At 33.2% G+C, this 72,089-nt stretch overlaps 5 protein-coding genes, 2 long non-coding RNA genes and 1 other non-coding gene across 12 annotated transcripts; 4 read left to right on the forward strand and 4 right to left on the reverse strand.

Annotated features, from left to right (window-relative positions):
• Positions 1-17,952: 17,952 nt before the first annotated feature.
• On the reverse strand, positions 17,953-19,278 carry LOC122601383 (pelargonidin 3-O-(6-caffeoylglucoside) 5-O-(6-O-malonylglucoside) 4'''-malonyltransferase-like). Its single transcript, XM_043774147.1, has one exon. It carries the CDS (start codon positions 19,276-19,278, stop codon positions 17,953-17,955), a length of 1,326 nt encoding a protein of 441 aa, XP_043630082.1.
• A 5,707-nt stretch (positions 19,279-24,985) lies between these two features.
• LOC122602248 lies at positions 24,986-27,655 on the forward strand. 2 transcript variants are annotated; one of them, XR_006324191.1, is made up of 4 exons: positions 24,986-25,287; positions 25,391-25,606; positions 26,870-26,925; positions 27,436-27,655. It is a non-coding gene; the product is annotated as an uncharacterized LOC122602248 (long non-coding RNA). The 2 variants fall into 2 exon arrangements; XR_006324190.1 differs by lacking the exon at positions 26,870-26,925.
• Positions 27,656-36,244: 8,589 nt separating this feature from the next.
• Positions 36,245-37,707, forward strand: LOC122602015 (pelargonidin 3-O-(6-caffeoylglucoside) 5-O-(6-O-malonylglucoside) 4'''-malonyltransferase-like). The gene has a single exon (XM_043774752.1). It carries the CDS (start codon positions 36,265-36,267, stop codon positions 37,603-37,605), a length of 1,341 nt encoding a protein of 446 aa, XP_043630687.1. The 5' UTR covers positions 36,245-36,264; the 3' UTR covers positions 37,606-37,707.
• A 2,609-nt stretch (positions 37,708-40,316) lies between these two features.
• On the reverse strand, positions 40,317-41,074 carry LOC122601384. The gene is made up of 2 exons (XM_043774148.1): positions 40,631-41,074; positions 40,317-40,580 (listed from the first exon to the last, which is right to left on the reverse strand). The coding sequence occupies exons 1-2, from the start codon at positions 41,072-41,074 to the stop codon at positions 40,317-40,319; spliced, it is 708 nt and encodes a 235-aa protein (XP_043630083.1).
• Positions 41,075-46,024: 4,950 nt separating this feature from the next.
• On the reverse strand, positions 46,025-50,346 carry LOC122599499 (pentatricopeptide repeat-containing protein At5g09450, mitochondrial). Of its 4 annotated transcripts, none has more exons than XM_043772025.1 (4): positions 50,292-50,346; positions 49,857-50,118; positions 47,710-48,606; positions 46,025-46,040 (listed from the first exon to the last, which is right to left on the reverse strand). In XM_043772025.1, the coding sequence occupies exons 1-3, from the start codon at positions 50,327-50,329 to the stop codon at positions 47,731-47,733; spliced, it is 1,176 nt and encodes a 391-aa protein (XP_043627960.1). In that variant the 5' UTR covers positions 50,330-50,346; the 3' UTR covers positions 46,025-46,040; positions 47,710-47,730. The 4 variants fall into 4 exon arrangements, with proteins under 4 accessions (XP_043627960.1, XP_043627961.1, XP_043627958.1 ...); XM_043772026.1 differs by lacking the exon at positions 46,025-46,040 and having other exon boundaries at positions 47,218-48,413; positions 48,519-48,606; XM_043772023.1 differs by lacking the exon at positions 46,025-46,040 and adding an exon at positions 47,218-47,607.
• An 87-nt stretch (positions 50,347-50,433) lies between these two features.
• Positions 50,434-50,517, reverse strand: TRNAL-CAA. Its single transcript has one exon. It is a non-coding gene; the product is annotated as a tRNA-Leu (tRNA).
• Positions 50,518-50,718: 201 nt separating this feature from the next.
• LOC122600846 lies at positions 50,719-59,568 on the forward strand. Its single transcript, XR_006324101.1, has 15 exons — positions 50,719-50,919; positions 50,994-51,072; positions 51,286-51,344; positions 51,696-51,751; positions 52,274-52,692; positions 53,148-53,341; positions 53,723-53,834; positions 54,055-54,126; positions 54,360-54,446; positions 55,493-55,703; positions 56,520-56,808; positions 56,905-56,932; positions 57,046-57,154; positions 57,366-58,879; positions 59,159-59,568. It is a non-coding gene; the product is annotated as an uncharacterized LOC122600846 (long non-coding RNA).
• An 11,378-nt stretch (positions 59,569-70,946) lies between these two features.
• Positions 70,947-71,956, forward strand: LOC122601385 (U3 small nucleolar RNA-associated protein 25-like). The gene is made up of 3 exons (XM_043774149.1): positions 70,947-71,067; positions 71,121-71,519; positions 71,790-71,956. The coding sequence occupies exons 1-3, from the start codon at positions 70,947-70,949 to the stop codon at positions 71,954-71,956; spliced, it is 687 nt and encodes a 228-aa protein (XP_043630084.1).
• The last annotated feature ends 133 nt before the right edge of the window (positions 71,957-72,089 follow it).

A 72,089-nucleotide genomic window follows, 5' to 3' on the forward strand; every position in this document is an offset into this window, starting at 1 on the left:
TCATATCATTGCATAACATTTCATAGCATATCATTATATCTCATATCATTGCATAACATTTCACAGCATATCATTACATTTCATATCATAAGGAATGCATTTCAGGCCTCAATAGTCATGTATATAGCCCACATTACCTCCCGTGTAACCCTGAATACCCATAAGCAATGAAGATAACATTTGGGAAGTTATTATATAAAAACCATGTTTTTGTTGAACCCTCAGTGTGTCACAGTAGTGTATCTTACCTCGTTGAAGAGCACAACACATGACAACATAAGTTACCGAGCTTTGCAAGTATTCCCGGCTACCTATAATCATTAAACGACATAATGAGCTAAACCGGTACCCACTTACTTATGGTCATGACTCAAGTCTAGATACCTATAAACACGACCCATAACAAGGATTGATGCATCGGAGGTTCGAGTAATACTTTAGACCTCAAAAAACTCGACGGAACTCGACCTTCACTCACTAACTTAACCTTTTAGGTGATTTGACATTAGAATCATCTTTTAAAAACATTATCGTTAGAAAGTATACTTTCTCACGATATCATTGATAGCTTATTTGTCAAAAAACGGAGTTACGGTTTGAAAGTTATGCGCATTTCAAAATTGATACTTTTTGAGACTGTACAGTGATCTCGACAAGGATAATTTTGATCTCGACGAGATCATCCAGCCGTCCAACCTTACTGACTTTTGATCTCGACAAGGGCCTTTTTCCCCTTCGACGAGATTAGATCGCAGATCACCTTTTCGCACCAAATCGACCCGAATCATAAGCAAATGCCACCCAATTGGCCCCAAACCTTATGAATGACTTTTAACCTTTAAAATTCATCATTGTAACACTCTAATGATGCCATGAAAACATCCATTAACATTCACTTGATTTGCAATACAATAACAACCGTTTTAGGAATCGATAAAAAAACACGCTTTCAACATCAATTGATCCTCTAATGACCTAGACCAGTAATCAGATGAATAATATGATTAGAAAGACATAAAATCAATGTTATCGTACCTCTATTACCTGGAGGTTACATAAAAGATACAAAAGCTTGATCAAACACATCCAAATCAACACTTTTTGGAAAATTTTTGTAATGGAATCATTATGGAGGCAAAGGGGGCGGTTCTAGGGCTCGAAGAAGAAGAATGAATCTAATTTTGGGGCTAATGATCTGATTAGTAACCCTTAATCACGTTTTTGAGTTACCACATATGTCAAAATTAGTCCCTAGACTCCCTTATGGCTCATTTTAGGCTAAAATCACCTATTGGGAATACGTATAACACATCAAACGCTTTAAACACCCCTAAAGGCATATTGATTATACCTTAAATACATTAGCACATCAATCATTAAGGCATTAAAGCCTTACACATTTAGCACTTTAAACACAAATAAGCATTAAATCAACAAAAAACTTAACAGACACGTAATGTTGACTTAACGATTCAAGTCAACCGTTAATTAAAAAGTTTGGGATGTTACAAGTAATTTCTGTTTTTGAATTACCAAAATTACCCTTGACATTTTATGTTTTTTTCCGTCTAATAACGTATCTAAATCTATACTACTATATAAAAATTATACCCCCATGTTGAAAAGTTAAGATTTTTTTGACATGCGAAATTACCATTTTACCCTTTATAAATTAATTTACACAATCATTCCGTTATCTTTTAAAAGATATCCACTACTATTTTAAATTAAATATCTTTAGATCAAATACCTAAACGCATCTGCCGCCACCAACGGTCGCCGCCGCCGCCATCCATCGATGCAACCAAATCACTATCATTGTCATCGTCGCCGTATTGCACGGATACCATGTTCGTAATAAACATATATAGATATCATAACATATGTTTCGAAAGTCCTGTAAATACATTTTCTGATGGACCATTACAAACCAATGCACAATCTCGTTATCATAAGATTATTTCGTCAACTCAAATCGAAAAAGACTCGATGGCCTCCTTCATCGTCATGATCTTGCTTTAATTTACTACTAAAATCCCGAAATCTACATCACAAAACATATATTACATGATGTAATATGATTACATCATGAAATAAAAGAATATGATTAAATAAAAGAATATGATTTTTTATTTCATGACTCTGTCGTGTATCCATATAAGTTTTATTTATTTGTAGGATACTTATAGATATCCGTTTATTAATATGGGTCTAAAATTTAGTAATTAAACTATAATATAATAATCATTTATAAATACTTATAAATATGTGATTGTATATGTAAACTAGTCTTCAGACTCGTCCATTGGACGTGTAGTCTCAAAATATATATCAATATTTTTTAAAAAATCGAAGTATGTTAAATAAAAACTAAATAAAATTCAAATAGATAAAGTACAAATTAAAGAACGAAACATATGAAGATTAACTCCATACCAATCGATTCCAGTTAACCCATTTTTTCAACTTTCTTTTTATTCGCAAATTCGTTACTTTTGTTTATTAGTTAGTAATAATTAGTTAAATAAAAAATTTGAAGAAAGAAAGAAGGAAAGATGTCAGATAATGAAAGAGGTGAAGAAAAACAGTTAAATCTTTCGATCTCCTGAAGTTGTAACCAAATACAAATTCTTGTCCCTTTATCTTAGGTTATATATTTATATATGTGTTCAAAAATAGAAAAGTAGCCCAAAAACAAATATGCAACATGTTTAAAAAAACCCAAATACAAATATGCAGATATAGTAGAAACTTTTATAAATTTATAAAAATAGATATCAATTTATCAACAAAGACCATCTCGAATGTTTTGATTTTCTTTAGGTTGTTCCAATCCAAAATAGTTCATATATTCACAACACGGGGTCGTAGATGATGGTTAACATGTGTTGGTTAAGATCTTCAAGATGAAATAACATAGTCTTATTTTTTGTAGTTAAAGAAGAAGCCATAATAAACCTATAATAGACAATAAACAAAATTAAAAGAGATTAATAATAATAATAACATAAGAACTCAATGTCAAATAAAAGTGATTAAACATGAATAAAATATATAAAAAAAAACCTTTTTGTTTGTTAAGAAAGGCGAACATTTTATTTTTGCGAATTCGTGAGGTAGTTGAACCTTTCTTTTGTTGAGAATTCGTGAGGGTTTTTTTCTATTACTAAATTAAAAGTGATGAATAATAATAATAACATAATAATTCAATATCAAATAATAATGATTAAACATGAACAAAATATATAAAAAAAAAAAACCCATTTTTGTTTGTTAAGTCGAACTTGTTTTTTTTTTTTTCCTGAGAATTCTTGAGGTAGTTGAATTTTCCTTTTTGTTGAGAATTCATGGAGTTTTTTCCTAGGTTGTGTATGTATAAAAATTTTTGGGTGAGTTTTAAAGATAAAAGGATTTGTTTTATATTTTTTAATAGAATATTGGCGGCCTAGAAAATTTTTAAAAAATATAGAAAAATAAAGGATTAATTATGATGGAGAATTAGGCTCAAGGAGGGCCTAGAAAATTTTAAAAAAATTTAGAAAAATAAATGATTAATTAGGATGGAGAATTAGGCTCAAGGAGGAAGAATAGAGGTGCAAAGTGTACTCTCAACCTGTTTTTTTAGTTATAATATAGATTTCGAGCATAATATTATAACATATCTATTTTAGAAATATGATTATAACAAGTATTATCCAAGATGATATTGTCTTTCCAAAGATAAAAATAAGCATTTCAAAAATAAAAAATAAAAAATTAAAAGTTATTGTGCATCATAATATTCATGCATCATTGTATACGAGCAATAGTACGGGCTAGCCAAATGTCTTAGCCGTACGGGCTCCGTACTCGGATTTAAAAATTCGTCGAAAGTATATAGAATGATATCTCTAATGAAAGAGCATAAATTTTAAGAACACCCATACAATTTTTATAATTTATCGATATACGATTTTTGAGATAAAAGATTTTGAATGAATTAAATGAATAAAATGATTTATGGAGGAGAGAGTGAAAAATGAGTGGTTGAGATTTGAGAAGAGAGAAAAAAATGAGTGATTGGGATTTAAGGGTATTATAGGTATATTAGGTAGAGATATTTAAATAAGTAAAGAAAGAAGGATGGTATAAGGTAGTTCAAATCATATTTTGAAATTTTAAAAAAGAGCAAAATGCTTTATAAAATAATATAAATATTTATAATATATGAATCGTCATGTACCAGTGTTATCGATCATGACGGTGAATATTTTATTATATTTGTTTTATAATTACTGGGATATATATATATATATATATATATATATTATATATGGTAAAGTTTATTTGAGAACTATTCACATATGAACATAGGTAATTATAAGTATAACTTGATAGTTCATATATGAACGAATATATTCGCCTATACCATTCACATACGAACATCAAGTTATAATATAGAAATTATCATAGTTCCTCTAATTCAAATGGTTCTCACATGGACATTTTTTTCTTATATATATATATATATATATATATTGTTTATATGTGAATGTTACATTTGAACAAATTCATTCACATGTGAGAAATTTTTTTTTTTAAAAGTTTTGAAATGTTTTGTTTTTACCATTATTGTACACAACCTGAATCGATTCAAGTCTCCCCGGATCAAGCCTAAAGGTAAGGCGCCGAGTCAATGTAAGTCAGCCGACTACTCTTCTGAGTACTAGCCGCTTATAAGCTCGATCCATGTATAGCTTGGTAAACGTACGTATATTGTGGTTTTTTATATACTCAGTAATTTCGGTTACCATTTCCTACTTATAAGGTCGATATATAGCTTCGTTATATATACACACTCAATTCATATAAAACGATTTGAACAGTCTAAAAAATAAGTTTAAGTGGGTGCTTTAATTATCAATGTACGTACTCAAACATATAAGGTAAAACAAAACATCTTGAAAACTCTTTGGTTTAATGTATCGTTTTGATACCCAGTAAAACGTATACCACATTAAAATTATATATATACCTGGTAACCTACTATTTTGACACGTGGATCTATCTATCACATTAAGATATAATTTACTAGATTAAGCCCATGTGTTGCATGGTGATAATTGTTGGCTTAAATTTTTTTTTTTAAAAAGATAATGCAATCTTTCTAATATAAAATATAAGAATACAATATTGTAACAACAATATATACTCAAATATAAACATACACAAATATAAACTTACTAGCTAATAAGTCCAGGTTAAACGCAGACATTTTAATTAATACTTGAAGACCAAATCATATGTAAGAAAATTGTATATAATTTTTCTTATTCATGTATTGTAATTTGATACGATGCAAGTGAATTGACTAATATTAAAAATGACTATTGCATTATAAAAAATAAAAAAGGCATTTCCATTTATAATATTATATTTATGTCCGTACAATGTGACAGCGATGGAGGAAGTGATGGCGAAGGTGGTGGTGGTGACGGTGGTGGGGGTGGCAGTGGGGACAGTGATAAGGGTCACGCTGGTGGTGAATGTAAAAGTAGTTGATGTTAAAGGTGGTATTGTAGTTATTTTAAATGTTGGAAAATCTATATTATAAATTATTTCATTATTAGATGGAGATGTTTAAATTAGTTAATAAAGAAAAGGGTATTCTTGATTTTTCCAAAAATAGAAAGTTTAAATAAAAAAAAAAAGATGGTTTGTTTTATTATATAGTATAGATTATATAAGAAATAATTTCTTTTGTTTCCAATAAAAGATTAAAAGTTTTAAATAAGTATAGAATTATTTTTCTATTCAAAAAATTACAAAAGTATATGACATCTTAATTAAAAGATAAAGCTTTTCAAAGAAAATTTAAACTTGCCACATCATTTTTTTTTCCTATAAATATTTCTAAAACACAATTCTCTTTTATTTAATATCTTTTACTTTTATTATTTAGTATAAAGATTTATTAAAAACAATTACATCATAAATTGATACGGAGTATATTTTAATACTGATCAATTAATTTTTTTTCTAATAATATCTAACTCATGCAATCATGAATACTTAATGAATATAACTTTAATTACTATATATATATTTGTATTATATTTTACATGTATAATATAGATCTTTATATTTCATATTAGACTTTAGACCCTTGTCAAATACACAAATTTTATGACATTATCAATATAAAAGTTAGTATATGGAAAAAAAAAAGTACTTATACGTTAACATGTATATAATTGAGACATTCAACTGTATAAATTAATATATATAAACCTTAATATATTTACTTTCAAAACTTCCAAAAAAAACTTCAAAAAATCTTAATTACTTTTTTAAAAAGTTGTACAATTACCTTTAAAAATTTTAATATATTAATTTACACTAAATTTATTTATTTTTTATTAATTAATTTTATATCTATATGATATAACGTAATATTAAGATACATATTAACTATTATTTTTTAAAATATATATTAACTATTATTATATTAAATATATATTAGCTATTATTATTTATTTATTATATTAGAATTATTGGTTATAAAGTGTAAATTTGTAATGGATTACAATAAAATTGAAATTAAGTCAAAATTGAAAACAAAAATCAACTTTAAAAAATCGATAGTTGTGATTAGTCGACGAAGTATAAATACAGAGTATAATAAATATATAAAAATACTTGTATTTATATAAGATGGACAAAAAGTATTTCTAACTAACAAAATTATAACTTGTTTAGTAGTTGTATCTATCTACAACTAGATTAATACCCGGTCGGTGACCGGGTTACCCGAAAACAACATATTTGACCCGTCAAACCCACTTGAATATTTGACCCAAAGCCAACTCGATACAGATTGACCCGATTGACCGCCATAACAATTTGGACTGTCAATACTCGACTCAACCCGAAACCAAAACTGGAACCCGCACGAAAATAACCAAGTTAGGGTTGTGAAATCTCGAACCGCCAACCCACTAACCTTATTTTTCGGGTTAGGTTACGGTTGACCTATTGGGTTAACAGGTTGACCCTCCAACGTGAAAATATTTTTAAGTTTATATAATTCTTTAAACAGGTCGACCCATCAACCAATTTGACCTGAAATTAACCCACCAACCCATAACTCATATGGCCTATTTGACCTAATATTAAGTCGCAAACCCGTCAACCCACCAGCCTATTTGACCCGACAACCGAAAACTCGACCTATTAACCCGCCAAACCAATTTTTTTCAAGCTGACGGGTTGGTTTGGGTTGACATGTTGTAGGTAAGAGTTGAAATTTATAACCTGGAAATTTTAATGGGTTGGGTCAGGGTCACAGGTTTTTTACCCGTCAACACGCCAACCCGAACTTATTGACAGCCTTACTAACAATAGCGGTTATTTACATATCTACATACCTTTTATAAACCACAAAAAAAGTTGATTTGATATTTTTATTTAAAAATTAAAATAAGTTGTTGATTAACCTGTGAACTCGCCAACCCATGTATTAGTCTGGTCGACTCGGGTCGACCGGAGTTGGGATCCAGGTTGAAGTGTCTGATCTTAAATTTCAACCCGCCCTAGTTTAATACCCGGTCCTTAAAAGTTACATAATAACATGTACATATAACAGACATTGCAAGAAATATACGTCTTATCATATACCAAAATGATGTTTAAAATGAAATCGAACATACATTTAAGATAATCTTTAAACACTTCTACAATTTCAACTATAATTGTAACAACCGTCTTAGAAATGTTCTTAAAAACGTACATTTGCCATTAGAACGGCTAGATAGTTCAATTTATTTAAGTTCTTGACGTGCTTTAGACCTCCATTATGTGCTTATATGAAGGTCAATTTGATCTAAAATCTTGAGTTATATGACGAGTTCATGATTATGTGCAATGAAATGATAAAGTTCGGTTCATAAACGTTCATGTTCATAAAAGTTCTAGTCCAAAATGTTCGCAAATGGTCCTTGCATTTATGAAGTTCATTAAATATGGGAAATGTATATAAAGAAATGAAAGAGAACCCTAGAGAGAGAAACATACATTCTTCATCTTCTTCTTTTTTCTTCTTTCTCACTCTAGAAACACATAGTGCAACCACCTAAAACACACACAATTTCATCTCTTGATTTTGTGTTGTTAAACCAAAACCACTTGTACTTTTAGTATCCTTGTAATAATCAAAACGTGTTTCTGGAATTAAATCTTAGGTAACAACAATAAATTATGAGTTTTTGATCAAATTAAAAGTGAACTTTTTCAACCTTATGTTCTTGATGATTTGGTCCAATTGTGTTATGAATTCGTGTTTAAAAACATATATGTGAACAAATGCCTTAATCTTCAAAACCCATTTTTGAAAGTTAAGGAAAATGTGTTCTTGATGTGCCACACCTATTTCATGTTATGGATGATCTTGAAATCGTTAAAAGTGTTAATGGTTAGTGTTTTTGTGCATATATGTACAAGTTTCATGTTCTAATTTGCCCCGGATTCGATCTAGATCCTTGTGCTATGTTCTTGTTCTTTATTCAGCTCGTTCAGGACCCTAAAACGGTCTTGAGGGACGATCTTGAGCTCAAGATCGTCCTGGCCAGTTCTCATTGTTCATTGTTCGTGTTCGTTTGATCTCGTGTGGTGTTGTGGTGTTATTGGTACGTTTATTGGGTAATCGATCCTTTGGATTGGTTTTGCTCAAACACTTGATCATGTCCTTGGAATGGGACGATCTTGTGCTAGGTCCAAAGGAGACGATCTTGTTCATGTCCCTAAGAGGATCTTGAGGTCTATTCCCTCAAAAGAAATCTTGTACATTGAACCTTAAAACAATCTTGAGTCCTTGATTTCCAAAACGACTTGGAGTTCTTGTGTACCTGAGACGATCTCCTAGACGACCTTGGCTGGAAGATGGGACGACCTTGGCTGACATATGGGACGATCTTGAGAGTCCTGTGAAACGATCTTGACCTTCAAAACCCTAGACGATCTTGTGTTCGTGCTATAACAACACGTACTTGTTCTATATCACACCACACTTGACCCTTGATCATCTAATCAGTTCATAACAACATCATCACTCGATTAAACACATCTAAGGCTAATCACCTACACCAAAGCTAGATCATGGTTCGATCTATGACAATGTACAAAGTGCAAACCCTAATTAAGTACATTTAAGACATGTTCAATCTTGAATATCAAAGTACGAGTTCTATAAACAATTAAATCAAGTTCTAAAAGCTAAAGTTCATTATTAAAGACATGTTCAACTCTTTAACACGATAAGTACTTCTGTGTGAGTTCAAAGACGTTCAGTTTGAGTCCAGTTCATGTACTTAAAGTTCATTTAAAACTCTTTTGAGTCAAAACGTTCAAAAATCTTCAAAGGACCAAATCATCAGTTCATCAAGGACATTTCTGTGATTGAATAATCACATGAACTAATATATGTACTTATTTATGATCATTATGTGCTTAGGAATCCATCAAGACGTGCCTGGATTTCGATAGATATACTTATCTATCTTTGTGCTTGTTCTCTGTACTAATACTACTTGTGCTTGTACCAGATCACTGTGAGTTTACTTATCCCCCTTTCTTACATTTGTTCAAAGTTCTTTATCGGGGACTGAAAAGCATGAATACTATTTTTGTACTTGTACATACGTTCTTGAACTATTTTATGTACTATATGATGGGCTTGATCTTGAACTACTTATGAAATGATTCTTAAACTGTTTGAAGGAGTATTTAAGTCTTGAATGGGCAGGATCTTAAATACATTTATACTACTGTACTTGATCTTTATTATGTTCTAGTTCATATATGTACTTGTTCAGTTCTTGTTCACTGCTATCAATTCATATCCCACAGTTCAGGGAATGAACCGTAAGTAATTATGGACAACGTTGTTTAGGGTAGGCCCACCCTCATTCTCCACAATTTAGGAGGATGCATATTACTTGTTCTTATACATGTCATCTGTTCTGACATAGATCTTATTTGAAGTACTTGAGCTATATGAGCATACTATCACATTAAAGTTCAGTTCTGGCCAATCAGTTTAGCAGTGACAACTTATACCTAAAGTTCACTATATGTTCTTGTTGAGTTCATGTTATTATAAAATACTGATGTTTAAAGTGCAGATCTTGATCTAGTTCTGATTATTACAAAGTACATTGGTTTGACGTACAAAACTTATGATCTTGTTCTTACTATACATATATACGTACATGAAAATTAAAGTACATTATGTGAATCTCACCAACTACTTTTGTACACGACCTTTTGAACTTACATGCTTTTCAGGCTAGGTTAAAGTAGATCTTGTAGCATAGGAGCCTTCCTCTCTTAAGCTCACCCTTTGGTGATTGTTCGAGCATCCAAGATCGGGAGTTGTGAAGATCTTTCCTTTGCTGTTCGGTTCAAGTACTGGTTCTTAGAGACAATTGTTCTGTCTTTGTTCATTGACTGAATTTGAGTACTTCTTATGTTCTGTAATAACTATCGTACTTCTGTCCTTCGATTAATCTCAATGGCTGTGTTGGAACTTGTACTATGTGCAATTGTGTTTATCTGTGCATCCCGTATATTCCGCTTTAGCGGGGTGTTACAATAATATATATATATATATAGAATGGGTTTGATACACATAAAGCGGTTTTTATGACCTTTTATAGTTTAAAAATATTATTATTATTGAAAAAAAAAAGATTATAATTATAGTTTGAAAAATAGTTATTATAAATAGTTTTAATAAATATTAACTATTGTGTATGTATAGGGAATATATACATTACTCTATTAAAATGTTGTAAATGAATGATTAAGTTGTTTATAGGCAATAGTCAGACTGTCAATACTTGACTCAACTTGAAACCCGACTTGAAACTATTAGAGATTTTCAACCCGTTAACCTACCAACATGATTTCTCGGATCGGTCCACGTTGAGTTTTCAAGTTGTTAAGTCGACCTGCCAATCAAAATTTTTAAGTTTTTTATGATATTATTGATAGTTTTTTTTAAGTTCAATGAGTTGGTTAGGAGAAACGTATTTTTTGGTAATCAACATCTAGTTATATTATATTTGAAAGTAGTCAAAGTGTTGAATTACTTGCGTTATTTTATTCAATCCTTTTTACAAAACACTTCATGCCAATAATAAGATAAATTTTGTTAATCAATTAGGGCTAACTCTTCAACTCTCGATAGCCGATTTCACTTAAATGTGAAATGTCGCGAGGATAGAGTATAAACAAAAAAACTTTATAAACATTTTAGAAACACATGCATCATTATATTAAGCCAATTTCACTAAAGTGTGAAATGCCATGAAGATAGAGTTTAAACGAAAAAAAAACTTTATAAATATTTTATAAATAGATGTACCGTATTAAATTAAAGGATTTTTAATTAATTTTATAATCTTAGAACATAACATAATGTATCTAATATTAGTTCATTGAATGTTTATTTTAGTGGGGAAAAATAAATAATCATTGTTGATAAATAAACAGTATATATAAATTGATAAATTTCTTAGCTACAAACAAAATATCATTTGCTTTTTGATTTTTTTTAATCTACAGATGTATTACAAACGTATGAGTTTATGAATGTTAAGTTATATTAAAAGATTTCCAACTCATTTAGAATTTGAATCAATTTTCTATAGTTTCTCTTTAAATTCAGTTGTTACCAAATATAAAAATGACATTTAATAGTTTCTAAATATAATCCAATCAATCAGAATACAAGAAAATAAAACTCTCAGTCAATCAGAAGCAAGAGAATTCATTCTTTTTTTCTCTCTGCTCTACCGGCAATATATATATATATATATATATATATATAATAATAATAACTTACATTGTAGTGGTATTTATCTAGAGGTTTGTTTTGTCGACCTTTAATTTTAGTATTAAGTAACATAACTTAATTTTAATAAATTGAATTAAGTCACATGTATAATTTGATAAAGTAGAGAAATTAAAACTTGTGATTGATCAATTCAGATTAGGTTAATTGCCTTTTAGTATATACTAGATTTATATATTTAAAATCTTCTTATCGATTTTGAATATTGACTATATCTAAATCTTTATATTTATATCATTATTATATTTATATTTATATAATAAGATCTTTCCTATATATATATATGTATTTATATTATATTTACATAAAAATTTTCTATATAACCAAGAGAGAATATGTTTTCTCTTATGTGGCATTTCTATTTTCTTGCCAACTAGGCTTTTTGTTTAGGTGTTATTTCCTGATAATTTTAATGTTTGTTTTAGATATATTGACATTTAAATTTATATTTTATAATGCTCATGTGGCACTTCATTTGTCACGTCATCATTTGTCTACATGGACATTTGTTTTCTTTAAATCAATTTTAAATGCTCGTGTGGCACTTCATTTGTCACGTCATCATTTGTCTACGTGGATATTTGTTTTCTTTAAATCAATTTTAAATAGCAAATAAAAAAGTCAAATACAAGTTTAGAATTCATGACTTCTAACTTTTAATATTATGCACAAACCACTTGATCTAACTTAATATTTTTTTATATTTTGCAAACTAAAGTAGATATTCATTAAATATTAAAACTAATTAAAAGACATTGATAATATATTGTCGATCTTTGTAACTTATCTATTTCTATTTTCCTTTGTATTTAATTATCTTTATACGTGGAGTATAATTTACTTTAATATAATATAAAATTAAATTATATTGATAATTACATCTAATATTTTATTAATCGATTATATTATCAATGTTAAAATAGATATTTACTTAATCAATTTAAAATATATATTTTTGATATTTAAATCTCTATTTGTAACTTATCTTTATATAACTAAGATTCCGTATTTTGATAATATATGAGCGCAAAGATGTTTATGTATGCTTTAGATTGCGTCTTTTTATCATCAATAATAATTATCATTGTTTTAAATGAGATTCTTTATTGTATTATATTTAATATATATAGCTCATAGAGAAAGAATTTTATGAATTAGTCATGCTTTAACATATATATTTGATATTATACTAGGTTTTTGACCCGCGCGATGTGCGAACCGACTAAAAAACTGTAAATCATATAATGTAAAATGAAAAAACAAAGCGAACATGTTTCTTTAGATGATAAAAGTATGTAATGTGAAATCTATAGATAGTTTTGTAACATGTAAACATAACGTAAATTTAAATCGGAAATTTTACAATATGAACTCAAGGAAAGGACTTGTATAAATCATAATGATAGTTGATCAAATATCTGCAAGTGTGCAACACATTTAGATTAGGCAACTTCAAATATCATATATAGAATAGGAGAAATATTAGGTAAAGCATGCAGTACTTATCTTAAGTAAAACATGGGGGATTATGTAAAATTCAGGGAGGCTATGTATGTTTATAAAATTCAAAGGTTTAATTTGTAACATTTTCTAAAGTGATAGTAACTAAGCTTAGGTAAAGTCTGCGGTGATCATTTTCAATATATATCTTTATAGTAGAACCTATAAGCTAGTTAACAAAATTGAATAGAAAAAAACCTAAAGGCAACACTTACAAGACAAATATAATCTTATAAATCTAATCAAGATCAAGTAAGTTACTTTAACAATTCAAATTATCAGGCAAAACATGACTGATCTTCAGAGGGCAACTAACATGCTGTAAAAATATTCAGATTTCAGTCACATACTTGAAAAATAAGAGTTTTTAAGCTCAAAGATTTTAAGGTTGTATTCATTGTTAACTCATGTGGCCAATTATTTGATATCAAATAGTGTAACCTGTTAGAGGAGTATACTATCTAACTTAACCCATTCTATAGTCAACAGATCAAAATTGCAGAGTAAATGGCTAAATGTAGCATTATACATATTAAAACTAAAATTATACCGTAGCAAGTTATATCAATAATATAGTATCAATACCTTATCTATCTATTAACTAATTTTAATCAAAATCATATGGAATATAATGTGAGTCTAGGTCAACCGAGCCCGATTCATTTCGACGAGTTATCCCTTTTGATTGACAGACAAATGATACCTTTAGATTTTAATCAAAAAAATTACTATATGAGTATTTCATGGAAATCATGAGGGCATAATCTGCTCATTTAACCTTATCAATTAATCCCAAATCGTTGATATATCTCTAAATCATTCATGTTTAGGTTCACAGTTTCTAAATGCCAAAGTTTTATATATTGATCAAAAGAACCTTACCAATTCCACCACAATAATTTGTTACGACCGGGTCTTGTATGACATCTTCATCATGAGAATGCATGCATCACCTTAGAAAAGTGAACACTTTACTGATCGTCAATTTATATCAATTGGGCTGGTTGTATTTTTTGAAATCTTAGAGGTGTATTGCACTAAACCAAAACTTGAAAGTGTTATAAGGGGGTATTTGAGGTTGCGTTTACAAAATAAATTTTGCGTTTTCAAAATAGATTATGTGTTGCGTTTTGAAAAAACATGTATATATATGCTTCTTCAAAACTGCGTTTTCATAGCAAATAATCACTTTTTCACACAAAACACTTTTTTAGATTATTTATGTTTTACAAACGTAATAATCAAAGAATCACTTTATATCGTAATCCCAAACACCCTCTAAGATGCATGCCAATCATAGTACAATGTGAATATACAGTATCAGAATCAAAATAAAAGGGAAAAAGATACTTAAAAATGTTGGAAATTTTATGTAATAACATAGAATATCCAAGTTAATAGATATGTTAAAAGGAGTTGAAAGAGCAATTAACTAATGTGAGTTTGTCCCACATTGGTAGAAGAATAAACATTAAGTGTGTTTATAAGGAGGAGTGTTGGAGGAATTATAATTCCTTATAAGGGGCTACACCCCAAGTGGGCTAGGAGGGTGCGAAGCACCCGACGCGCCCGCGCCTGAGCCCAGGACCAGAGGCGTAATGTGGCGTTTTAGTGGCGCACTTTGCACTTAGCACGCTCGCATGTCGTAAATTTGTACGAAGGAAAACCTAACCTAGATGTAAATGGAGATCCCATGATCTAGGTTCAACGGGACAACCTAATTGTACGAATAGAGGAGGTCATTGTGGGGGAGCACCCCAAACATCAAAGGGAGTTTACAGTCACTATGGGGGGAGAACCCACCACAATAAAGTGAGTTGCAAATTTTCCTAGCTCATTCCTATATCAAGTCAGTGATATCATAGAGGTCAAGCTTATAGCTTTTAATGATTGTGAGCAATCACCTATGTTAGAGAGAAGTGTGGTCGCTTCGAATGAAATTGTGGGGGCGCAATTCTTAGAGCTCTCGCAGAACCAGGATAGTGTTCCATGACCATAACGGACACGAAAGTGAGGGGTTAACCAGGCTAGGGAAAGTATTATGTGATGTGCAATAACGTCTACGTAAAAAGGACTTAGTTCAAAGACATCTAGTTCTACTAACTGCTAGGAGACTAAGTGCACTCACAAAGGAAAGTTCAAAGGGTAACACCTACTTATCCTGCAATACTTGACTGTCGGAATTTATCTTTAATAACCATATCTATTAATGTGGGGGATTGTTGGAAATTTTATGTAATAACATAGAATGTCCAAGTTAATAGATATGTTAAAAGGAGTTGAAAGAGTAATTAACTAATGTGAGTTTGTCCCACATTGGTAGAAGAATAAACATTAAGTGTGTTTATAAGGAGGAGTGTTGGAGGAATTATAATTCCTTATAAGGGGCTACACCCCAAGTGGGCTAGGAAGGTGCGAAGCACCCGACGCGCCCGCGCTCGAGCCCGGGACCGGGACCGGGGGCCTGGGCGATGAGGCGTAATATGGCTTTTTAGTGGCGCACTTTGCACTTAGCACGCTCGCATGTCGTTTATGGCTCAGTGGGTGGTCCTATTCCAGGCCTTGAACCTGGAAGGACACTTGACTTAGTCTTAAGTGTAACACATGTTATTTAACCATGCAAACCAATATGTGTCCCTCTAAAACATCCACTAACCAGTTTATATGTATATAAACTATACTTAGTGGTTTTTGGGAGTTCAACAAGAACAGAACACTCTCTCAATCTGGATCATCAACCAGAATTTCTTTCACTTTCTTCACTTAGAATTGTTCTTGAAGGTATAATTCCGGGTTGTGGTTAACTCCGGCAGTACTATCTACTTTGGCGGTTGTATCCTGGGAAACTGTCGGGTTCACTTGGGTGGCCCGAAATCAGTTTTAAGGGACCTTGGTTTAACCATATCCTCAGCCCGTTTTTGCCTTTCTTTCTGTTTCTGTTTTGTTCTTTATTTTGCTTTCTTGTATTGTTTAGTAGTACTTAATTTATTTGTAATTTTATTGTTGTAATTCGAATGTATCTTCAATAAAATTGTTGTTTTCTTGAATGGTGCTCCAACTAAGAAGTCATCAATGTTATAGAGAACATTACCATAAATTCCGCTAACTGATATCCACTTATTAGTAGCCTGCAAGTTGGTTTAGATAAAGATCGAGAACAACTTTTATAACATAATAAGATCAGCATTACAAAAGATGTTGAAAGTTGTAAAAGCAAGCTTTTAAAGTTAAGTAACTAAGAATACTATCAAACTTGTCTAACAGCATCAGCATGGATTGTTGTAGCGACTGGACGGCTTCGCATATTGCAGTGACTTCTCAAACACTCTGACCAAAAACGGATATAATTCATAACCCCAAATTCAACTATAACGATGTAAGGGATAAAGTAATAACCATATATGTCAAATTAAATAAAAGAATAAGGATCATGACAAATAGGGTGTCCACGGGAGTAGCAGTACGAAATCTCCTTAGATCAAGAGCAATTACTTTATCTAACAATTAAAGATTCAATGGCAAATATCCTTATAAATTTAATTATCACCTTTTTTGATTAATGATAATGATTATATGATTGTACATAAGAACTTGTAGAATATGATGGTATATATATGCTAGTGAAAAAATAAAATCATCCTCGTATTAAGAATGTTTAAGTTAGTATTAAAGATATCATTGATCTTGACAGATAAAAGGCTAGAGTTACCGATGGAGTCATGGAGATGCAGAGATCAAATACGGAGATAGAGCATGATTAGGTTTAGACAGTTTAAACTAAAAAGAAAATAAGATTACGGGTCGGGTTACTTTAGGTCCGCGTATTTGTTCTATTATATTTTCTATTTTTATTTTGTAAAAATATAAAATAAGATAACTCTTTACAACAAAAAATATGGAGGTGACACGTAGAATTGAATCCCATGTGTCAATTTTATAAGCTAACTTTTTATGTTGAAAAGGCTTTAAATCATTCAGTTAACAACTGTTTTAATAAGTATATAGATATTTATAATTAAATTATACTTTTAATATTTGCATCAGTTGTAAATTGTCTATTTTTTATATTATCATAAACTATTAATAATAATGTAATTATCCGTTAATTTTAGTTTATATTCTCAGTTAGTATCGCACAACGTGCGGATTTACTCTAAGTGTTTAATATTTCGATTTTCAATCATGGATATATCTATCTTTGTATTTTACACTTATATTACTTTTTAAATGTATAATCTTCATATGGATTTTCGTTTTATCGTCCGATCCAACAACTTATATAAGAAACAATCTCTATTAGAAACAAAATTAAATTAAATATTAAATATTTATATTTATTAATGATATACATGGAAAAAAAAATACCAAATAACTAAGAATAAATACAAGTAAGCAAATATCATATTTGTCATCAACATAATAGTGCCACATACGATCTTTTATGTATCCTCTCTTAGTTAAATAGAGATGATAGAAATCAAATTATGTTCGACTGTTCGTCGTCATACACTCAGCTCATACATTCAGATATTGAAATAACTAACCCATGCATATATAACTTGTTATATTGCATATGCTTTGATATCAGGATCTTGTTCTAATTCATTCATACGTTTCTTGTCCAAATGAACCCATGCTTCTATGGAGTCACCTTCACAACCATCCATCATTAACATAGAATTCTGGGCTGGAAGCTTTCCGGGGGTTGCCCAAATTGGCTTGCCAAAACCAAAATTAGCTTTATAATACGAAAAGTTGCACCAACTAGTGAACAAGTAGAAGTTCACATTGATATCCTCCATATTTCGAGTAGACTCGAGAAAGGGATCAATAACAATCTTATATCCTTCCTCACCATGTGTCAATATTTTGGCACAATCTCTAGATGTTTTCTTAACCGAGTCATGGCAAATCGTTAGAAAATCTCGAAAACTCATTTTATCACCTTCACCAGGTTTGAGTTTAGAAGCTGCAAGACCCCAAAAGTTGCCAAAAGAGTTTGTGGGTAATGGAGGGACTACTTTTTTCCTTAATTCAACTGGTTGGATTAGAAAAGATGCTTTAGATCGGCCGTTGGTTGCTTGATCTATGCGAACAATGGCCTTCCACATCAGCGCCACAATCAGCTGAACTCTTGATGGTCTACATGACCCATTTGTATCTAAACCAAAATTTTGTCTCATGGCTGATACCGCCTCCTTTTTAAAGATAAACCTTCGTGCCACTTTGTTAATTCCAACGCTCGACCTAGGTATTCTTAGGTCGAGCTGAGCTAAGCCTCTTTGGGGGAACCAAACCGTCGAGTTGAAAATAGGGGAGTGACTTTCATTTTTAAGTTCACCATTGCTTCTAGCGGCCCAACTGTTAACGAAGTTGCACGTATTAGCCATATCCGATATCCTATGAGAAACACACATACCAATTGCAAAACCACCACACTTAAAAGTAGTCACTTTGATAGATAACAAAGGATCATCTACTTCATCAGCTTGTCCAATCTCACACGGGAGAAAATTATTCAGCAAACCCGGATCCAACGTTTCTCCTAGGCTTAGTATATCCGAGAGCCGGATATTCACTTTTCCTAACACATACAATACACCTTGATCATTACAATCAATCAATGAAAGCTTACGAATATACCTCCCAGCAAATGGGTAAAATTCTATCAAGGTTTTCGATAGAGTATCTTCCAAATGGTCACAAATAGTGTTCCCAAACAGTCCATTCAAGCTATTTGATGGCGCCGAATAGTAGAGAATGAGAGGAACGTTTAACGTTGGGGCTAGTTCATCAAGGAAGGAAATGGTGTAGTAACGATTGATGGTGGACGTTGGTATAGAAGGTTTCACATGTTTTGACACAAAGTTTTCGACTTCGATGATCATTTTTCGTGTATATATAATTCTTTGATTATCTTGTGTCACATTTATAGACAACTTGATCGATACATACGATTCACATTCACAACCTTTCAAAGTACAGAATATTGAGTATTTTTGTTAATATAAAGTTGTGCATATTTAGTTTAAGTGCCATGTTATTTTGTTGATTCCTTTATACGCCGGTCTTCTTGAAATCATAATTAAAAAATCAATACTTTTTCTCCAACAAGAGCATTTATCGGCCTGGAGAGGATTCTTCAAACATCGTATTTTACAATTGTGTGAATCATTGTACAATGTACATCACACATTTACCATTGATTGTTTCACAAACATATATTATTAGTCCACGAAAAATTGACACATTAATGTTTATATAATCTTTAAAGTATAATATCTTTACATTGAAGTTTCAGATGGATGGATGTTAATCTCGGCGGAACTAAAATTATTCGTCGAGTGGATTTATTATCTAATTTATATCAAGACTTATGGATCAAATAGGAGTCCAAATACAAATTTACATTTATGTACTAGAAATGGATAAAATTGGAGCCCAAATATGATTTATTATCCAACTGTCCAATTCTGCCCATTCCCCATGGTGTAGTACTGTAGTGAGCTGTATGCCACTGTTATACTAATTTTTGAAGGCCCAATACAAACATCAGAAGGCCCAAACAGTAAACATAAACGCATTTGTATAATTGACATCTGGTTCCTTGGTTTTCTCTAGTAAACTGTAAACCTAATCGGACAAAAACTCGAGCCAAAACCCGAACAGTCTAAACAGGTTCGGTTTTCAGTTTTTCAGTCGGTCTAATCTACATACAGGTCGGGTCAGTTTTGGCTCATCGGGCCTTTATGTATTAGGTAAAAAATAAGTAATTGACAGTTAATTTTTAATTCTATTAAAAAGAAAATGAACAAGTTTTTTCACAAAACATGAAATAAAGAATGCTAATCATATGACATAATTTGAACCAATAAAATTGAGAAAGATTCTCGAAAGCATATGTATATTATTAATTTAAGAATGGACCGTTTATACAACTTTATCACTGTAAGGAAAGATAATGAAAAAAAAATTATCTACTAAAACGATTTAATATCTTTACTCTTTATTACTCCCTTAGTGTAGGCGGAGCGCTCTGGGAGGGAACTGTTTGTACATCAAACCGAGGTTAGGTTAAAAAAATGGGTAATGATTGTTTTTGGTTATTTGTTGGCGATTCCCCGAAGGTAGAGTGAATCTCTTTATGCCAATCGTATGTATGTAATGTTAGCCGATCATGATCGTGCTATTTGAATGAGTTTTTAGATCTGATTGATCGTGTATAAAGAATGAATAATGATGATAATGCCTTCGTGAGGTCATATGAGTCTCCTTTTATAGGGAGGGCTTCGGCTTGGAGAATAAGCCAAGATCTAGGGTTTTCATGATAAAAGCTAAGAGTATAATTCCCACAATTACCAGCCTTTTTGATAAGAACAAATCTCTGTTTTATAGGGAAACGATTCTTATCCCTTTTATCTCATGCGCGACCTTCGCTACATATAGCCTTCGTAGCATGCTTTGTATCTCAAGCAGGGTGTATCATCAAGCCCACCCAGTCCAAGGGGATGTTTTTTTGCAAAATAAACATTGCATTGGATTATTATTGTCAAGTTTGTAACTTGTGGGGACATGTTGTGATATATGGAATCCAAAAAGGTCCCGCATGTATTCCTATGCGTTTTCATCGACGGTTAGGGTTTTATCCCTCCACGTATAAAGTTCCTTCTTGATTTAATTTCCTCATTATTGTCTCTGTAACTCTCCCATCTACTTTCTGCAAGTGTTTCCTTTTTTCTGTTTTGACCACCGTCTATTTATATTTTGCTTTCCTGGTATTATTCATTGTACTAGGTATTATTATCGTTTGGCTATGGCATCCAAGAGGAAGGTGATCGATGTGGGATCGTCTGCTGTTTCTGATGACGATATTATCGCAAAAAAAGGGAAGAATCATGTTGATATGCCTCCTGTTTATTTTTTCGGTAATACTTCCCGTAAATTTATGGAGGAAGAACTGGCCTCTGAGGAGATGAGTGAGTGTAAAAATCTCCTGGTGCGTGGTTTGTGTCGAGAGTATGAATATTCCCGGGATATGTTAAAGGAATCTCGACTGATAGTAGGTAGTTTACTTGGCAGGATCTCTGATTTAGAAAATCGCTTAATAGAGCAAGATGTCGAGGCAAAGGCTCTTCATGTTGGTTTGGAGAGGCTTCACGATGAACTCTTGCAGAAAGATCTGGATAATATGTGTCTTCAGGATGAGGTGAAGGCGTTTGTGAAGAAGGTGGTTCCTCATTTGTGTGAGACTCTTGCTACAAGTCCGCGGGCAGTTAGTTTGATTGATGCTGTGGTGAATGCTTCTAAGAAGAAAGGAGTTCTATCTGCTACTCATTCCGAGGATTCATCTGAGTATCTGGCGGCGAAGGAAGTGTTTGACCAGGCCATCTTGAAGCTGGCAAGTTACCACAACAATTATAATTATGACATTACTCATCTCCGTAATACCGGGGCTTACGACTTCTTAGTCGTGAAGCCTCGTTTTGACTGATTTTTATTTTATGTATTGTGAAACTTTGTTATGGAATGTTATGTATTAGACTTCTATCGTCTTTATTTTATTCCGTACTTTATATGTGTTGGGTTATCTGTTCAGGCGTCCCTGTCAGTTTGTTCCCGTTATTGAGGTTGCGACCCTCAGAATTAAGATGATTAGTCTTTTTAGTGCACTATCCCTCCTGGGGTTTTCGTTTCAAAAGTGGGGCTCGTAGCCTTATATTTGTATGACTTAGGTAGTCATGAGAGGCTATCAGTCCTATATATATTATATATTTTATTTACTAATTTTTGTGACGCAATATCCTTTAGAAGTGTCATTTGTATTATTCGGTATTCCAAAAATATCCTAGCAGCAATAGAGAAAGAAAACTTAACAGTGGAATTTTCGTAAGTTCGAACTGTTCCAGGTCCTATCAACCGGAGCTCCTTCGGGTGTCTCAAGCTTATATGCTCCATTTCCGAAGGATGCCTGTACTCGGTATGGGCCTTCCCACGTTGGTCCCAATTTTCTCGTGTACTCTTTTTCACTTGCGCTATTTAGCCGCAATACGTAGTCTCCGGTCTTAAAACTTGTGGGGTTCACCCTTTTGTTGTAGTATCCCTCAATTTTCTTTTTGAAAGCGGCTTCACGGATGGCTGCTATTTCCCTTCGTTCCTCAAGTAAATCCAAATCTATTCATAATTCTTCGTTATTTGCTTCTGTATTTAGCATCCGATGGGTGGAAACTTGGAATTCTGCTGGGGCTACAGCCTCCGTTCCGAATGCTAGGCTAAATGGGGTCTCTCCGTTGCTTTGCTTTGGCGTTGTTCTGTTAGCCCAGAGTACCAATGGTAACTCATCTATCCAACCTTTATGACTTCGTCCCAATCGCTTTTCTATCCCTTTGATTATTTTCTTGTTGGTTGCTTCCATTTGTCCATTTCCTTGAGGGTGGTAGCCTGACGCAAATGATTGCTTAATCTGCAATTGTTTACAAAACTCGAGAAAAACTCCTTTTGCGAAATGTGGCCCGTTGTCGGATACTATTACATGTGGTATCCCAAATCTGCATATAATATGTTCCCATACGAATTTCTTCATTTGGTCTCCGTTTGTTGAAGCGAGCGGCTTTGCTTCGACCCACTTGGTGAAATAATCAATGGCTACCACTAGGAATCTTTTCTTATTTTGAGCCTCGTGAAGTGGACCTACTAGATCAATTCCCCACTGTATGAAGGGCCATGCCGAGATAACTGAGGTCATGTCATTCTTTGGTTGTCTTGAGACATTGGCTTGTAGCTGACATGCCTCGTAGTTCTCTAACAGTGTTGTTGAGTCTTGATGCATAGTTGGCCAGAAGTATCCTAGTCTCATTGCCTTTGTTGCGACAGACCGTGCCCCTGAATGGGCTCCGCAGATTCCTTCATGTATCTCCTTGATGATCATTTCTGCTTGCTTAGGCCCTGCGCATCGAAGCCAGGGCGTGACGAACCCTTTTTTGTATAGTTTTTTATCGAGGATTTTGTATTGTGGAGCTTTAACTCTTATTATCCAGGCTTCGTCTTTATGTGCTGGGAGTATCCCGCTTATCAAGAATTCATAAATGGGAGTCATCCAATTCTCCCCTTCTTCCTCCACGAGGTCCGATACTTGCTTCTCTTCGATTGACCTTTCTTTCAAGATTTCTACTAATACTTTCTTTCCTAGGTGTCCAAATGTGAGCGAAGCTAACTTGCTCAGGGCATCTGCTTTTTTGTTTTGATTTCTCCGAATATGCTCTATTTCGTAGTAGCTGAAACATTCTATCAACTCTCGTACCTTTTGTAAGTATAACTTTGTTGTACCTTGTTTTGCGTCATACTCTCCCTTTACTTGGCATGCCACCAGTTGGGAGTCGACGTACGTATGGATGTTGCGGATCTTCATATCTCTTGCCATCCGGAATCCCGCTAGTAGTGCTTCATATTCGGCCTCATTGTTTGTTACCTCGAACTCAAACCTCAATGCGTAGGTGAATTCTTTATCTTTTGGACTGATTAGCATGAGGCCAGCCCCACAGCCATCTGAGCTGGCAGCTCCATCAGTGTATAATTTCCAGGTGTCGTGTTCGACACTTCCTACTACTTCCAGTGACACAGAGTGTGTCATGGAGTTCTTCCTTCGTGGACTTCGCTGATGAAATCAGCCAATACTTGTCCTTTGATTGCATGCCTTGCCCTGAATTCTATGTCGTGTTCCCCTAGTTCAATGGCCCATTTAGCCACCCGTCCTGACTTTTCCGGTTTTAACAATAGTTGCTTTATTGGTTTATCAGACAAAACAACTATGGGGTGTGCTTTGAAGTACCTTCATAGCCTACGCGCTGCGTGGACTAATGCCAGGGTGAGTTTTTCTAATTCTGGGTAATTGGCTTCTGCACCCTGCAGGACCCTGCTTACGAAATAGATCGGAATTTGGTGTCTGTTGTGACACCCGCAAAAATTCAGGATAGCTAAACTTAGAAATTTTACTATTCATGTGATATTTGTAGAAAGTTAAATTTAAATATGTGATATTTAATTTCTTATGTGTCAACATGATCAAACGTTGTTAAAAAGTAACGATGCCGACACACATTCATCGGATTGATGAACCGGTCAAGGAAGACCTCCATGATATGCATATTTGTGATATATGATTTTCATGTGACAATATGTACCTAGTTAAGATCCCTTTTCGTTTGTTAAATGTCATATGAAATTTATGTCGCTACATATTCTCTAAATAATTAGAGAATATTCTTATGCGTTCAAATCATTTAGTACAAATTATAAAAATATGACATGATTATTTTTAGTTTCCTAAGTAAAAATTTATATATAATAATATATAGGTTACTTATAAAAATGCATGGACCAACTAGCTAATCCAAATCTTGGACTAAATAAACTGTTAGTCAAAATAAGCCCATATCCCGCTAGCCCATGTCATTTTCGGCCAACCCAGCCCATGACCCAACAGAAGTCCAACATCCTTCTGCCTATAAATTGCCACTAGAGAACAAGAATAAAAAATTTTTGGCAGGCACTTTATACACCACACGTGAACACACATAAAAAAAATAAATAAAAAAAATAACAAAAAAAAACAAAGTAAACAAAAGACAAAAAGGCCATTCATCTCCTTCCTCCTTACACCCCAACCGCCGGCCACCACACTCCAGCCACTCCATCGCCGCCTGCCGCCCCATTTTCACCGGAAAACAGATCCGGCCAGCACCACCAGACACCCCTAGGGTTTCCCTTCAACCCTAGTCATCAAATACTCCATCTCCACCACAAAACCACCACTGCTCCGCCGCTGCTCCACCGTCCAGCCACCATGCTGCTGCTACTCGACCTCCAGCAGCCACCATTCAACTCCATTTATGTCCAAGAAGGTAAGGAACTCGAGTAAGGACCTCCTAAACAAACCCACTTCTTCTTTCTCTTTAAAAACCCTAACCGGCTTCTTTTTCTTTCTTCTTTTTCTGCCCGTCGCAGCCGAGCTCCACTGCACCACCACCACTCCAAGACGGTCAAGAAGGGGAGAGGGACGTCCAGACATCAAAACAAGTCGTTACAGATCTGTCCATGCTTAGTTATAGTGCCACGAGTCTCAAAAACGTTTTGTTACTTGTTTTATCTCTCGCAGTCAAGAACCACCGCGAACAGTCACCACTAGCCACCATATTCAGATCTGAAAAACCTTGAAAACAGGTTGTTTAACTGTCCTTCACGCTCACATGTTGTTAATATATGACTATCCAAAGCTTTGGTTGGTTTTCTTTATGCTTCGGTTCGAAACCGCCACGAACCGCCACCTTTAACCACCATTCATCACCACCATGAAACACCATTGCTTTGAACTGTTTAAGGACCCTGATGGTCGACCTTTAGGCTGCTCAAAACAAAAATCGTTTTCCATTTTGGCCATGAACTTCGGCCGAGTCATAAACTGAGACACAACTATGATTTTCGAATTTTAATTACAATGTCAAGTCACATGCATCTTTCTAAATGGATGTTGTAACTCTTTAAAACCAGATTTTCTTTTGGGAATATTGAACTAATTTTTGGAAATTTTCATAATTAATTATTTTGATTAATTATCTAGATTAATCATGATTGTATTGCATTTAATTGTTGTATATTTCCTAGGTGAATGTTCCTTCTTCCAAATAATACTTTATGACATAATGATTAACCCTTTTCTTGTAAATATGCAAGCATGCACTAAACATAATCATTAGTGTGATAATCTATGTTGGTGAAGTTTGAAAAACGTGCTAGTTAAATGTCCATTAATACTTATGAGTATATATATGTATTATTATAACTTGACCCACCATGTCCAACTCCTGTTTAGGACGTCGGTGCAAAGTGTGCGGTAACTTAGCACGCTTCGGGTGCTCTCATGACGTATATTAATATATTATTATTTATATATTGACCCACCATGCCCACCTCCAATCTTGGATATCGGTGCAAAGTGTGCGATAACTTAGCACGCTTCGGGTGCTCTCATGACTTATATATATATATATATATATATATATATATATTTATAATTCGTGGTTATTCCAACTCGCAACCATACTTAATTGACCATTGCCCACCTCCTATTATGGAAAACGGTGCACCCGTATAGGTTATGAGGGAGAATAATCGCAAATTCCATGTTATGATTTATTTCAACACGCAACCATACTTCTTTGCCACTTCACGTGTATAGGTTGTGTAGGAGAATAGTCATAATATCACTATTATTATTACTATTATATTATATTAATATTATTTATATATTAATATATATAAACCCATGGAAAGACCAACCCCAACTAGCACGTCAACAACCCTAACGATTATCACATAAGAAAACATTTTTTATAAAATGTATCTCAACAATATTATTTGGAAGGATGAGGGAAAATCATTAGGAACATAATGGCATAAGTTGTTAAGACAATTTATATTTTATAGGTTAACACATTCAAGCAAATCCTCTACTTGCTAGTTGCTGCTACTTGAAAACTAAGGTGAGTTCATAGCCCATTTTCTTACTATTTTGGGTGAGATGCATGCTCTATGTTTTACATGTGGAACACAAGTGCCAAAACTATGTATATGGTGATTGTATAAGTCGCTTGATCCCCTTAAAGTCCTCCCATCATGAATTGTTAGTTATGGATTTAAACGTGATATGATGAATAGTACTATTTGGGTTGATACCCCCCATTCGGGTTGGTCGCACCAACTTGACCGGTGATGGTCGAACGAATGCATTCATATTTGGATTCCCAAGTATTATGGATCAAATACTTGCCGAGGCAAAAATGTTACTTATACCGTCGAGTTTCGATTCATGAGCTTAGTACAATATATACATTATGCTTTTCTAGCATTGTTTTTGAACAATGGCTACAGGACATTGCAGGTTAGCAATGGTCACACTTAATTAAATCTTGTGGTTCCATGCAAAAGTTTATTTACTTACACCTATGAATTCACCAACATTATTGTTGACCCGTTTTAGCATGCATTCTCAGGTACTAGATGATCGCTTTATGTGTTGGATTGCTTGCCATTACATGCTACATGAAGAACCTTGCCCCATCCATAAACCCTTAGGAATGCTTCGTCAATTTGCTAAAGACATAATTTCTATTTAAGTTATCTTAATGATAATTCAAGTTTTTGATAAACGATGTCCGTATCATATGTTGTATTTCAAACTTTTAAACAATATTATCTTTCAATATAATATAAAATGACACAAGTGGTCATCATTTTCCCAATTACATTTCTTTCCATATATTTCATCTCAACAAATCAAGTAATGCTATTTTTATAAATGTATTTCCAAACGACGCCTTTAATGGTTGTTCATTGTGAACTTGTGTTATGATCTCATGAAGGTCGCTCCCCGTACCTTTCCGCATTTTTCGGGGTGTGACATTTGTCCCTTTCGGCCACCAATACTGCACTTACGCATTTGGGCAAGGCTTCCAGGTATACGAAAAGGGTTTCTGTTGGTCTTGGAGCTGTGAGTGTTGGTAGGTCTGCGATGTACTCTTTCATTTGCTCTAGAGCCTTGTTTGCTGCGTCTGTCCATGCAAAGTCCTTGTTGCTGGTGCAACCCTTCAATATTTTGAAGAAAGGGAGCTGCCTGTCTGCGCCCCGATAAAGGAAACGACTGAGTGCGGCGAGTTTGTCGTTTAAGCTTTGGGCTTCCTTGATTGTCTTCGGTGCTGGGATCTGTTTTAGTTTGTTTATCTTTGATGGATTTGAAAGGATGCCCTTATTGCTGATGTAATATCCCAAAAACTTCCCTTCCTTTACGCTGAGGGAGCATTTTTTAGGATTGAGCTTCATATTTATCCTGCGAAGATTTCTGAAGGTCTCGAGAATGTCCTCTATGCGGCCCTCCCCATCCCTGCTTTTGATCACCATAGCGTCGACATATGCTTCCAGGTTCCTTCCTATTGTGTGGCGAAGGCCTTGTCAACCAATCTTTGGTACGTAGCTCATGCGTTCTTTAAACCAAATGGCATTTTTCGATAGCAATAGGTTCCCTTACTTGTGTAGAACGTTGTTTTGTCTTCGTCTTCTTCAGCCATTTGTATCTGATGATATCCTTTATATGCGTCTAGGAAGCACTTTAGTTTGTGCTCCATTAGCGATTCCACCTTCCAATCAATCTCGGGTAGAGGGTAGCAGTCTTTCAGGCAAGCTATGTTGATATTTGTGAAATCGACACACATCCGCCACCCCCCGTCTCCTTTCTCTACCATCACTGGACTAGCGATCCAAACCGGGTAGGTGAACTCTCTTATTATTCTGGCTTGCAGTAGCTTTTCTACCTCCTTTCTAGCAGCTTCATCTCTATCGGCAGAGAAGCTGCGTTTTTTCTGGTGAACCGGCTCTATATTCTTTCGTTCGTTTAGACGGTGTTCCGTTACGAAAGGCTTGCCTTCCAGCGTGAGGACCCGGGGGACTCCGATCATGTCTTTGTATTCCCATACAAAAATATCTATGTTTGACTGTAGTAATTTTCGGAGCTTGTGTTTGCATTCGTCTGAAAGGTGCATACCGTTAGAGATCGTCTGATCTGGGTAATCCGGGTTAACCATGATCTTTATCATGTTTTCCTCTTCCTGGGTGTCCTTCGGCACAGAAGAGCTTCCGTCTTCAGCCCTTTTCACGTTGTTGATTTGCTTCCCTGCTTCATAGGATGAGCGAATCGTTCCTATCCCTGTTTCGGATTGAAATTTTACGAGCTTGTGGATCACCGAGGGTACCATTTCTACCCGTTGCATTGTTGTTCTCCCCAAGAGAATGTTGTATGACAAAGGGGATCGTACTATCAAGAGGTCCAGCGTCTCGGTCCTCTCATGTATCCCGTTGCTGATGGTGATGTCTAGGTCAATTTCCCCCAACGGCCATGCGTGTTCTCCCGAAAAGCCGATTCTATTTTCCTAGCTCGTAGGGCGTCTGGTAGCTTTATAAAGCAGTGTTCAAAGATGACATCACATTCGCTCCCGGTATCTAGGTAGATCCTCTGCACCTCGATATTAAATACTGCGGCTTGGATAATGAGAGGGTCGTTGGAAGGTGTATTTTCTCCTAGAGGGGGAAAATAGAAACCCTCTGGTTCAAACTGGATTGGATCTGGGCGACTGGCCGTCCCTTGGCTGATCGCTAGGGTGGTCCTCCTATTCTTTAGGGGCCTATTTTTGTTTTTCTTTACCATTTTTTACGACGTGAGTGCACAAAAATCCCTGTCGTGGGTTTTGATTCTAAGTAGGGTCCCATGGATGGCGCCAAATGTTTGCACACCAAATCGAGGTTAGGTTAAGAAAAGGGTTGATGGTTGTTTTTGGTTGTTTGTTGGCGATTCCCCGAAGGTAGAGTGAATCTCTTTACGCCAATCGTATGTATGTAATGTTAGCCGATCATGATCGTGCTATTTGAATAAGTTTTTAGATCTGATTGATCGTGTATAAAGAATGAATAGTGATGATAATGCCTTTGTGAGGTCTTATGAGTCTCCTTATATAGGGAGGGCTTCGGCTTGGAGAATAAGCCAAGATCTAGGGTTTTCTAGATAAAAGCTAAGAGTATAATTGCCATAATTATCGGCCTTTTTTATAAGAACAAATCCCGGTTTTATAGGAAAACGATTCTTATCCCTTTTATCTCATGCGCGACCTTCGCTACATACAACTTTCGTAGCATGCTTCGTATCTCAGGCAGAGTGTATCATCAGGAACCGGTACCGGATAGGTACCGGATGGGTGGGAGCGAATTGGTGACCATGGTGCCAGTAGGGTGGGGAGGGAATTCGTGACCATGGTGTCGGTTTGGCTGCCGCTCCTTTTGACCGTTACCCGATTAAAAAAAAACCATAGGGACCCACAATGCAACGGTTACATCTTCCTTCCTTCTTCTTTTCTTTTTTCTTTCCATTTTCTTTTTTGGTTCGTTCATTCTGTTCTATTTTTTTTTCTTCAAACAGACCAGCAGCAACACACACATATATTATCATATATACACATATTTTTATCATACAACAATCATGAACTCTTTCTTCAACAATCCTATATTTTTTGAAAACGGCTCAACAACCTCAAATATCCAATCGGACTCGATTTCATCCAACAAGACGGAATGATATATTAATCTCTTCACAATGATGCATTATGCGATTGAACAAGATGTTCGCGATACTGCCTCCTCTTAAAGAAAGTATACAAACAGAGACAATCGTATTGAGTTGCACGACCGTCTTGTTCGAGATTACTTTGCCGAGGAACTGAAATTTGATGAGGATTTTTTTAGAACACGGTTTCGGATAAGTAGACGGTTGTTTGTGAAGATAGCTACAGATTTGGAAAGCAATTTTCAATATTTTCAAAGGAGGGTCGACGGTCGTAGGAAAATGAAGTTCTCGGCTTCACAGAGATGCACATCTGTCATTCGCCAGTTAGGATACAGTAGTAATCCCGACAGTTTAGATGATTACTTAAATATGTCAGAAAGATCGTCACGTGACACCCTTAATGCTTTTTTGTGATTGAGTCATTAGGTTATACCGGCATGAATATTTGCGTAGGCCAACGCGTAATGATATGCAACGGTTATTTGATCATCATGCGTCTTATCATGGTTTTCCCGGCATGTTAGGTATATATTTACCATACGGTTATGTATATATATATATATTACGTAGCTTACTTAATATTTTGGGTTTAATAATGTGTATATATATATTACGTAGTTTAGTTAATACTTTCGGTTTAATAAATGTATATATAGGGAGTCTTGATTGTACACACTAGGCTTGGGATAATTGTCCAGTGGCTTGGCGTGGCCAGTACACGCGAGGTGACCATCACGGGCCAACAATATCGCTTTAAGCAGTGGCGTCACAAGATACATGGATTTGGCACGCATACTTTGGTGTTGTCGGCTAAAAAAACGACATTAATGTGTTGAACCAATCTCCTTTGTTGAGTAGCTTTGAAGACGACAGAACACCGGTGGTTCCTTTCACTGTAAATGGAACCAAATATAAGTACCCGTATTTTCTCGTGGATGGGATCTACCCAAGATATGCAATGTTTGTGAAAACGATTCCTCATCCAACTGGTGAGAAAAGGATTCGATTTGCTAAGGCACAAGAGGCTACAAGGAAGGATATAGAGCGAGCTTTTGGTATTATCAAAAAATAAATAAATTAAAATACTTAGAGAACCGGCACGACAAGTGGATGAACTCCCCATCCGTAAGATCATGTATGCGTGTTCTATTCTTCACAACATGAGTTAAAAACGACGAGGAACATGCATTATGTCCTGATTATATTCTAGATCCCCCGGTTGCGCCACAGCCATCAGATGCTTGACTAGCAGAGAGACGGGACTCAAACGTTCACGAAGATCTTCGGATGGATCTCATTGACCATATTCATCGAACATTCAATCCGAGCCTCGATCGCTCGTTTATTTATGTATTGTGTTGTCTTTTCGTTTAAGATTGTAGTTTGGTGTTTTATTTTCTTGTTTTATTTTAATATTGTCCTAGTTTTAATTTATTAAATAAAAATTTTAGTTATTAACAATAAATAGAAACTAAATTAAATAGAAAAGGGTGGGGAGGGGTGGTGAGGCATTCCTAGCTTTAGGCAGCGGGCGGTGAGGAGAAGCAAAATCGGGGATGGGAGGGGAGGGGTGGCGAGGCGCTCCCCCCACCCTTATAAAGAAAATGACCTCTTTTTATTTTAGGTAATTCTACCTTTGAATTATCAGAATTACCCATGACTTTTTACATTTTGCCCTTAGTGAATTATAATTTACACTCCAAACCTTTATTTTAATAATTAACACTTTAAGCTCTTATATTTTAAAAAATTTCACTATCACAATTACATCAACCTAAACCACTTAACACCGCTACTACCACTAGTAATACCATCACCGACACCACTAGACCGCCTTTCGCACTACCGCCGCCGTATTGTTTGAGTACCATGCTCGTATACCATGAAACTCATACAAGTAATAAAAATTATCCATTTTTGTTAATTCTATATTATCTATTTTAAAAATAAATAAATAGGGTTTAGTTCACTTTTGACTTTTGAGAAACTAATCGAAAATTGTTTTGATTATGTTATATGTATTAAATATCTTATTTTTAAAGTTTTATATTTTTTGTTATTTACCAAACAACAGAATTCATTCTCTAGTCAAATACTTAATTTCGATCTCTATTTCACTTATTTTTATTTTCTGATATATTCTCATCTTCATTCTGTATAATTCGGTTCTACCAAACTCCCCTAGAGTTTCAAACTTGTTATATCAATTTTTATATCGAATTTCACACTAAACATATTACCTTGATAGTTCACACCAAATAACCAAAATATAATTTTGAACTTTATATATATTAAAATTAATTCATTATTGTATTGCCATCATTTCGCTTTTCACACCATTAACTTATTCACCTTGTCTTTGATCCAAGCGATGTTCACATTAACTACCCAGTACTCACGCAAAACACACCCTTCACCTCGAATCCTCGATCATTATTGGAGACAACCTTATCGATCATTGGAGACAACCTTATGTACAATGGGGCCTTAATTTGGCCCATCAAACATTTTGTCCTCAACTAATGAGTGGTAGAGATTTTAGTCCAACAGACTAGTCATCCACTTGTACACACACGTACCTTTGCAAAAATAAATTGATTATTTGTTACAGCAGGTAGGTTATTATTATATAATTTTTTATATATTTTTCATGAAATTTGAGATGTTACAACCGTTGTTGTTGTTGATACTATTTTTCTTAATAATTAATTGGGATAACTATCCTATAATATAACAAACTTTGGACGAATGTCTATAGTAAGAAATAACTAAAGTTTTGTGTATTGTATGTAAACAACTTTAAAAAATGTTTATTGTATGTAAGAAAACATGCGTGACAACCATATAAAGGTGTCACTTGTCTGATTTTAATTGGTTGAATACATTTTCTTACATACAATAAACATTATTTTCGAGTTGTTTACATACAATACACACAACTTTAGTTATTTCCTACTATAGTTATTTCCTACTATAGACATTCGTTCAAAGTTTGTTACATTACAAGATAATTATCCCTAATTAATTTTATCTAAACTTTATCGTCATTAGTTAGTTAAACTTAGTACACACATTTAAAGTTATCTATAAAGAAATTAATGTTTATATCTTATCAAATTAAGCTACTTTGTTTCTTCATCCGAATTTTGGGCCGGTTTTCATCCTTATCATCAAATCGTATTCGTATCAAAACATACATAAAGCTCATTAGCTCACCCCTCTATGTATATGCATGACTTTTATGTTTTAATATCAAATTAAGTTCAAAGTTATTGGTTGTTAGAAAAAATATATATACGTTCAAAGTTATTCTCCAACAGATTAAAGTTACTTAAGTTCCTTAATTTAAGATCCGCTTAGTGAGGGGCCCCGGGAAGTTTACTCCAATGTCTCAAGTTCGAGTCTTGATAGGTTTTCCTCGACGGTATTTTCCAATAAAGAATGTGGTATAGTGAGAAAGACTATTTAAGTTCCTTAATTTGGAAGTTGTAATGTGGTTCTGGGATCAACTAGAGATCAACGTACAATAAAATGCTTACGTCATACATGTGATTTGTTCGATCTCCGAATGGAATATTACTATCATGCATGACGATTATTGATTGCCCACTATCGAAGGAGACTGATTTGATATTTTTTTTTTTATAGAAAATGTCACAAATGGTCCCTGTGATTTGTCATATTCGCATTTTGACTCCTATGCTTTTTTTCGTTGCAAATGGTCCTTGAATTTTCCATTTTTGTTGCAAACAGCCCCTGACACTAACATCTGTTAGTTTTGACCGTTGAAACCCCTCACGTGCGAACCACGTGAGGGTATAATCGTCCTTATTAGTTTAAAAATAGAAATTGTTAGATTGAATTAATACATATTAAATACAATTTTTGTTTAATATGGAAATAACAAGTTTATTAAATGTTTCATAACTAGTGCAAATCTCTGGGATTTGCTAACTAGTGCTCCTAATGTACTAATTAAGATGCATTTAATGAAGTATTTATTGAAGTCTAACTTTTTTAAAATATAGAAATATGTATTAATTATTAATTTAAAAATTAAAATTATTAAATTAAATTAATACATATTAAATATAACTTTTTGTAATAATTGAATGATACATGCATGAAACAAGCTAGAATAAAACCCACATTAGTAGACTTGAATTTTTGGAGCCTATCATAGCTAGCTAGCATCTTCACAGTTTAATATATTAATACGGAATATAACATATCATATCAACATAAGTTGTGGTGTTTCTATATGATGTCCAAACATGGTGTTTACGAAAAAATTGAGGAAATCCTATTCCTTATAAATTTTGTGGTACGACAAAACTAGCCAGCTCGCATTTCCTGGAGGATTTTAGATATTTAATTTCCAACGCACGCAAGTCCAAAAGGTATAATTTGTAAGCTAACTTTAACATCAAAACTTGCATAACTTTTGTACTTCAAACATTAATAAGACTTTTAAGTTGTGAGTAGATTTTGAATTGAACATATTACCATTTTTTTTTATTTATTAATTTAAACATTTTCACCTATTTACCTATAATATTCTTAATGAAATAAATTACAAAATATTAACTCATTTATAGTTATAAGGCGTTTTGTTTTTTATCATTCATTTATTTCCAAGCTAGTACATAAAACACTTTGATTAAAAGATACTACTTTAAAACTAAAATTGAAAACATCTAGATTAAAATACATGTCGAATGATTACTTAAAATTGATGGATGACATCTAAACATTTGGCTTGGGTGCCTTCTCCATTTAAAGATGATACATTCTCTTTTTGCTTTTGACACGAAATTGGTTTATACTCCTTTGTGTCATCCTCTCCATTGGAACTCCATCTACAAAACATGTATATCTGACATATAAAGCAAAATCAAGTTCATACTTTTGTAAATGGAAAATGAAAAAATTGCTTACATGTACATATAACTTAAGATCCACATAATTTAGTAGAGCAAAAGCGTTATTATCTTCAAACTCCACATCATCTATCGTGCCATCCTCCGTATCGTCAATGACAATGAGATCATTCCATTTTCAGGTTTTGCGGATAACATTTTCTTTTTGGAGTTGTATATTTGATAAAGAAAAATGAAATATGTAATTGGATATTTGAACAAACATATTTTTCTTTTGAAGTTGTATAAAGAAAAATGGAATATGTAGTGGGATATTAGAACATAAATGGCCGTGTGTTCTTTTTAAAATTAAAACTACGATCCACTATAAATATGAGTTTAGTAACTAACAATCCGATTAAAAAAAGCACATGCTATTAACATATTAACTAATAATCCGATAAAAAAAGCACATGCTATTAACATATTAATTGACTTAATTTCAACTAAAAATGGAAACCTTTTTTCTTTTATCCACGTTCCCTTTATAAGTAAACAATATATCCGATTTAAAAGGATGAGTTTTATGGCTATGATGCAAAGGAAAGTTGATCTAACGGACTAAACTAACTTAAATATCAACTCATCAGCGGCAATAATTATATATAATATTAGAAACTGTCTTCACATCATCAAGACGATGTGAACTTTCACATCAATATATGGACCATTTTTATTTTATTTTTTGAAGTATATAGAAAAGAATTTTGTGGTCGAGTATCACTTGTTGTGAACTAGCTAGTCTTCTCCTCTATAAATTCGGGATATTGTAACTATTTTTGAATACATATATAAAAATGCAAATCCTAAACTTTAAAATGGACTTTATAAATTACAAGTCTAAGTTCGTGAAACCTTTTACACCAACACCCGCCAACAAGCGGTTCTACAAGATTTCTTTCACGGATGAGTTAGCCCCAACCATATACGTCCCTCTTATTCTCTACTATTCCGCGCCACCAAAAATCTTGAACGGTGGTGATCTAGCTCGAAACACTTATGACCATTTGGAGGATTCGTTATCGAATACCTTAAGTGATTTCTACCCATTGGCCGGGAGATTTATTCGTAAGTTTTCATTGATTGATTGTAATGATCAAGGTGTTTTATATGTCTTAGGCAAAACGAATATCCAGCTATCGGATATTCTATGCCTAGAAAATGGGTCAAAACCCGAAATGGTGAATCATTTTCTCCCTTGTGAGATTGGTGCAGCTGATGAAGTTGATAACCCAATGCTATGTGTGAAAATCACCACCTTTGAGTGTGGTGGTTTTGCTATTGGTATGTGTTTTTCCCATAGGCTTTCGGATATGGGTACTATGTGTAATTTTATCAATAATTGGGCTGCTAGAAGCAATGGTGTATATGAGCATAAAATACCCTCCCCTATTTTTGATTCTATGAATTATTTTCCACAAAGAGGTTTACCTGAACTTGACTTGAAAGTACCTAGGTCAAGTATGGGTGTAAAGAACGTGGTACGCGTTCTACACTTTAAAGGAGAGGCTATCTCGGCCATGAGAGAAACTCTTGAATACGAAGATGGGTCTCGTAGACCCTCAAAAGTTCAACTCGTTGTGGCGTTGCTATGGAAGGCCTTGGTTCACATGGATCAAGCCGAAAATGGCCAATCTAAGGCGTCTTTTCTAATCCAACCGGTTGGACTGAGGGATAAAATAGTCCCTCAGTTACCCGAAAACTCCTTTGGTAACTTTTGGGGTCTTGCAACTTCCCAACTCGGCCCTGGTGAGGGTGACAAAATGGGGTTTCAAGATTTGTTTAAGATTTTGCGTAACTCGGTTAAGAAAACAGCCAAGGATTGCGCTAAGATACTACAAAATGGCGAAAAAGGATACGGGGTTATAATTGATCCATATTTAGAGTCGAACGAAAAGATAGTAGATAATGATGTGAACTTCTACTTGCTCACTTGTTGGTGTAAGTTTACATTCTATAAAGCCAATTTTGGTTATGGTATGCCGATTTGGTCTAGCACTGGAAAGTTACCTGTCCAGAATTTGGTGATCATGTTGGATGATCAAGAGGGTGACGGTGTAGAAGCATGGGTTCATTTAGATGAAAAGCGGATGAATAAACTAGAACAAGATCCTGATATCAAGTTTTATGCAATTTAGGTTTATTTAGCCAGCTAGGAGTTATTGTACTATTTATCTTGTGTACTACCTAAGTTTTCTAATGAAATAGTTAAAAAAGATGTTCATATAGAATTTGTGAAAGCTTTTGCTATAATTAAATAAAAAAAACTTGCATCTATATAAGACCTCTTTTAAACGCAAGTATCACTTCCCTGGCTTTATTTCATGTCAACGTACATTTCTCATAAGACACACTATGAGCTCGGTATGATCGGTACCAAAACCAAAAATACCGATACTGAATTCAATGAAAATTGTAAACCGACACCGTACAGAAAAAGCTGGTTCGGTACCGATTCAGTACGGAAAATTTTCGGTTTCATACCTTTTTGGTACCGAATTAGGTTACTTTCTGACTAAGATATTCCATCCAAAATTCCAAACATATTTATGCATGCATATATGTAGACGAGGATTTTAGATAAGTAAACATTTTATTATCAAATTGACTGTATGGAGAGAAATGATATGATCAGTAAGAATGGAAACGAAAATCAATTTTTTTAAATTTTGTGACGGCATGTTGTCACAAAATTATCTGGCGAGAATTTTTTACAAAAGTGAGAACTAACACAAAAACATCTAAATGTTAATTGGCAATAGAATTGGTGATGTCGACTGTTTGTCGCAAAAAAACAAGTTTACTAGACTACGCCGGGGAACATGATTTTTTTTGCTGTGAGTCTCCATTTAAATGGTAACAGATTTATATGTTGAAATAATTATGATTTGTATTGTATGCATAACGAAAATATGATAATAATAATGTGTACCTGACGATCCAGAAGACCTTGTGAGAGCAAGAATGATTGTCATTGATGTCGGGTTCCCAGAACGAGATGATTGATTAAAGATGGGTATGAGTATGGGAGAGAAAAAAACACACAAAGAGAGTGGAAGATTAGCCTTAGAAATGTTGTACATGCCTCTCTATTTATAGAGAGAGCATTTACAGCTTTAGCCCCTGGTGTTTAGTATGTGCAATATTAGTTCTCATAGTTTCAATCATCTAATGGGAAACCCTATAATATGTCTTTAAGAGTAAATACGCCTATCATATATTTACTAGACATAGGGATTTCGGTTATTGTCAATTATCATATCACGAATGATAAACGATCAGTGACGGTCACATTTAACGTGGTTCCAACGTTATCTTCATGTCAAATCTATAAGTTGTTCATATAATTTTCAAGATAAGATAAAGTGGTAAATTGATAATTTTACAAGTAAAATAACTAAATAAGTAAATTAAAATGTTAAGATTCTAAAACACTGAACGAGCATATTTAATTTACTTCCTTTTTTTGTAGACAAAAATATTTGTAATTTATTTGTTTTTAATAAAATTTTCTATAAAATGTAATAGTTATCATAAATTATTTATTTAGTTAGACTAAAAAGTGTAAAATGTTGATAGAAAAAAAAATGTAAGTTAGTGAGATTTTTTATATAATATATTAATATAATTACTAATATATTAATATATTTGGATAATGATTAATTAGTAAAAAATTTATTCTATAATAATTAGATCAATAATGACATAATTAATGTTCAATTTTAAGAATTAGGGAGTTATGATTGACTAATAAGGTATTAGGCCAATTCTCTTTTATTAGAGTGACAGAATATTAAGGACCAAAGGAGTTATGGTCCTTTCAAAATTTTGAATAATATTTAGCAATTATATACTCGTAACATTTTAGAGTAAAAGATATCTTTTAATGTGTTTTTACCCGCACAAATAAAATAAAATATCAAATATAAAGATAAGTTATACGTACAAAAAGTTTTTTTTTACCCCCTTATAATATTTGTCAAGTTCTGCCGCTACTTTATATAAATAAAAATAAAGATTTGAAATTCTTACGATGCACAACTAATTAATGTACCTTCGTTTTCAAATTAAGTAGAGTGGAAGATTTTTCTCACTTTATTTGCCAAATGCGGTAGTCATAAAACTCTTTGAATAATAAAACCGCATAAACCCCATAAAATATATGTAGCCACGATTATATCTATATCAAACAGAATTTAGAGATAAAAATTGTGATTTAAGTAGTAAGTAAAGTTAGGATGAATAAGATTGTAATCGAAGTCAATAAACAGAAGACACAGGTGCAAATGAACCATCTTTGATGAAAGTTAAAAAAGAAAAGATTTAACCAAAAAGGATAAGAAAGACCAAATAACAAAAAATGTGAAATACTTGAGATTTGAGTGGAACCCGAGTTCCGCACGAGTATTGTTCTAGTTTTAATTTATTTCCGAATTGGAAAATGCATGTCCGTGTGATATTGCACAATTTTGCAATATTCTATTTAGGGGAATTGATAACAACATTTATTATTGAAATTACCAGATTTTGTATTTTGAACTAACAATAGCTTGAATGACTAAGGGTGGGGAGTGTCTCGCCACCCTTCCCCTCCCCTCCTCGATTTTCCTTCTCCTAACCTCCTCTCCCCTAATGTTAGGATTGCCTCACCACCCCTCCATTCCCCTCCCCACCCTTTTCTATTTAATTTAATTTCTATTTTTTATTTTAAATAATAACTAAAACATTTTATTTAATAATTTAAAAATACAACTTAAAAACACAAATAAAACATATAATCTTATTCAAACACGCAAAAACAAGTAAAACACACAACTTAATCAACATTAACATACAACTAAGGCGTCTGTCATCCGTACTGCTCACAAAGGGCGCGTTTCTGCGCCAAAACCATCTCCAACATCGGTCCGCTGAGGTGATCGTGTGGCCTGATCACGAAGTCCATATCATTCTGTCGCTGCTGACTTTGGACCATCCGTGTCATCTCCTCCTCCCGTTTCTTCCTAGCCTCCTCCGCCTCCATATAGCTATCCATCATCGCCTTTTGCATCTGCATCTTCTCATCCCAAGCTCGTTTTTTATCCTCATTGTCGCATTTCAACTCCGCGACCATCTTCAAGAACTCCTCAGATGTAGTGGAAGCGGAAGTAGTAGCCTGCTTACCTTTAGATTTACGGCGGAGCGGCACGGGTCTAGCAGCATGTACTGGTGCATCCATGTCGTTCCCACCTCCTCTTCTTGCTCCAACTGGTCCTCATTCAAGTCAATATGGACCGATGCCTCCTCGGATGAATGTACATTGACATTTGACCCTTCTGTTCTTGCCCTTTTGCTACCCGACTCCTCACAAATCCCTTCCAAAGTAAGAATCTTCGACCATTTCGGCCCATTCCTCAAAACTTGCCACGCCTCTACATGCGGAAACCCGGACTTGTTATTGTATTTCCGCATATACAATGACACGACCGCCTTAAACACATCCTCGTCATTTTGGCCACTCAACATCTTACTTTTCTCAACATTGTAGATACCACAAAAACCCAACACCTTATGCTTCAAATCCTTCCATTTCGACCGACACGGTCCGCCAAAATCAGCATAGGTCATACATAATTCATATATATACATGTTAAATTTGAAAATAGTTTTTCATTTTAAAAATCTTTCACTACGATAATTAGTTAATTCTATACACTTTTTGTTACGCAATTTTGAAATGTGTATAAAATGTTGTTAAATCCAAGGGATAGATTTAGGCTACTTAATTTTTCTAGATATCGTATAACTTATAATTTTTCTGCAATGTTTTTACGACCAGACTGGACCGGCCGACTGGACCGGTCGGGCCGGGAATTGGTGAGTATAACGGTCCGGTTCTGATGTAAAAACGGTTATGCACTCGAACCGGGAATCTACGGTCGAACCAGTGAACCAGTCGAACTGATTGTTGACTTTTGGTTGACTTGGGTTAAAAGGAGATTCTAAATTGCGTACATGATTACACATACATATATATAGGGGCGGATCTATGTATCACATAGGGTACGCACTTGCATACCCTATAGAAAAAATTGATAGTGTAATAATATGACTTTTTTAGATTTTTTAAATAAGTATACATTAATGCATACCTTATAAAAAATGTGTGTATACTCTATCTTTTAGAACCAATTGAAATGAAAGGGGGAAACAACCATTATGGTGAAAATGAAGAATTTGTAAAGTTGCATGTGACGGCACAACATGTAATTAAAAATGAAGAAGAAGACACATTTACTATTCGTTATTAATTTTTCATTTTAACCCTTAAACTAATAAAAGGTTTTTCAAATTAAATATATGAGTTTCAAAATATATAATATTACCCCTTGATCTTATAATTATTTTGAGATAAGACGTGGTGTAATTATCTCCTTTTATTTAATTAGTTGTGTTACTAAACCTTTGTTATTAAATTTTAGGCAACACATTGATATTCATTTTTACGACATATTAAGGTTTAACATTTGCACTTGCTTATAAACTTTTATTAGTAAACTTATAGTCAATCGTATAAACTTTTATTAGTAAACTTATAGTCAATCGTTCATATTCAGAACCTTTTGTTAATAATTTATTTTGTATGATATTTAGACTTTCTATTTTAAAAATTGTTTATGAATTTTTCATTTATAACTTTTATTTAAAACATTTGGATATTATATAATATTTATTATATAATATTTACTTTACAACACAAATTGTTTTGCTATAAAGTAGTTAACTTGTTCATTTGTATTTATTTACATTTGCACTAGTTCATAACACTATAAACAGTATTGTATTTGTTTACACTTTTAAGTGAGTGTAAATAAATTAAAAATTTTGTCACGCTTTTTAGTGTGAAGATTTTAATGTACGTGAACAAATGAGGTGTGACAAAATAACTATGAAAGTTCACACTAAAAAATGTGAACTTTTATATATACGCACTTTAGTGTGAAGAAATTTCCACACACTTTTAATTCAATATATTTTTACACACTAAAAAACGTGACAAAATTTTTAATTTGTTCACACTCACTTAAAAGTGTGAACAAATGCAATATGATTTGTAAGGTAAACACGAGTGAACGAATATATATGTGGTTACATATTTTGTTCTTTGTTCATGAACGATTCGTTGTATTATACTAATGAATACGAATCCCATTCATGTTTGTTCGGTCCGAACCCTACTAAAATCCAAAGCGAGATACCTGGAAAAAAAATTTTTTTACTGAAAAGTGCATACCCAACTACGAATTTCTAAATCCGCCACGGCATATATTATATATACATATAAATATAAATAAAAATAAGCATAAAACCAATTAATCTCTTTTAAACCACAGTCGGTAACCACCACCGATCTCCTTTCATCGCAGTTAACAATCCGAGAACAACCACCATAGGTAGCAATTATCAGGAAACAATCTCCGAAATGTACAACTAACGCCAGTAACTACTACCGGTCTCCTTTCACCACCGTTGACAATCACCGAGAACAACAACCCAACCGCTAACAATTAACAGGAACAACCCCTGGTCTCTTTTCACCTTGAGGAACAACCATCTTCGGTCACCACCTCATCCGGATCTATAACACTAATGAGAAAACACCATCGCCAACAACCTATAAACCGCCTGCCTTTCTTAAAAACAAAAAGAAATCCCACCCATCTGTCCCGGATCTATAGCATCGGTGACCAAACACCACCGCCGACAACCTTTAAAGCCGCATTTAAGACGTCATTCTTGCCGTTAAAACCGTTGTCGGCCGAATAACATTCTTGCTTGCTGTCAGCATCATCGGTTTGTGCATCCACCCTCTAGCAGTGATGCACAACAACAGTCACGATAAACCGCCGACTTTAATCATTGAAGGAAAAAGCTGAATAAAAATCAATAGTTGGAAACGATGGTTGAGGTGGGTCTTGATGGAGGTGAAGAGTGAGAGATGTTGTGAAAAATATGTGAAGGTGAATGTAGCTAAACATGAAAGGGAAAGTGGAATAAAAGATACTTGTAATATAGAACTTCAAGAAAACTTCTTTGCTGTTCCAAAAAAAAAAAACTGAACTAAACTAAACTAAACTTCAAGAAAACTTCTTTGCTGTTCCCAAAAAAAAAAAAAAAACTTCAAGAAAACTTAATAGTGGACAAAGTTCAATACAGAGAGAATGACATCTGTTTCCACCGTTTCTAAAACCACTAAACCGGTTTTACCTAAGCAAACTTTTTTTATTTCCTATACTTTACAAATACATAGACACTTTTTTGGAAAAGAAAATGCATGAAAAATGAAGTATTATATTGTATTATTCTTATTTATTAGTTTTATATAATATTTTTATAAATATATAAAAAAAATAACAATATAAATATATAAAAAGATTAATAATATAAATAATATAATAATAACATAACATAAGTAATAATATATGTTATTTAAAGGCATTTTGGTAAATTTGTAAACATTTGGAATGTTTATTCCATTCATTTTGTGATGGAATCTTGAATTCCATGATTCAAAGAATTTGAGAGAAAGTTTGCAATTCCAATTCCATCAACTCTTCCAACCAAACATGGTAAAGTATGAAATTCAAATTTCAATTCCTATGAATTCCTGAGAATTCCGCGAACTAAACGTCCCCTAAGTTTTCTTTGTCTTACAGTAACGGTTGACATATTAAAATTATGACCCGCATTAAAGTATATGTCCGATGGTTATCCCTGACCAACGGCCAGGTATAACACTAGTTCTTTATAATGCAAGTTGGACCTTTCATTTTTTTTAGCAAATACATATTTAAAAAGATTGTATTATCACTCCACCTTTTACATCTTCTATGTATGTTATCAACTCGTCAAACAATTTTCTTATGGTTATGGTTGTGGTTGCATCTAGCGGCGTTTTGAGGGTCGTGTGATAGTGTGTAACACGAAATAGTAATAAGGATATAGAATGAGACCAAAATGTTCATGCCATCTCAAATGGTACATTCATTTTGCTGAGCGCACCGACCACCTCAGTAATACGTCAGCAAACTGTTTTAACACACTAAATCAATAAACTGAACTTATTTTACCTCTAAACCAACACATTGGAACTTAATTTATCCATGTCACATAATCATATTTGTTAAATTATTAAGTACACTGAACCACTATATTTTTGAAAAAAGGATGACCCATTTTTTGTTTGGTCTTAATTTGCCCATATGCATAATGAGAAAACAAATTGTGTTGCAAACCGAAGGTACAACGCTAACACACTGGGCTTCAGTTTGCCCAACAACCAACACATTGATATGTTTTAACCATTGGAGATAGCCTCACTTAGGGACACAAGGTTATAATTTTTTTCCAAACATTCAGTCGTATTATGACATCAGGAAAACCTTATTGTATATTGATGAAGCCTTGCATGTACTTTAAATAACAAGATGTTGATCATGGACCGTTAGAAGTGTTCGGAGTGAAAAACCTCAAGGCTTGTTATCCCAAGGATCGAACTCAAGACTTTAAGTAAAACCGAAAGTGTCTCCGACAAATTAAACTGACCATTATTGGCATGGTTATAATATATTAATATTACAAGAAATGACAATTAGTATACGTGATAGTCGTGTAAAGGAAAAGAGTTATGTTATTTACAATGCTAGCTAGGGGCATCCCTGTCACATTATAAAATATCTATACTCCTTTATAAAGCGTATTGACTTTTTTAACTTTAGAAATTAACAATTTTTTTCAGTATTCCCATAATACCCCTTAAACCATTCGTAACCGTTCACCCTTTGACTTACACTTTTTCCTGCCACATCAGTATCACCTTCTCACCTCTCACCTCTTTCACCTTCTATTTTTCTCCTTAACCATTCACCTATGGATAATGATAAATCTACCTAATTGATATGCCTAAACATATGACTAATAGTAACATGATAACATGTGGAAAAATCAGGGGCGAGATTAGGAAAGAGAATTAGTGGAGTACACATATCAAATTCTTAAGGTTTTAAGTTGATTTTTAGCCTTATAAATTAGATTGATTAATCATTTTCCTTCACCTATTATTTGGTCCCTACCTTTTTAAATTAAAAATACAATACAATTACACTATATATTTAAAATATAAATAACATGATAAAGATATCAACTTGTGGCTGTGAGTTATTCTGATAACTTGAAAGTAGTTCGTGGCTCCACAAATCAGTTAAAAGTAAGAAGAGAAAAGAAAAGGAGACCGGTGAATGGAATCACACGCACAATTTCACCTATCCATTTCACTGGCATGTGATAACTGTTCACCTGCTACGTGATGTATCACCGAGGCTATTAACCGAGCGTTACAAATGGTCTTATACCCACATTAAACATATTTTTTCTTCCTATGCAAAATACCCTTACTTAAAAATAAAACCCTTATATACCTTTATTTCCCTCATTTTCTCTAATCATTACACGCTCTCATCGACCTTGTATTATCCTCTATTGCCTCACTCGATCTCCACCACCACCTCCCTTTTATATTGTCCTTATCTTTTAGCTGCCAGAACGCACGAGCACTATGCTTGTTATTTAATATGAATATTAACAATTTATATTTCATCTCTAACGTTACAAAAATTACTTTGTATTTAGCATGCGTTATTTTACGAAAAATGATAAATTTTCTTAAATCCTCCTAAAACTGGTGATATGTATTATTCAATAATTATCTTTCCTAATCTTTACTCTTGATTTTTTCATATGTCATCATTCAATAGTTAGGAAGATTTTTAGACTATTTTGTTATGAGAATTAATCATTTATATTATTTTAGTATAATGTAGTGAAGTTGTGGTAATATTGTCTTTTCACTTTTTTCATATGAATAGTTCTCAGTTTATAAAATAATCAAATAAAATAAAAAACTGAAAATCTTCGGTGACAACTTTATGTCCATTCTTGTACCCCTATCTGACTTGTGGCGTATACATGATTTACGTGTTTTGATATTTGAAGCAAAGTTATTGGACAACAAATGGAACCTGATGGAGCGTTCCAGTTAATACGATCAAAGTATCAATAATCTTGATGAGATATCTAATAAACCTTTAGCCAAAATTTTGTTGGATGTATTATCGAAAATTCTTATTTGTTTTCTTAAATTGTCCTCTTCAGATAATTGTGTTCGTAGTTTTGTACCATCAAAAACCCTTATAGATATACAATATTATTATCAAAGTTATATGCAACTTAAATATATATTTGAATATTTTATAATTTCAAATTTTAATTAAAAAAAGAATTATCAGATAATTTGGATATCCGAAATTTAGGATAGGTATTCGAATATCGATATCCACTATTTAAAATTTCAGATACACTAAACTTTAGAAATACCTGACTTTGAACATCACTGATTAAGTAGAAGACTATAAAAATGAGACTTGGAATATATTGTTACGTTCCATTCACACTTATATTGTTACTTTGGATTCACATAATATTCTTACTTACAATTCACACTTATACCATCTACAAGGGTGTGGGTCGAATTCTTAGGCGAGAGAAACGTGTGATTTCTTGTCCGTATAAAGAATAAAGACACCTAATATGGACCACCATTATATCAACGTTAACATCAATTAAGTCATGAATTAATTCTACAAGGGTTGATGATGGCAATGCTCATGAAAACAACATTGATGAAGTGACTAGAAAACCTGGAGTCCTGGACATGTTGAAAGATACCTTTCAAATAAACACAATTATTAAACCCAACTTTCAATAATTCTTGATGAACACGATACTAAACTACCATGAACATGAAGGCATGTAACGTGTGACAGACTAACAGTATATGTATCCGTTTGCGTCGGGGTATAGCAGGGAAAGTTATTCATATGCCTATAATGATACATCATACATGCCATGATTTAACTGGTTTTACAAACTAAAGGATACAATTAAGGCTCGCCTGAGATAAGGTAGATGGTATAAAACCGACCCATTGGATATTTGAAAATAATTTCCCTTTTAAACAGAAAAAGGAAAGGATGTTGCAGGATGACTAATCTCTGTGATCAAAACTCCCAAGAATGCATGGAATCCATGCCAATACGCCACTTCTAACAAGTAATCAATATTGAGCACTTTCATATGGTTACCAAAGAGATTGCAGACACATAACTAAGGAGTGCAGTAAGCATTTTTAGCAGATAAAAGCTTACTTGGCTTGAGTTCGTTGCGGGTCACATGTCTCTGAGCAACACACGGAAAGATGAAGCCTTTTCGTTCATTCCAACTTCTTCAAATGCATTTGTAAGCCTATCACATACAGACATGTCAAAGTCGGTTGTAGCAGATGTCTTCCATTGACTAATCACTTCATCAACCTTATTGAAATGGCCAAGCATCAAATATGCAGATAATATGCATGCATAGTTTCTGCTGATCATTTTTTGGTTAGTCATTTTTAAGGATCTCCATATTCGATCAAGTGTATCCTTATTTCCCAAAGCACAGTGAAGTATAATAAGAAAGTCATAAGTTATCCATTCTCTTTGTGTGATACCCTTCTCAATTTCAACAACAGAGTTAACCTTTGAATCGACTAGTTGACCTGATGTAAGATAGATTTTTACAAGATTCACATACCTTGCCCAACTCTCACTCGGGCCAAGCTCACGAGCAGCCATTTCATCAAGAATGTTTCTAACGTCATCAATCTGTAAAGCTGAAGCACACGAACTTATCAACAGGTTGTAAGTATAAATATCTGGAGAAACATTCTGCTTTTTCATTTCTTCAACAACCAAAGAGACCTTTTCCGCTAGTCCAACTGACGTATATAATGTCATTAGCTCATTGTATATCATTGCACTCAATGGAATATTAGACTCTTTCATCCTTTCATAGAGATCTTCTGCCTTATCTGTTAATTTTGATGCGGCATAACAATGAAGAAGAGCAGTGTAAGTTTCAGTTGTTTTGGCACTGAGAGGTAGACTTTCAAAATAGCGTTCGGCAGCATCTATACCAAAAACTTTGGCCATTAAGTCGATACGGAATGCATAGTCTGAGTCAGATAATTCGAACTCTCCACGTGAAACCATCCACTCGGACAACTGCAAAATGCACACATTCTTTCATCATTATTGTATTAGTAATATCATGTTTTTCAACAACTACGTGTACTGAAATGCAATCATTATCCAAAAACTATTAAATCATAGCGGGTTAGAAAAGTAGTATGCATAAAAAAACCTTCAATTATAAAGAACACCTCAAAGTGTTGTCTATTAAGTTACTGCAGCATTTTGCTTCAGTAATTCAACCTTTGCAACTGAACCTATGGGCAATGCCAATTGATGGTATTCCATTGCTAAAAAAATTCATTACAACGTAACATAATACATACAAAAAGCCTAACACAATTTCAAAACAATTCACCTGCTTCTTTGTTGTATAAGACTATAGATTGGTTAGTAAGTTTAAAGGAAAATAGTCAAAACATTACCCTTAACTTTTCCAAAAGAGATATCGATGCAGTCATTCACCAAAAGAGACTACTGGATATATAAATCTCATGTCGACCACAGGAACCATAAAACATGGGACTACAAACACAACCAATCTAACCCAACTACAAACCATACACCAACAAACCATCTTTTTATGACGACTTTTATGGTTTAATGTTCAGTCTACACATAAAAATACTCTTCTATATATTACAACAAGCGATACATACAAATTAATGATGTAAACGATAAATTTTGTCTCAAAAAGACAAACCGTGAAATAGGTTAAATAACCATCTTGAATGACCTAATTATGAAGAAGATGAAAAGAAAGTTCGATGATCCAGAAGAAACAAACGACAAAGTATGCAGTTATTCTAAGCAATAGACCCTATTTTTACCAACATTGCACCTTTTCAAGAATATTTACCTTGGCTTATCCGTCCATTAAAATTCCTAAAATCCAATAAGCACAGATTATGAACTCGACCTTAAAAAATCAAACATCACTCCAAAACCCTCACAAAATCAATCACATCGTATTAGGAACAAGATAAAAAGAAAGTTACGTTGTCCAGAAAAAACAAACGAAAAAGTATGCGGCAAATCTAAGCAACAAAACCATGTTTTCACTAACATTGCACGTTTCAAGAACGTTTACCTTAGCTTACTTTCTGGGTTTAACTTATCGGTCTATTGAAATTCCTAAAACTCAACAAAACTTATGAACTCGACCTTAAACAATCAAGCATCATTTTCAGAAAAATCACAAAATCAATGACATAAGGTTCATATAAAACTAAAAACAACACAATTATATAAGAAATACACATAAGTAAGGCCAAATGTCAAACCTCAAGAGCATGTTTAAACCGATGTTCTTTCCTCAATTCTTTCGAAATCTGACGAAGATCATGTATCGTAATCTGATTTCCTTCATTAACCCATTTCTCAATCACATTAGTTGCACTACGTTTGGGTAATCTAAGCCTGAAAATCCTACTCCTCAAATCACTCCCACCCGAATAATCCGGGTCATCTTCCGGACCCATTTCGGGTTTCGTAACAACTGAAGATGTAAATCTTTGTACTAACCCATTTGTTTTCTTATGGTTTCTGAAATACCCAACAATTTAAAACACATAATTAATTAGAAAAACCAAAAATATATACGAGTATTAATAAAAATATTGGGGTTTGCAAGAAAGTGAAAATTAATATTGATATTTTGATATATAATATAATGAAAAGAAAAGAAAAACAAAGTGAGTGTTTTTTTAAGGTTGTACCTGATAAAACCGGTGAAGAGTGATCTAGCAGCCGCCATGTTTGAAGTAGCACAGATTAAAGTTTAGATTGAAATGAATGGGATTTATGTTGATTTTTAACGAAACAAAAAATGAAAAATAATATGATAGAAAAAAAATATATTGTCAGAAGTGGGATTTGAACCCACGCCCTCGTTAGAGGACCAGAACTTGAGTCTGGCGCCTTAGACCACTCGGCCATCCTGACTTTGTTGTTATGTTAAATTTGATAATCAATATATAGAAACACTTGTCGTTTAAAGTAAGGAATCCCTACATTATATAAATCCCTCTTGAAAAAAAGATAGTTACTGCCTATGTGGCATGTTTTATAATACAAGAAACCTCAAAAATCCCTCTTATATTTCCCCATTCACGGTCTACGGATTAGTTATTTGAGAAGGCGGTTACTCAGTTATTTAGGAAAAGCGGTTAACAGAGCCTTCAATCTTCTCGGCTACAACCCATCATCCATATATTTTTACCCGTAACTGCTTCACGCTTCACCTTCCATCTATTTCTCTTTCTCTAACAATTCGTCTCTTCTAAATTATGAAAAACCTAATTCGTCTTTCTTTGGCATTTGAGTGACAAGAAGGATGATTCCAAGGTATTGTTTTGTTATTATTATTTTTATAATTATTCTAATTGAGATTTTCGTGATGACATGTTGATTTTACTCAGGGATTAAGAGAAATTATCCGCTTAATTGATGACGATGAACTTGATGATGATGACATGTTCTTTCTGGTCTTTGACAATGGTAAATCGTCACAAAATGGTTCGATTGCTTTGAAATATGTCTTATTTGTTTTAGCTTTTTATGAAAACTAATATTATTCTTCTTTCATACTAAATTATAATTTCAGTTTAATGTTGGTTTTTTGTGAATAATAACTTAGATGAGATCTTTTCAGTGGGTTTTTGTAATTTGAATGTGGCCAAAGTTTAATTGGATTTGATGTGTAAAATGCAGATGAACCATTTAACTGATCATAATTCAACCGATTGTCGTAGGGTTTTTTCTATGTCAAGGTTAGTTTTTCTTCTTTTATTTATTTAATGTATTTCAAAATTTTGTAAAGAGAATTGATGGCTGCTATATGTAAAATCATCTCATGATAGATAACAATGTCCTTGCTGAAAAAGCAGAGTCATGTCCATATGGTAATATGTATTGTTTCAGCCTTGACATTGAAACATTCATAGCTAGAGTGAAAGTTATTTGCTGTTTTTTTTTTCATGAAACGAACGTTGATGATGATACTTGAGATATGTTTTCATATATATATATATATATATGTATTGTGAATTATTTCCGTGTCCCTCTTTTCCCCTCTCATTCTTTTTTCTTTTTTTTCTACACAATCCATCTTCATGATTCAGTTGTGAATTATCAACGGCACTAAAAACGAATTAGGATTGCATTTGAGTGATTCAAGGTACTTTTCTTTTGCTATTATCGCCATATCAATCTGTTCTTTGTTATTGTTAATCGTTTCAAACTCTAGAAATTAGATGTAGAATTATTTGATTTGTCTTGCCTTCACGGTCTTCACTTTTCATGTCAGAAGTTTACTAAATTTTTATGCTTTATATAAAAATCAGTTGAGAATCTTATATATATATATCTAAAGTTGTAAGCATGAATTCAATGTTGTAGGATTAAGAATTGATTAGGGTTTAAAATAATTTACTCGGAATTTATGATTTCACTTGGGTTATTGGGTTAATCTACTTTATTTTGGAGTTGCAGTTAATTTGTGGGTCTATCTTATCAAGCATGTATGTAATCAATTCTAAAACCAAATTTTATGAAGGTATTTATGATTTTACTGTGGTTTGATTTTAATTTAGTGGTAAATTTCAATTCTTGATGTGCTTTTTTGCTATGAAGCTTCTTTGCATCAATGTAATAGGTGTAATAATTATTTGATTAGTAATTGTTTTGTTTAATGAAATAGGGATTGTGATATGAGGTTCTGGGAGTCATCTCAATGATAAAGCCTTATGAGTGAGATAACACAATACAAACTTTGAAGTAGTTGAAGTCACGTTTGGAGTGGAAGAATGTTTTAAATGATGAGTGTTAATGAATGTTTGGCAACTAAAGAGGCAGCTGTTACAAAAGATATTTCCATATCCCTCAACATTCTCTTTTTCATAATAAAGAATTTACCTCAAACAATCATTTGGTCTTGGACTCCTGGCTTCCCCTTTAAATTTTTTCTTTTAGTGTGTACATGTGTGTTTCTTTTGGTTAACTTATCATCGAATTGGTTTTGACTTTTATTTGTTTATATAATCCTGCAGGAGGTTTTCAGAGGATACCGTAAAAGGAGCAAAAATTCGGAGTTAACTTCTGGATTTTATTTATTTACAGGTTTGTTTTCTTATTGTTGTTTTCCTAAAGGTCACAACTATGCAACTTTTTGAGGTAATTTTTCTTTTTAACTTATTATATGATCTCATTTGTGGTATGTATACTTATGAAAAGTCAGGCCATTTTGGATATAATCTATATGTGTATATTGGGATTTGGGAACAGAAGGTTAAATCAGAGTAAGAAGATATGGGATTTGACAAAACACACTAATTTGTATTGAAAGTGTTTTCCGTTTATGAGGCAGTAGTGCTTTGTGTGTTACGGTCCGTATTTCTTTTATATATGTATGACCCCCATCCACTAATTTGATATATGTTTACCAAAAACTATCATACATGGTATCCTGATAGTGTTTTTGTTTTCAATGGATGCAATTATTTCTATATAGTTAAAACTCTAAACCCGGTATTGCATTTTGGTTATTACTAAGATAGATTGTGGGTATATTTCAGGAAAATGTGGAAGGTGGTGGCAACACGGTATGGGTGAAGTTGGTGCAATTGGGACAGTTTTGGAAGGGCTGACCTTTGCAACTGTTTTGGATGACAGTGGCAAAAATTTGGATGCCGTGAGCTTAGTTTTGTTCAAATTACAAAAGCAAATTGAGTGTGGAAACACTCTCACCCGTATCCAATGAACATGTGTGGTAATAAAAGAACCATAAGATGAATAAAAAGAGGGGGAGATGGATTTTTTATAATGGACATGTGAGATAAAGGGTCCAGGGTTGGTTCGCGTGGCACTGCCAAATTTATTAATGGCCAAAATAGGTAGCGTTGGCCGCCAGTTTTGTAAGACCAGTTTTCTTCGTCAATACATCTTAACCTTTTTTTCTAAATAAATTGATTTAAGACGTAACAAGCATCAAGCCATCAAGTACGAGCTAGGCGAGCATCAACCCATTTAGCCTATTTGACCTCTTCCATTTTGTGCCAAGTTCTAATATATAACTAAGAAATTTTTGCTATCATCCCCTCCCTAAATTCATCAATGATCATCTGACGCCTTCCATTCTGATTACTTGCAGTGGCAGATCGGGCGAATATTCAAGTGTGGGAATGCAGGAAAGTTATGTTCATCACCGGTGCAAGAATTTATAAGCAAATCGAAGACCCACCTCATGTCACGGACTTGAAGGGGTACACTCTTGATCTTTAACCATTGTATTACGACATTGTTTTTAAATAAGATGATTGATTTGCCTTAAGCAAACTGATAAATACCCGAGTCGCTAAATAAGACACTGTAAGTAACCCAAAAGATGGTAAGTCCTTTTATGTATTTGGCATAATGTTTTAAAGTATAAATCAAGAACGGTATTGTGGATGGCCAAATCTAACAATTTCATAAAAATCATAGGATGCTGTGAAAATGAGATGACGCGAGGAACATGGAAATCTTCTAAGGAACATAATCCATTTATCTCCATTGGTAATGCTTTCATCTTATGTGTATCAAACTATCAGTGTATGACGTAAACAATGCGTTCTTCCACCTGGCCGTTCACCATTATTCATGTTCTCTAAAAACGTTTTAAGAAACAATTATGTTGTTGTGTAACAATCTGATAGATAATCTTTCCGGTTTCAACGAATGTGTATCACATGCGGTCTCTACCCATAGGCTTGGTATTGTGACTTAACTTTTACAATAAACAAGTGCAGGTGTAGAATCTACCATGAAGCTACCCGTATCACAACACCTCATACGTGGTCATCTGAAAAACTGGAGTAGTACAGTACACATAAGAGGTATCTATTGAATTTCTTAAAAAGTGCTCTTTCATTTCCAACTTTTGGTGTATGAAACTGGTTGATTACTTCAACTGGAAAGCCAATTACCAATATGACTTTTTGCCGACTTTGTATGCTTATTAAAAATCAATATATTTTCGTTTCCATTTTGTCGTAAAATTTTCATTAAATTATGGTTCAAAGGAGAAGATGCATTAGAGACAACTCAAAGTATTCGCTATGTGTTCTTTGATGGAACCAGTACTTTAACCCAGAAGAGGTTTATATGTTCATGCTACTCAAGTTTTATTATGTATCAAGTATTTCAACTTTTCAGTCTAAATGACAATGTTTGCAAGTATCGACATTTTCACCTGAACTATTCTTGATTTTAACGAAAAACATAGGATGATGAATTAAAAACTGGGCTGGTGGGTCAGTGTCATGGGTTAAGAAGGGCCATATCTTTACTTCCATATAATCTTTCTTAATGCATACTTGAACTTAAGGTGGCTGTTTAGACACAATTACTTTATGCGCCGGTCAATCTGGTTTGTACCAGATTATATGGATTGAAGGCTAAAGTGTATTATTGATGCGTACCACCAAGTAAATTGGTTTGTTTGTCATTGTCATCATTTTTTTAAATCATATTTCACCTGCTGATAATTTATATTTTGTTGCGATCGGACATTCAGACCCTTTACCCAACCTGCCTGTTATGTTTTCTTTGAATTCTTCCCTATGGTCCTTGAAATTCAGGAGAATCTGTCTTTGATTTTTTAAAAAGCCATTCCATTACTTAATGGCATGTAAATGTAACGAGCTTTCGTATCAACATAGAAGTCCCTATGTGATAACTTATGATAACATACTCAGGTAACCTGGTTCCTTATTTGGTTATAAAATACACTTATAAAACAGGACTTTGAGCATTGGTCTTGATCGTTCCCTATAATAGAAATTGACCCTTTACTTCTATCCTACACATTTCTGATTCCTGTGTCTTTTATCTGCATCATTCTCATTTAACTGTTGTGCATATGATTTCTAATTTGGAGAAGACTAGGACAATGCTAGAAGAAGATACGAGGACTGTTGTTAGTTTTAGTAGTTGGGCACCTGGAACTAGAGTTGACAACAAAAAGTGTTACTTGAAACTTGCAATTCTGTTGGTGTTGCAGGGATGAGCTATTGAAAAGTACACAATCATTGGTTATATACCTTGCAAAGAATTACAACTATCAAGGAATAGCCTTAAAAGATTTAATCCAGGTTTGCTTTAACCACACATGTAAATTTCACCTTTGCATTTGTTTAATAGAGAAAACAAACTTATTCTGGATCTTCACTTACTAGAAGTGGTGAAATGGGAAAGTCAAGTGGGTTGGGTAAACATCAATACGGTCTGGTTCAAAACTCGAAAGCTTTAACTTTTTGGTACGAGTTGGATTAGGCTCTTGTAAGTGGACAAAAGAGTCACTATGACATTTGCTTATAATGGGGAACAACCTATTTTTAAAGTAAATTAGTCCAAAATTAACCTCTACTTTATTTTTCTGCACTACACACTACACATCACGATAGTTTAAGGAATTAGTAAATGTTGCAGAGATCATGCCGAAGTGTGAACTTTTTCTTTGTGAACTCAGAATCTTTGAGCATCAACAGATGGTTACTTCAAGCAAAAAGCTTTTTAGTCACATATCTGGTTGTAACTCGGTTAAGTGATGGAAATTTTGACCAGGCCTGTCGGATTGCCCCCTAGCACTAATTTTCAAAACCTGGTTCTGTTTATGAATAAGAAGCCTATCAGATATTATTGCAACATGTTATCTCAAAAGTTATATGATTATTTGAAGAAATAATTTAGGAGCTTTGTTGCATTGAAAATACGTAGTGGGTCATTTTTTATTTCTCAAGGCTTCAACCCATTTAATTTACCAGGTATGAAAGTAGCAAGTTATTCTTTTAATCCATTTAGCGTGGAAACAAACCCATATCAAAAATTAATTGTTAAATGTTGTCACGTGACACAATTGTTGGCATAAGGGTGCAGTCCTTTAACACGTTATTTGCGTTTTTGAACAGGGATGGGGAATCTATAACATGTCTCATGGGATGGGGAAAAAAGAATGAGAGTATGGAGTTCCGAAATGGAGGCAATTTACTCTTTTGATATAATTTGACTAAAATGAATTTACGATATAAGAGGGAAGGATCCAAAATACAAGATGGTAGAAGATGCAAGAGAGTATGAAGTTGTGTGCCTGTGTATGGATATCCGCCACATATCACTGCACCACACATCCATCCTCACTCTCCGACTGCAACCTAACCACCCTGATCACCACCTATGCCTTGCTCGGCTTGCCAGGAAGTACAAACTTTCTGTTATAAATTATCTGTTGTTTGTTTATAAGTTAATGGCTTAGTGTTTATTGAAACCATATATGCAAATTGTTGGATTAATCAGGTTTCGTTCACGGGACACAGCTCAACAGGTACGAGTCACTGGTCAATTCATACGGGTCATGGGCTGTAGTATTGAAGAAAAAGGTATTGCCCAAATGGATACCTCTGCTGTATATAATATTGATATATGTTTGTCTCTCAGGTTGCGAGATGAGGTCCGAAACCTTGAGTGTTCATTGAAATGTCTACACGAGGCTGTTGCTGACTTGGTACACATTTATGTTAACAAAAAGCACTTTTTTAGGGCGAAGGTAAGTTCAATTGCTTAAAAGGCTTGAGTAAGTTTGTTGAGTTAATATTATTCTCATTTTGTTTCTAAAATATATTGTAAGAGTATAAGGATGTAGTATCCCCTCCTTTTTACGTTAGTCCTCTTGACCTCGGACCAAAGTCTGCTGAAAAGTTAGAACCGGGTTGCATGAATATTGCAAAATATATGCTAAGAACTACTGTTTCATGCAGCTGATTTGTAGCAACCAAGCTTATGCAAAGCCATATTATAATCTTAGCAGAGCCAACAGAGGGTTCCTTATCATTATCAGAGGTAGGATCGTTCTATACCAAAAGCCCAAAACCATCGACACATTGAGTCTATGGTCCAAGAATCGTGAAATCCATGTTTTTAGAATGGTCAGTTTTTTATTTTATTTTATTTTTTTAATTCTATCGTTATATATGTTGCATAAATCACCAAGTTATTCAGGATTAGAGAGGATTAGAGGTGGTGAAACAGATAGGTAGAGGTAGACGTAGACGGGTCAAATGGATTGGACTAAGAAGAGTCACGATCTGTCAATGCTTTTGAATTTTGGATTTCTTGGATGCTCAGTTTTGTCGAGTTTAAGTATGAAAGTTTGTATTTTTTGTATAACGGCATTCAAGAGAGTTTGTCTTGATACCCCATACTCTTATTTGTATTTTTCTTATAACGGCACTCTATACATTTATTAAAGTAACTTAGTCCAGGATTTGGTAACCATCTAAATAATTTCCGTCATTATCAGTAATGATGCCCATTCTTTTTTTTTTTTTTTGGGTGGAACAAATGATTAATTGTGGCACACATGAGTAAGTTATATGCTAAAACTTTGTCATATAGTGTGGCAACATTAGTCTGTTAGACGGTATTTGGTACGGGATGGGTGAGCTTGCTCGGAGATTTTTTGTGTACATAAGAGATGACTATAAATAAAGGATTATAATGATAACCTTGGTGAAACCTGACATTAGGTGAGGCTTGCTGCTGTATTATTTTTTGAATAAATTTCATGAAAGGAATGAAACTCTTATGGGCCAAATTAACTTGAAATCACTCATTTGAATTCTTAAACCACCCAATTTAACTCATTAAATTTTTTATATTTTTTTTTTTTTGTCGGTCTCCATTTCTACCTGATTCTGTGACTTTTCTAATGATGTGCCATTAGATGTAAGCGGACAAAAAGACCAATAGGGCAGTGGACTTCAAAAATTTTTGTTCATTACTTCATTCTTTTTAAATTGAAATGTATGTACTCAAGCATATTTTTCTTTTTGTTTATATTGCCCAAACTGTCAAACTACACTGTATATACAAAATGGGTGGGTTGGGTAGAAAATCCAACTATGGAATGTTTGTAATTGTGAAGTTTTTGAAGGTTTCAGCCCTATCTCGCAAGTAGATCTAACATGAAGTACTTAAGCGACAAATGCATTTGAGATTTTGATACGCTTTTAGTTAGTACAAAGACTATGGTTAAGAATAGTCGATTAGAAAAAAGTTAGTGGTGGTGCCAATCTGTAAGATGTTTTTCTCTTCGTTGTAAAGTTTTCAGCTTATGAATGTCATTATAAATAATTTCAGCACCAACCATATTGAGTAAAAAAAATGGTCTTCACGATTCAAACATTAAATTCTAATTCAGTAGGTAAGTAGGTTGTTCTCTTGGATTGCAGGTTGTGCTCTTCAGTTGCATTATACTCGGGTATGTTTAATGGTAAGTCTTTTGTGTAAAGTGAAGGGGTGGCAGGTGGCTTAATATGAACTATATGGTTGTAAGTAAGATGGTTAATGTTTGTAGAGGTGAGATGCATATTTTTGTATTTTGGATTAATGTGGGTCAATGGAAAAGGTATGGAAATGATAGTACCATGTCGATGTTAAAAATTCGACAATATAATGCTCAAAATACAACACGACTATTGTAAGATGTCATTCGACTATTTATGATATTGTTCGTTTCTTATTGCCTCATTTTGTTTTATCTTATTTGCAGGACCACCAAACTGCACAATACATCCTCAAGAAGTTTGAGCGTCACACCCTTACCACACACATATCAAGTGAGACACCAAAGCAATTGATGATGATACTCACCTACATATAGTATACACCTGCAATCGTTTCTGGAACAAACCCGACCTCAGTGAGACAAAATATTCAAGTTTTAGTTAAATGAACACAAGTGCATCTAAGGTCACTAAGCTTATTTTCAAGTCTACTTAGCTCTTTGTGATTGTGTTTTGAACAACACAACTTTTTTGATAGCCAAACACATTCTCTGGAAAGCTGTTACCATATAATTCTTTTATTTTGAACTCCACTATTATACGGATTGTTGTTTTGATCTAGGATGTGTAACTGCAATATGTGTTGCATGTTAAAAAAAAAATTATGAAGCTTTTATTAGTCATGTTGTAATTAAACACTTTTGCAATCGATAATGACACACATTGGTATTTTGGTTGTTTTGTTAATCGTAATTGAATTATAAATTGTCTTAATAAAACTCTCCAATTTTGTTATTCCGGGACAACATACCTCTTATATTATCTTTATCTTATTATATCTATTACTACTATGTCACCTTCACAAACTTTCAACCATTTGTATCTCCTCTACCTCGAAATCAGTTGCCATTCCCAACATGCAATACACGGGCTTCAAGCCTATTATAATATAAAGATACCATGGTATACGATACCCATAACACATATTTTATACAACCTCTTCACAGTGATAGACTGGTAGCAATTAAAAAACCACAACATTATACAAAGCAATAAAATTGATACTTGCAACAATTTCACTTTGATATGTAGTTTGTGGCTTTTTATGTTTAGTTATATGGTAATAGGGGATAACTTAGATAATGTTAACATTATTTTGGTTAGATGATGTTGTTCTTATAAACCATAAAAATCATGGGGGATTTTTGACATGTGTAGAAAATGATTTAAGTGAGTTTGTGAGAGCAACATCATCTAAGATTTATGATGTTAACATCATCTAACATTTTCCCATGGTAATATTATGTTCACATGGATCTATAATCGACGCCATTGAAATTTACCTTCCTATGCATGATGTTATTGGCTTACACAATTATGTTTCTATTAATTACTTAAAGAATAAAGTTTGAAAAATTGCTTACGACTGCAAACGCATCGCGCAGGTCTAAGCACTAGTGTAAATATATTCACGTACATGATCGTAATGTTTGGATCTTTACTTATAAATTACTAGATTAAACATAGATTAAACCCATGCATTGTATGGTAAGATAATTAGTTATAATCTTTAAATAGAAAGCTCATATTATATTGTCATACAAAATACTCTTTCTGTCCCATATTAAATGTCCAATTTTAACTTGTCAAGTCTTTTGCTTGCAACTTTGACCATAAATATCTTTTTTTGTGTTATATAATAGTTGAGGAAAGTTATTCAAATTAAAAGTACATTGAAAACTCAATCCGTCCATATATTTTATATGAACTGTTATATGATATAGACAAATATTTTTGCGGTCAAAGTTTAAAGCGGAAGATTTAACAAGTCAAAATTGGACATTTAATATAGGACGGAAGAAGTAATAATTTTATCTATCAATTTAGAGTATGAGATAACAATATATTTCAACATCAATGATAATGTATACAAATGTATAATTACTTATTAAAATAATGAGCATGGTACCCGAGCAATGCGGCGGTAGTGGTGGGGAAGGCGGTCTAGTGGTGTTGGTGATAGTAGTATTCGTGGTGGCGGTGTTAAGTGGTGTAGGTTGATGTAATTGTAAAAGTAAAAATTAATTCATTTAATGTTAATTATTAAAGTGTTTAAAGTGTTAATTATTAAAATAATTAGAGTTTAAAGTGTTAATTATTAAAATAAAGGTTTATAATGTAAATTAATTCATTTAAAGGCTAAAAGTAAAAAGTCAAGGGCAATTCTGGTAATTCAAAGGTAGAATTACTTAAAAAAAGGTTTTTTCTTTATAAGGAAATATAGATAACAATTTTATATAAAATGTAGTTATTAATAAATAAATATTTCAATTTAAATGCAAAAAGCTTAACCAAATCAGTTATTATAATTATTATAATACTATTAATATCTTCATTATTTTTTATATGTATCAAATAGTAACCATTATTATATTATTATTGTTATTACCATTATTTTTTTTTAATGTATCAAATAGTAACCATTAGAATTAATTTAATTAATTTAAACTGTATTTATCTTATATATATATAAATGCAATATTTTTGTTAGACTTATATTATATTTAGAATAATTTATAAGTAACTTATAAATCAAGTCTGAAAAGTTTGTATAATCATAATGACATTATCATCAAATATTCTAGAAAATTACTGAACTAATAATAATTAAAAAAAAACTAATTATAATGTTTTGTGCAATTGATTAGCAAAATACATGCCAAAATGCAACAAACAAAGACACAATATATTCAAAACAGATCCAAAAATAATTTTAAATAGAATAAATGATCAAAATATCATATAGAAGTTTGTTATAATATGAAGAAAAGAATTGATAGAGAAAGAGAGGTAATTCTATTAATCATCAAATAGGGTTACAATATAGTCTTGTATTTATAGGCTCCAATAGAATATTCTAAAGAATATGCCAAGACATTAATAAGGAAGTGAATATCCATACAATAATAAAATATTCATAATACTCCCCCTTGGATATTCACAAGTTATTATACGCAAATATGGTGTTTGCTGCCTCATTAAAAGCCTTACCAAGAAAAACCCAGTGGGATAAAAACTCGGTGAAGGGAAAAAGAGTGCAGCGTGTATAATACTCCCCTTCATTTGAATATCCGTCTTCAAAATATTGAATATCGATCTTGTATACAAATGACTTAATAGTCTGCCAATTTATTGCTCAATCAGGTTTTATGAAGATTGATTGTGTCACCGTTTTGTTGATCATATGTTGAGATTGAATCTATCATCGTCTAAGCTTGATCTATGTACATCACACTATCTTCAAATGATACTGTTGAATATTTCTTGCCAATATCGTGAACACATTCTTCTTGAGCATCTTCATTATTTATCTTTGACCATGATCATCTTCGTAGTTTGATGCAACTGTTAAGGACTGCTTCTCCATGAATTATGTAGTGTCACCATTTGTGAAAAACTAAATTGTTGTGACCGTGCTTTAAGCGGATGAGACAAATATCTAGAATCAACATATCCAATCATCTTTGCAAGTGAACTCTTTTGATCAAATAATCTCAAATCTCATGTATCGAAGTATGTCTTCAGTTTCATCCAGCGTAGCTTGTTGATTCGGAGCCATTTATTTCTAATACATTTATAGAATGATGTAATATCGGGGATATGCAATACTATCATTAGTACTAATAAAATACATCAATGTCCCATTTGCGGTTCGAAAACCGATAATAGCTTAATGAATAAGCCTTGCCAATGTTGAAGCTCTTTAACCTTTCGTCGATGTACTTTCATAAATAGACAAAAATCTCATTCAATTTATGCTCGATTTTTCGAGATGATACAACACTAAGTTGTAGTATATCCATCTCTTCATGAGATTCACTTATATGAATTTTGACATCCATTCATTAATTATTTATAAATCTCCCCCTTGGATGTCTAATTCGCAAATTGATGATATTGCATGTAGACAATTGTGCCATACACATATCTTGTTTTTTCATATAATGACATAATAATCTTAAAACCAATATCGTTCAAAAGAACCATTCATAAATATGTTGATCATGAAAATTATGATACATGCTCCAAGCATTATATATACATGTGAAACTTTAAGCCATTTGCAGGCTCTATTAATAGCAAGGAGATACAAATAACTATTTGTATATCACGGTATTCAAATCTACCAATAATATGATCAACCATGGGAGAAATATATCTAGGTCTTTGCGAAAATCTATTGTAACATCAATTGTGCCATATACGTCAATATATCAATTTCTCATTTCGCTTTAGCACAAAGACCGATAAAGTATGCTACACATTCTTATATATGAACTTCATGTCCAAAAATTCGTGCACGATTAGAGGCTTTAAATATTTAGTAGCAATGTGCGTCTTGCTATTTTAGTCAACGTATCTCAAATTATTGCACCTCATAGCATATATGCTCTTAAAATTTGCACGCATAGTATTAAGCGCCTTATAGTATACATAATTGTTTTCAATATCAATCTTATTTCAATTTCATGCTTTCGATTCAATCAATACTTGACATGATAACTTTTTTGTAAGAGATCTCTTCATTATTCAAATATCATTGGTTTCATATGAAGCATCATGTCTATTGTCTCTTTAAGACACATGTTTGGGTCTTTTTACCTCGATATAACCATCATAATGATTGCTCCTTTTATTTTTGAGGCTTTTTATTTGGAATCGATATCCTTTTGTGCGCATGCCATTGACTCATATCAGTCGTCAGTTTTTAGATACCATCAATTTGGAGCATTGAAATCTGTATATGGCTTTATTTGATTTAGTGAGCGTGTAAGTTAATTGTCAAACTCAAGTGAATCAATCATCATATGAACCTTATGTTCTTGTTAGTAAGTTCACACAATAATCATTATAAATTGTTTGATCTCTCCCCCTGAATAGATTCCTCTTTTGAAATACATATATATGCATTGGCATAGAATATATACCATATCCAAGATAACGGGGAGGAACTATTTTATTTTGTTGGCATGATGCATGATCATATTGTATAGAGACTTTGCCCAAACATATAATTCATAGTTTTGCTCTCATAATCATTTAATTTGCAATAGACGCTTAATAAGCTCTTTAAAATTTACCACCATTTACGAATACTCGCAATCTTATTAGCTAAGCCATTATTGAAGCAACGTTCATGTTAAGCTTTTCATGATATATGACCATTTAGACGATGCATCGCTTTTGAATAACTAAATGGTATATTAGATGTATAGGCCACATACATCCTCTTATATCATCTTTAGATATATAAGGGAATTAGTCCCCACTTGGCTAGCAATTGGTGAATAACTGATATATTCCAAGAGCTTATAAACTCATTACTTTGAAGAATCTACGGATTCTCTTTTGCATCATATATAGATCCGGGATGGTCTCACCGCTCATGCCAAACAATAATAACAAAATCATGGCTCATAAACTTCTCGTTGTGACCATATGCGATTCGAGTATATTATGTATTGCATAATTCATATACAACGATGAGTGCATCATGACTCTTAAAAGTTGTTCCTTTTAATTATTATATATTAGCTATCAAAGTAGCTCTTTAGGAACCAACAATATGTCAATAATATGACAAAATGCATATATAAACTTCTTTGAAGTGAAAGAACGACGTATTGTATATAGCCATTTTTCTTTAGTCACTAATAATTTGGTCACTCATTGTGACAACTCGTGTTCATAATAGAAACACTATTAGAAGTGAACTCTCATGTTCATTTGATCATATGGTGTCATCTCGTGTTCTTTAAAAGAAACACCTTGATATTTGAATTTCCATGACCATGATACATATTGAGCATTCTGATTGCATGAAATTGCATTCACTTTAGTGAATGGATACCACACCGTTAGACAGCTTTATAAAATTTATATCAAGTTTATATTTCATGAGCATCCAGGCGAAGTTGTACTCGCTTATAATTTACAAATTTTGCAACTTCACGTGCAACTAATTATAGCGAGATTGTAAAAGAGTCACATGTTTGTGATTTTCATATATTCTTATGACCATTGTCATGAACTTTGATGTGCTCTCATATTGAGCTCTTCTAAATATTCCCCATAATTATATGGAGTTAGATGGATCATATAGACAATAGTATGAATTACAAACAACGATAAATTTCACATAGCTTGATGATTATAGTCAATCTTTAGTCAAAGAACACTAAGTATAAAAATAAAAATATATTTGAATATATTATAAAACTGTAATAATAAAGTAAAAATCAATTTATGACTTTTCTTTTCAAGAAAGAGTTATTACAAATATCTATTTGTTTCTCAAATATGTATAAAAAAAACTGTTTTTCAAACCATGAAATTCATGTATATTAATTCATCATGGTAGTTCATGTCAAGTATTTGACAAATTGCATGGTATTCGATAACCATGTTGCGTAATAAACTGATGTTACTAGCAAACCATAATTCCATCATACAAATCAGTAACTTCTGATTACGATTTTTGATCCAACAAAATAAAAAATTATAGCTCGTTGCACAATAATTATTAGTTATGATTCCCAACGAAGAATCATTAAGAGCTTTTGAACTACATGAGGTAGTTTATTAACATGACAAATAATGTCAAAAATCAAATAAACGATAGCTATTTTTGCTTTGAATGTGTTCAAAGAATCACACAAGAACCTTTTGTTCTTTATTATATATGAACTACATATAGTAGTTTTATTCAATAACTTATAGTTATGCATGCTTCCAACGGGTCTTTCACCGCTAGATATTCAAGCGTTGACATGATTCAACTCTTTCATCTTTATATATGCGCTTTTCGAATCCTAATGGAGATGATGTTGGAAAAAATCATTGATTTTGCATGCTCTTGCAAAGAGGTCTTATCACCAACTTTAATTGTTTTCCAACATTATTTGGAGATTGATGGATTCGATATATCAATAATAATTATTTCTAACTGTGCAAAGATTTTTCATTGTAACTACAAATCAAGAGAATATGTAATCACTTGTAGCTCTTGCATAATAAACCTTAGTTTATTAGCCTCATATTGAGATCAATTGTCATTGTAAATAACCGTTGTCATTTACTTTGATGAGCTACAATTATTTATGCTTTGAATAAATTCAAAGAGTAGCAAAGAATTACATGTTCTTTTAACATAACTTTTAAGTTTCTTATGCATAACCGTAGTTATAATTCACCTTAGTGAATAACAAAAAAATTAATGAGTAAGGAAACCTTGAAGTTTCTTTTGCATAACCGTAGTTATGATTCATTTTTGTGAATAACAAAGAACAATGTTCATTTATTGCATAACTAATGTTATGAAATCATTAATTGCTTCAAGCAATCTTAAAAATTAATAAAGTGAAACCTTAAGTTTCTTATGCATAACGGTAATACGTTATGATTCACGTTAGTGAATGACAATAGAACAATTTGTTCTTTAATGCATAACTGATGTTATGAAATCATGAATTACTTTTCGAGCAATCTAAAGATAGAACAATAAGTACTTTGAACATAACTCAATACAAATATCATAATCATAATCATAATGTACCTTATGACAATCCTTTTGAATGAAAACTTTAATACGGATTGTAAAGGAAAATTGTTTGACTGTCAAACCTTTAAAACATAGTTAATCAATTAACACAATATTCAGTTTCTTACCTTTGCAAATTTATGAGACCAATGTGAACTCGAAAAAACATGTTGTTGAGATTCTTGAAAGTGTTTCAACAGAAATCAATATAGCTCAAAAGAATTTTGTCAACCGAATATATATATATATATATATATTTTATGCATGATCCGTAAACGAATGCATAAATCATAACAATCAATTTATTATTTATTTAATATGATTACCTATTCAAAGTTATAAGACCAAAAGCAAACTTTATCTCACAAAAAAAATTTCTCAGCCGATAATAACGCTTTGAAAAAAAATAAAATTATACCCCATGTGAATGGCTGCTATTTGTTTTAATGTGAATGTGTATATTTGTTATCGAGCACTTAAAAGAATTTTTCAGCCGATATAAAACTTTTGGGTTTTTAGCCATTGTAAAAATAAAACAAGCAAGAAGCCGACGAGTTGTTTTCTTGTCATCAATTAATTTGTACTTCAAATGATAGTTATCCAAATCGAACCACTTGTCGAACTAAATATGATGGTAATCAAGTTTAACTACTGTTAGCGGTCAATTCAGATAAATCATTCAAATATACACATGTATAACACAAATAATATATTCATGAACAAAACATATAATTTCTTTTAAGGAATGAGAGTCACCCAAATCAAACTACTTGTCGCGATAAACAAGGCAATAACCAAGTTCAAATACTGTTAGTAGCAAATTCGGACTATCATTACAAAAAAAAAATTAGTTTCATTCAATGACTATAACAAATATTAATAACAATAGGTATTATAAGTTTTTATCTCAAAACATACCTAAAAGCATTAGATCTCCGTCAAATTACTTTTACTTATCAAGCTATAAGCCTATAACTCACAAAAAAAACTCTTGGCCGAAAGTAATGCTTCAAAATAATAATAATAATAATTATTATTATACCTCATGCGAAAGTCGGCTAAATGTTTTAAAGTTCAACACTTCAAACTTTTAATTGGTTATCATAACCTCTGTATATGATTGTATAACTCGGTGGGATATTTGTTTTTGAAGCTTTGTCGGCCGAATGATTTTGTTTAGGGTTTAGACTATCGTTCTGATAACGTGTTATAATATGGAAAAAAGAATTGAGAGAGAAAGAGAGGTAATTCTATTAATCATCAAATAGGGTTACAATATAGCTTTGTATTTATAGGCTCCAATAGAATATTCTAGAGAATATGTCAAGACATTAATAAGGAAGTGAATATCCATACAATAATAAAATATTCATAGTTAAGTTATACCAAACATTAGTTAAAAACTTAAGGTGAATTAACTGAAAAAAACAAAGATATAATGTGTTTAAAACAAATCACAACGTCATCAAAATATTATAAGATATGATATCAATAAAAAATATTATAAGTTGGAGTACATTTGGGAGTTTTGTAATTTTTGTATCAATTTTGAATTATTATGAACATATCTATATCTTTTTAATATTCTAGAAAGAATCCATTTTATGGAAGAAAAAAATATCATGTAAATGCTAAATAATGGCAAGAATTGGTTACAAAACTTACGCACATGATTAAAAAGAAATATTATTTTTATTATTATATCTGTATCTTTATATCCATATATTATACTTTTATATTTATATATTATATGTTATATTTACATAATCTACATGGCATGAAATAATACCAAAAAATTGAAAAAAATACAACTAAACAAAAATCCTAGTTGTCATTAAATAAAGGCGTCACATGGGGTTTTTTACATCATCTTTTAGTTATATATATAAAAATGAGCATGGTACCTGCGTAATGCGACGAAGGTAGTGGAAAAGGCTGTCTAGTGGTGTCGGTGATGGTATTATCGGTGTTGGTTGCTGTGTCAAATGATGTAGATTGATGTAATTGAGATAGTGGAAATTTTTAAAAGATTAGAGACTTAAAGTGTTAATTATTAATATAAAGGTTTATAGTGTAAATTAATTCCTTAAGAGCAAGTTTGGTATTTTATAAAAACTCTTTTCATAATGGCTGTTCATTAAGGGTAATTTAATAATTTCGTATGTAACTATTTTGTAACTATTTCCTGAAAATAAAGGAGTATAGATAAATGTTTTTTGAGTTTTTTCTTTTGATTTTAGTTAAAAGAAGATTAAAAAGGTAACAACTTTAAAATTCCATATCCACTATTAATCAGATCAATACCCGGTCGGTGACCGGGTCAACCTACTAACCTATATGACCTGAAGTCAACCCGCCAATCTATCAATCCATCAACTCATATATAACTTGAAATCAATTCACATATTCATTTAACCCGTCAACCCAATTTTTTTAGGTTGGTGATTGGGTTTGGGTTTACGGATTGAGAGATTTAGATTGAGATTTCAAACTCGATATTGATATCAGGTCGGGTTCATGTTAGATATTATCAATCCATCAACCAAACTCGTCATCCGCGATTAACTATTTTATAATTATATTTATATTTGTTTTAGTTATTATTTCATATAAAGTTATTTACCTGTGGATTAGAAATTTTAAAGTTGACGGTTGGTGAAGTCAACCATGAACCATCCTCACCCTCACCTGTTTTTCCTGAATAAAAGTTTATGAGCATCATTTTTAAATCAAAATTAAAATCTTCTAATAAATATTCACCATTTTATGCATTACATGGACACTATTCTAGTTTATAAAGAAAATCTTTATAAATTAAATTAAGATGTGATTTAAATTGAAACACATATTATTGATTGTTTAAATAATAAATTTCGTGCTACCCGATAATTGTATCTCATTTTTTGTTCTTGTGATTTTGAAATTCAAGACATATCTAAAAAAAAAAGTCATATATGTCGAAATGACATTAGATTCCTGCATTTTTTTTAACCAAACTCATTTTTGAATTCTCATGTTTAATTAAAGCCTACATATTCTTTTTAAACAGTTTTGTCGATTTCTGTTTATGTTCAATATTGAGCCTATGCGTATAGAGTTACTTATGCCATTTGACGTACTTCTCTCTTGTTGTATGTGTGTGATTATGTGTTTGTTGTTGTGTTTCTTGACGTGCTTATTTGACGTGCTTTTTATGTATTTGAGACTTGAGACTTTGGACTAAGGCAGGTACCGTAAGGCCGAACTTTGAGACATTGAGACATTTGGACTTATTATGGCGTAACTCTGCTCGTTATATATTGAACTATTACTTACTTAGACTTAAAGAATCGACAAAAGACTTATTTCTTTGACTAGACTTTTGAATAAAACCTACGAACTCACCAACCTTTGTGTTGACACGTTTAGTATACTTTTCAGGTGCTCGGGTTAATCAGGGATAAAGACTGCTATGCTAGACTGGAATTCGAAGATTAGTGCTCCTTATTTATTGTCAGACTTTACGGCTACATGCCTTGGATTATTCTTTTTGGATTTGGTTGTAATAAGCTATTTTTAGCGCTGTTATGACTTTGAACTCATGTTTTTGGGAATATATTTATTATATTTTATTTCATTTAGTGGTATCTATGTAATTCCATGTCGTGCTGTACTTTTCATGACACCTCATGTTTCCGCCAACGGTGGGGTGCTACAGGATGGTATCACTAGACTATAACCTAAGAACCCCGTATAGCATTTACGATAGGAATCATAGATGCATTCTAGACGTGCTAACGTCGCTTATATTTTGAGTTCATATTCTGTTTAGACTTATTATTCCTGTGTTTATTTTGACTATGGCTATCATTTGGTGACTGTGTGCTTTCGGTGTTATTGTGATTATTTATGTGTATTAGAGCAAGATGAAGTGATGGCGCTAACTAGTATCGCATAGCGATAATCATAGAAAAGCCTGATCAACTGTTTTATGATTACCGCTATGCCTTGCGACAGTTATTGACATCAGTGATTGCACTTGTAGTGAGAGTGTGGTAGCTACTTTGGGCTGCTTAATGGGTGTTTGTTAGGTGGAGGGTTAGCCGCTGGTACACCCTGTATACATACCCGACCAATACCTAGAGAGCATAGCAGTACCGTGATCCGACCTTGCATTGGATGTACTAGGGGTGTGAAGGGTTAGCCGCTGGTACACCCTGTATACATACACCACTAGTGCAACGGATGTAGGTGTTAGATTCGGACCACATTTTAACTACGATTTAGGGTTATATATTATTAGTATATATATATATATATATGTATGTATTGCATTGACATGAATTGCGTGAATAGTTTAGGTTCTAGATAGCATTCCTTAGACCATAAGACGAGAGAGCTTACTGAGAGTATCTTGTGATGTTAACATTGTCGAGTGTATTTTTCCCCGACTAACAATACGTGGTTATAGGACAATGGCAAGAACAAGATCTAGTGCTGGAACTAGCGGCGGTCGTGGAAGAGGCCATGGTGAAAACGAAGACTCTGGTCAAGGTCGTGGTATTGGCCGAGGAACTGGACGGAGTGGAGGCCGTGGTATTGGTCGTGGACTGGGCCTGAGGTAGTTCAAGGTGCTGGCCGTGGTGCAGGTCGTGGAAATGAACAAGCTGGAGGTCGAGGTATTGGTCGTGGCGTTGGTCGTGGTGCAGGCCGCGGTGGCGGCCGGGGTAGTGGTCGTGGACGCGGTCGTGGTGGAGCTGAAAATGAAACTACTAATGAGCAAGCTGGCATGCAACCAGACCCAGCCATGATTTCCATGATTACCCAAGTGGTTAATACTGTACTTGCGCAAAATGCTCAAAATGCACAAAATGCTCAAAATGCGCAAAACGCAGAGAATGAAGATGCCCAGTATGAGGATGCTCAGTATGATGATGCTCAGTATGGGGACGCAGGGGATGATCAGAATGGTGAATATTATGAAGACGTTGATCAAGGAATTCGTATTGGGACTGTGCCAAGGGGACCTAGAAGTGGTGTCAGGACTTGTACTTACAAAAACTTTAAGGATTGTGGCGTGCAAGAGTATGATGGTAAAGGTGGAGCAGTCAAGTTTATTCAATGGTTAGAAAAGATGGAAGCTGTGATTGGTATTAGTGATTGTACTCCTGAACAAAGGGTCAAGTATGTGGCAAACTCTTTCACTAAAGATGTTTTGTCTTGGTGGAACACTCAGTGCCGAATCAGAGGCAGATTAGCGGCAGAGGTGATGTCTTGGTATAACTTCAAAGAGTTGATGATGAGAAAGTTATGTACAGCAACCGAACTGGTGAAGCTAGAACGAGACTTTTTGGAACATAAGATGGTTGGTGCTGATCATGCTGGATATACTACCTGTTTTAATGAACTGTCAAGGCTCGTTCCGCATTTGGTTGAACCTGAGAACAAAGGTATAGAGAAGTATCTTCGTGGGCTAATTCCTTAGGTTAGGTCGACTATGGCTACTGTTCACCCACTTACCCTAGAGGAGGCTATATTGAGGTCTGAAGCTATGATAGAGGAGTTGGTTCAGTGTGGAACTATTACTGCTGTTGGGACAAAAAGAAGGAAGCAGTGGA

The sequence above is a fragment of the Erigeron canadensis genome, chromosome 5, assembly GCF_010389155.1.
Source record: "Erigeron canadensis isolate Cc75 chromosome 5, C_canadensis_v1, whole genome shotgun sequence".
NCBI lineage: Eukaryota > Viridiplantae > Streptophyta > Magnoliopsida > Asterales > Asteraceae > Erigeron > Erigeron canadensis.

Excerpts from the sequence above, each read along its gene's own strand:
- LOC122601383 (XM_043774147.1), bottom strand. The coding sequence starts at position 19,278 with ATGATCATCGAAGTCGAAAACTTTGTGTCAAAACATGTGAAACCTTCT.
- LOC122602015 (XM_043774752.1), top strand. The coding sequence starts at position 36,265 with ATGCAAATCCTAAACTTTAAAATGGACTTTATAAATTACAAGTCTAAG.
- LOC122601384 (XM_043774148.1), bottom strand. The coding sequence starts at position 41,074 with ATGACCTATGCTGATTTTGGCGGACCGTGTCGGTCGAAATGGAAGGAT. Across the intron at positions 40,581-40,630 it reads GCTCCGCCGTAAATCTAAAG|ATGGTCGCGGAGTTGAAATG; the intron begins GTAAGCAGGCTA and ends GAGTTCTTGAAG.
- LOC122599499 (XM_043772025.1), bottom strand. The coding sequence starts at position 50,329 with ATGGCGGCTGCTAGATCACTCTTCACCGGTTTTATCAG. Across the intron at positions 50,119-50,291 it reads CTCTTCACCGGTTTTATCAG|AAACCATAAGAAAACAAATG; the intron begins GTACAACCTTAA and ends TGGGTATTTCAG. Across the intron at positions 48,607-49,856 it reads GGTTTAAACATGCTCTTGAG|TTGTCCGAGTGGATGGTTTC; the intron begins GTTTGACATTTG and ends TGCATTTTGCAG.
- LOC122601385 (XM_043774149.1), top strand. The coding sequence starts at position 70,947 with ATGGCAAGAACAAGATCTAGTGCTGGAACTAGCGGCGGTCGTGGAAGA. Across the intron at positions 71,068-71,120 it reads TGGACGGAGTGGAGGCCGTG|GTCGTGGAAATGAACAAGCT; the intron begins GTATTGGTCGTG and ends GCCGTGGTGCAG. Across the intron at positions 71,520-71,789 it reads TAGAAGTGGTGTCAGGACTT|CAACCGAACTGGTGAAGCTA; the intron begins GTACTTACAAAA and ends AGTTATGTACAG.